Below are 72089 nucleotides of genomic sequence, written 5' to 3'. Positions count from 1 at the left end.
AGGATCAGATACTCCCCCAAAATTAGAAGATGCATTAACTATCTTTGTTTATATGTGAAGAAGATACAAGCACGGAAGAATCGTGAGTAGCAGAGATCACCAGAATCGGTGAAAACAGGGATACGAGAGTAAAGGTAACGAGAGCAGAAATTCTGAATGAAAAAGGAAGAAAGAGATATAGGGATTTAATATTTGCGAATGCAAAGGATAAAGCAAAGGGTCTCCTATCCCTATTTATAAGAACTTGGGCATCAGTATCGAGAAAATAAACCGTCAATGCCCAGTGCAACTATCGAAACTGCAGAGGAACGGGAAACGACGTAATACATCGGAAAAACGCATAATAATGACGTATGATGTCGTGACGTCATTCAGAATCGACGTGGCCATAGGTTTCGGCTCACAAAGTGTCGCGTTACCATCTCGTCAAGAACGTTACTACTCGACCTACTCGCCTAAATCTCCCACCTACGACTAGCAGAGTCCGCTCATCGAGGTCGTCTGAGAGTCGACCTCAATAAGCGGAGGGACTAATTGTATTGGCCAAAATCTTCCTCAAGGAGATTCAACATGAAGTGGTATTACGAAAAGTAAATTGGCCGAGGTCGATTAGTAAACGGCAGGGCTCAAAGCCGAGCAATCAATAACGGCTGAGGTCAAGTATTAGGGGCAGTAGTAACGGCTAGTTTTGTAATAGGATCTTTAGGAGAATATCTCATTGAATATTCTCTGTACTTGTGCTTTTATGGTTAACTGGAGATATGTCACATATAAATAGAGAGAAAAATAAGGTGTAAGAGGGGCAAGATTCTCTGATAAGAACACTCTTTGAAAAGAAGACTTACTCCCGAGATAAAATACAAACAATACCTTTCTAAAGAGATTCGATTGTCTATTATTCCACACTTTTCCATCAGATCCGAGAATAGTTCCAATATTCTAGTATTTATCTATCACTCATCATTGTTAGAAGGAAGAATCATCCACCTCATTTAATATTAGGTGAATCATTCTCCTTATTTACTTTAATGTCATTTATTGTGATTTATTGCTCAACATTCTCCGATCATTATTCATCTTGAAACATTGAATGTGCACCGCATTTAATCTCCTACCAACATTATTCTACGTTATTTGTATTAACCAATTATAGATCTGAGATTATTATCACTAATTAAGTTTAACCCCTCATTACATAATATTAATTAATTTAATCAAGAGTTTACACTTTTTGGTCATACAGCGACAAAGAGATCATTCATTGCTAACATAGAGATTCTTCCATGGCTATTATAAAATACTATTGTGGAAATCTAGCAAGTAATTAAGAAGGAAGAAATGTTGGAGTTGTGGCATGTTCCGAAGAACCAAACAGATTTTGACTCGACAAAAAAATAATAATTTAGTCCATATTCATTTCACATTACTCAGTAGTCAATCCTGATCTGAATCAAGAAACTGCCGATAATAAGTATTTTTTTTCTAGTATTCATGTGCTTTACATGCGTGTTTCAGTTTTTGTGTGTATGTATTTTGACAAGGCATGTGCTCTAACCTGAGAAATAGTTTATAATGTAGAAGACATGTTATAATTAGCAATTTATTTTATGAACCTTTTTTTTAGCGTAAACATTAATAGTATATCTTATGGTACTCTTGAATGGCATGTTTTGGCCACCCACTTTTCAAGTCAGCTAATCATTTTCACTCTATAACTTATCTTTTCTTGTTTCTGGAGAAACAATTCCGGACGCCATTTCCAACAATAGTTACCTTCGACCGCAATTGTTGGGCGAAAGCAGATAATATGTGCGTAAGTCAGCTAATCATTGTGTTTAATTTAGTTAGTAGTCGAACAACAGCCTCAATTGACTTAACGAGGAAATTTAGAAACGTCTAGTAGTTATTCAAATTAACTTGTGTTTTTTATAAACTGTCGGATTTGATTATTGCGACCTCTTTGTCAAGAAACACCCCTTATCTTAAAGTTACGGGGCTATTTTGCCGAGTTTTGAGAGTTATCTTGCGCCATCGATGCTTGCTCATGATGATCGATGACCTTCAATTTTAATTTTTGGAGAAAATGATACTGTATAACCGCTCTCAAAATAATAATCGAAATATATATATATATATATATATACAAAAATTGTACAAATTTTATACATTTTTTCTACTTACAAATATAAATAGTTTCTGGCACATGCTAATAGGAAAAAAAAAAAAAAAAAAACCTAATTTTTAAGCCCTTGAATTGGTCCCATTTATTTCAGGTTTCCACTAACGTATGAGACATTTGAAATTCTCAAATTTGGACCCCGTCTTGACCCAATTTGCCTACTTCAGTGGAGCTAATTCATTTGTCCTCGGCACATGGGACGAAAGGGACCTTTTTTGTGCTCATTGCCCTTGTTTTTTTTCCTAGGGAATGGTATACTAAAATAATATTACCCAACTGTCCCATGGAAATTCAACATGATTTTAAACTGTTTAAGTGCCACTTAATAAAGAAATTTATATAATCATCCCAGCAAAGCAGTGCCTTTTTGTCAAAGCAAAAGCAAAATGGTCTTGCCTAACTCGTTGATCCTTTACTATAATTTAGAGTTTGGATTGGAAATTAGGCATCGAAAAGTAAAGTAGGTAAGACTTTACGAAAGAGTGCACTATCATGTTTAACTAACACTGTTGCATTTGAATTGCTTAATTCTCAAAGTTCCCATTTTCAAGCAAATATGATTTCGTTTTTGTTTAGTGCTACTTATCCTCAATGCATATATTTAAAGAGACTAATTTGGAGAATCTTTCTTTCTTCTAATAAAAAGGTAGTCCACACTTCAAGCTATGTCCTATGTTTTCCCCGTCTAAGAAATATACTCAACTTGGAAGCAAGATATATAAATCCCACAAGTAGAATTAAGACAAAGGTAATCATGACCGTCCACTTAATTAGTGATACTAGCTAGTAATCTATTAGTTTTGAGACATGATTGCTATACCGACTAAACTTTTAATTATATAATTGTTATATTGTGTACGCAAGGGTGTGACCTAGTGGTCAATAAAGTGAGTGAGAATCATAAGGTCTCATGTTTAAATTTCATTGGAGGCAAAAACATTAGGTGATTTCTTCCCACCTATCCAAGCATTGATAGTAGAGTTACCTAAAACCAGTTGAATTGCTGGTGAGAGGTGACAGATATCCCGTAGAATTAGTCGAGATGAGCGCAAACTTATCCGGACACCACAATTATAAAAAAAAATTGCTATATTACGAGCACAATTAGCAGCTTTCAAGTTGTTTTAATATGCAGTTGGTTTCACTGAGTTTTTAATTTTAATTTTTTCATTCTGCACAATGCTCGTGTACAGCCATATTATCTTAGTTTCCTTCTTCATCCCACGCCAGTCTCTAAGCATGCAATATTTATTGAGTTCAATATTTTGCAACATTAAATATTTATCGGAACTCAATATTTATATCAAACCAAGCAATGCAACCTATACATCTAAAAATTAAAGTTAGAACACATCTTACTTAACCTTAGCAGTTATAAGTTATAGTAAATGTTAGTATGAAAGACAAACGTCTTGTATACAGTGATTTGATGTTAACACAGCTACGACTAAGTATTTGCCGCAAAATGAAATATTGTTACACTAATCTAATCGGAAGCGGAGCCAGAATTTTAAGTTTATGAGTTCGAGGGCCGATTCCTTTTAAGTTACTGCCTTACTGAGTTCTAAATTAATAATTTGTACATATTCAATGAACTTTCTAAGATAAATACATAATTGTAATCAAAGTTATTGGGTTAGGTCGAACTCATAGTCGGCACTATGGCTCTACCCCTGTATCTAATGGATCATCAGCGGCTGCTTACAAGTTTATTTTACATTGCCATTCATATGGATGTACAAAAAAGGCAGACTCCTAAAAACCATTTATGATGTATAAAAACCAATTAAGAAGAAATTAAAAACCATAACAGGTCGGGTAAAAAGAAAAGAAAAAAAGAGAGTAAAGAATAGGCGACGATTATAAAAGCCCCACGTAGCATATGACCAAACACCTTGAAAATGGAGGATGTTAAGTTGTCCTAAACCTTTGTATTACTGAAGTGTCAGATTAGATATACAGGAAAGGCCAAGTCCAACATTTGTGTCAGATTAGATATCCAATACAAGGCACATATCCAACATTATCAGAATGGGTTACAATAATTTGCTCAGGCGTTTTTGTCGTCGTCTTGTTTGCCTCTCTTATTACAGCTAGAATTTGAATATAAAACGTGGATTCTACATTCTAGATCCAATTTCTGAAAGAATTGCCATAGCCATGCCCCCTGCTATCATTAAATACTACATTTCATCTAACGCAAAGTCTCTTATCCAGTTGAGGGGTATCAATAAACTTATGGAATCAATTTTTTCTATTTAGGGATCTCTAGTTTTTCTTTTTTCTTTTATTTGGTATCCGAAATTTACTGATTCAATTCGAAACCAAACAGCATGTTCAATAAGTGAAACTATTAACCTAGACTCCAGACCAGTGTATTGTATATTGGGCACGCAATTTTAGATTCTGACATTTTAGGCCCTGTACATAATCGATCATGTCTAACTCTTATGACTTCTTCACTAAAATATACTCTTGGATAGCTGTTCTTAGTCCTTGGACCTAATGGATCCGGATAAACAAGATTTATTTGATAACCTGTAAAATATAATTAAACCGCTGTATAATAAGTACGTGTAGTGCATGAAAGAATTGACTGAGCTGGTTGGGTGACTGGTTTCCTACATGGGAGACCTTGGGTGATTGGTTTCCTACATGAGAGACCTGAGATCGATTTTCCTTCACTAACAGTCTTCTCAGTCAGAGCTCGTCGCACCGAATTTGCCTAGTGCAGTTTATATCTTATGTGTGGTTTGCGAACTACTACATAGTGAGCCAGTGGCGGAGCCGAAATTTGAAAATTATGGGTACTAACCTTGTCAGTAAATTCTAACTCGTTTTAGTTACTGGGTTTGGAATTGAATATTTTTACAAATTTAATGAACTTTCTAATAAAAATATAAAGTTTAAACAAAAGCTAATGGGTTCGCTTAAACCTATAACTATCACAATATCTCCGCCGGTGTACACAATGATTGTGAGTTTTCCCAAAAAAAAAACATATAGTATGTAATAAATTTGGAGGACGTGTTCATTTAGACACAAGGCATCTTTTTTGAATAAGAGAAATGGAAAAACATCCAAATTTATCCTTTCACCATATGATATATATTAGTTGACTCTCCATTATACTTAGAGGTTGTTCCTGAATTTGACATTTCTTATCCTTGACTTTAGTAGGGCTTCACGGTAGAATAAGTGAATTTCACATGTCAAATACTTCGAGTTAAAGGTTCAAATTTACACATGTACTTTAGATGATTTAAAATTATAGCATGTCACCTTCAGGGCTCACCGGCTTAAGCTGTAGCTCTCGTTAGCATTAAAGGCAAATATAAGATGATTTACTAGGGTGAAATTCAAAAATAATCAAATTTACAAGTGGTAATTGATAAATAGTCACAGTTTTAAAAGTAATCGAAATTTAGTCACTTTACATGTAAAGATAAATCTGAACGAAAATATTATTCAAAATCCCGAAAATATTCCAGCATAATATACTGGAGTTCGAAATTTTTACGTGTGAACTTCCAACATAATATACTGGAGTTCCAGCATAATATACTGGTCCAACATAATATGCTAGAAGTTCATACACGGGTGCTCCAATCTCCAGTATATTATGCTGGAACTTACTGTGTGTTGGAGTTCCAGCATAATATGCTGAAAGTTCATACAGAGGTGCACAATCCCCGGTATGTTATGCTGGAACTTTCCGTGTTGCAGTAGAATAGTAGCTATTTTTTAATGACTTTGCAAACGCTGAATATTTTTCAATTACCAGTCCGAAAATTGGCTAGTCCATGCTATTTTTACGATTTACTAACATGAAAGGTACAAATAGTACAAATGATTCTTATAGTCATTTTCAATTAATTTAAGATCCCCAAAAAATTAATTGATTGAATATTATTTATTTCATCTCAAACTCATCCTTGGAGTTCCCCTTTAAGTACACTTGTCCGGACTCTGCAACACAGAAAAAAAGAGCACAAAATTCCTTCTGGCCCATTTGAATATGGCCGAACACGATGGAGCCCAACTAAATAAACAAAGTACCGTTGACAGTTCTCTTCATTCCTTTACTTGAAAGAAATTGGGTCCAATGCAAGTGCCAAGTATTCTTGCATAATGATCCATTATTGGTTAAGAGACACATATGCATTACAAATAATGTATGTTAAGGACTCATAGATTCATATGAACGAGTTCAAAATCAGTGCAGACAAAGATTTTGGATTCAGATCTCACTATCTGTTATTCTTGTATGGTCAAAATCCAATTTTAGTCGAAATGGTGCTAATGAAACATTCATGCGATGCCGCGCGTCAAAATGATCTAATTATCAACGAAGGCCATTCGAAGAGTTAGCGGGAACGTGATGAAAGAATGAGCGAGATCGAAGTCGCAGAGTTGTCATCAAGGTCGAGGTCGAACACCCTTAACAGAGTTATAACGGCTAGTTTCAAGATAGGATAATAAGGAGAATATTCTAGTGGATATTCTCTGCACTTGTACTATTAGGGTTTCTTAGGAGCACGTTTCCTATAAATAGAAAAATACACAATGATAGGGGACATGTGATATTCATTTGTAAAAGAAACACTTTGACTTGAAAAAGAGAATCAGATCTTCTTTGCTAAGATACAACCATCACATTTTCATTGAGATTTTTATCTATACCTTTCCACCATATCCGAGAATAACTCGAATATTCAAGGGATTGTCTATCATTCATCATTGTCAGAAAGAACATTTATTTATCTCATCCTTTTTTGGGTGACTCATTCATTCTATTTACTTAAATGTCATTTATTGTTATCCATTATCATTGAATGCTACATTATTGCTTATGATTTCTAGAATATTTATTGTATGTCACTGCCACTGTTCGAACATATCTACATATTATCTGTTGCTTCTTTAAGAACTTCATCTAGGAATATTATTATTAGCTAAGATATCTATATTTATTAATTCAATTAAAGTAACCAATATATATATATATATATATATATATATATATATATATATATATATATATATATATGTATATATATATGTATGTATGTATGTATGTGGCACGCCTCGTGTTCTAAATATTTTAAAGACATAATTAATTAAGTAGAAGTGTATTGTATGTAAATCCTCGAGACCAAGTTGCAATCAAAGCTCTTATATCATACATTTGGATGAAGTAGAATTAAAATGTTACATAGCTCAAACATGAAATTTATCTTGTCATAAATCAGCAATTTTGAGAAATTAACTATGAATACGTTTCATTAGATACTCTCGTGGTCGTTATGAATATATCTAGTTATTGGATTTTTGGCTGATATTGCTATCTGTAATGTCAAGTTGATGAAATAGTTCCCTGTCATTTTAATAGTCTTATTAGCTTGTCTTGCCCGACATGTTAGGCAATATTGAATGCAATTTGACAAAAGGAGGGTTCTTCTTCCAAGAACCAAATACTCCAGTACGTACAACATGTCATTATTAACTCAAAGGTTTAGCGAAATAATTACTTTTTTCCTCTTAATCATAGGTACGAGTTCGAATTTGAATATAAACTCATTTTTGGTAGGAAGCGTTTTATTCCGAAATTGAGATTTTATAACGCGAATCCAGATTAGTTGGCCCCAAAAGCGGAAACCGGACTCAGAATTGAAAACCAAAAACAAAATTAACTCACGGGTTTTAGCCGACTTAACAAGTATGCGCCAAAAATGCAATAAAAAAGTGGTGCTGCACGTTTGCCCACAAATTAAGGATGACCCTGACTGTCACGTGAGTTAAAGACAGAAGAAAAATGTTTAGGCCTATTATTAGCATAATGAAACGAGATCTTTTAGTTGTCTATATGTTTGTCTTTGGTATTTGATCATACGTTTTAATAAATGCAACATTATGGAAACTAGGCCACGTGAAATTCAAACAAAAATTGGAATTAGAGATTCATTCCTTATAGTAAATAGAAGAAACTGGGGAACAATGCTCGAGTGAGCTTCTCTTGTTGTCACCTTAGCAAAAGGGGAAAAAGCAGAAGATACTCCTCTCGTTTTCTGCGAATAGGGAAAGAAAGAAAGGGAAAAGAGCATCAGATTCGAAGTGCATTTTAGTAGTTGCAATTCTACTTTTATTTAGAGGTAGAATTTTTTATCACACCAAAGTTTTTTTTCTTGTTTTATTATTCACGAGTTCATATAGTTCCAAAAGAATTGAGAAAAAAGTGGACATATTCAACAAATAATACCAGCTCTACAAACTACTAACTATTCCTCCTAGTGCAGTCCGGTGCATTAAGCTTCTGTTATGTGCAAGATTCGGAATATCACTGGACCACAAGAGTTTATTGTACGCTACATCGAATAGAATCGGTTGCATGCTACTCACATTTTGCCATCTGTTTCACTTTTGATATGTTCATATCATGTCTTCAATAAATTGTCTTATATTTACTGTGATAATTAACTTATCTTTATGCGTGAAATGGGTAGACTCCACCTATCTAAAATGTTCGAAAAAATATTTTCTAATTTATCTCTTAAAATTTTATTAGAATTTATATTTACCATTATGTTGGAACTCTGTAGGAGTCAATAATAGAATTGAAGCATATTTGTTAACGACATATTAGACCAGAAGTTCAACAGAGGATGATCTTACTTAATTGTGGATAGTATATGAGTCAAATTTGACCTTTTCCCTTAAATAAATTCCAATGCATGGTCTAAACTTGAAAGTTTCCAACTTGTTACCCTATTTACTCCGTAATTTCCATCTATTTATCTCGAGTGATTAACTGATGCAGATTCCCAAGAGGTATAATATTCAGAAGATATATATAACAGGGGATTTCCTAATTATAATTTGTAGCAACTTTCTGGGGCAAAAGGAATAAAGCTCAAAACTTCAAAGTGCAAAGTAAGTTTACCTCTAAAGCATTCCAAAAAGAAGAGTAACCATTTGAATAACAGCTCTAAAAAGAAGGAAAAACTGTGGTTTCAGTAACGAGGATGATTCCAAGTTGGGAGGTCAGAATCTGCTTTTAACTTTGACAGACTTTACTAACAGCACTTCAACAAAGAATGGGATTACCAATACGTATTAAATTCAGATTGGAGTTTGAATTTGTATTAACTTACTTAGGTACCACTGGGTCCTTAGCAATATTAAACAAATAAGAAGTATTTGTGTCCATCTTTTCATATAAGATAGGATTGCATGTCATTTTGCAATAATAACTAAAAGATGACAAAATTAAAGATATTAATAAAAGAACCCCCATTCCCAAGATTTTCTTTTAGACCCAAACATCCCTATGTGACTATGTTAGCAAGCGCTCGTCGGTGTGTCCTAGTAGTCAATCAAACAAATTGAAAATTATGATATATTTTTAAAAAAAATCAAAAGTCCATTATTATGATGGAGATAAATAATGATGTCTTAAATTTAAATTTTAATAAAAATAAAAATATTACATAATTTTTTTATCTGATCTGGTTTTGACGGATAAAGTTAGCTAATATTTATGATGAAAAAAGATAGTAATAAATATCTTGTAAAATTAATTATGGACTTTTTTATTTTTAGTCTGTTTCAGAAATTATTTATATTCGATAGTCGAAAAAATGTATATAACATATATTTTTTTTTTATATATATACACAAAATATATTTAAAAAAATTATTTTTTCGATTATTTTCTCGTGATTTGATTATGTCAAGAAGGCCAAGTTGATCTCTACAGCGTAAACCTCGGAATCAGAACAGGCTGTTGAATGGGCCCTGCTATGGGAAGGATGTCCTTTTCCAGTCGGCCCAAATTCCAACACTTTGCACCTTCCCCCTTCTCTGTAGTAAACCCAAAAAAGGATAAGATGATCCTTATATTATGTTCTTCTTTCATTTTCTTTCTTTTTTTATAGTAATAACAATGTGATTTATGATCTCAGTCACTATCCCAAAGATATTAAGTAACTTTTATTATGGAATTTATTATACAGTGTGTTTCTTTTAGGGATTTGAATCTCAAACTTCACACTTAACGAGTAACAATCATGTGCTATACCACTAATCTACAAGATACAAGACTAGTAACTGAAAAATAGTTTTATCTTTGAGCATGGTGATTGCACTTCTTTCAATAATTAAAATAGAAATATATAGAGCAAAAAAGAGAAATTCAAACATCTCAAGAGAAGTAATAAATTACAAGAAGTGGTAACTATTTCTCCAAGAGAAAAAGGAAATTATAATGGTGAAAAAGAGGATGCAGTTACTTACTCCGTTCACTTTTACTTGTCCAATTTAGACTTTTTACGCCCCATAAGAAATAATAAATATAGTATGTATTTTATCATACAACCCCTAATAATGCGCCTTTAAAAAAGTTTTAGGAAATAAGTTTGAAAATGATTAATTAATTATAAGGGTAAAATAGGAAAAAAAAGATTGTCTTTCTCTTGATTTAATATAATGAATAAGTAGAAGTGAAAATATATTTTAATATAGTGGACAAGTAAATGTGAACGAAACAAGTATTAAAGAAGAGAAGAAAAAGGCCAAGCATATATTACCAGTCACCACCACCTGCGTTGGAACTTTACTGGGAATAGGCTTTTAAAAGCATCACGAGAAAATTAAAAAACTTAAAAAATAAATAGAAACATAAAAGAAAGCAGTCGATTTTTCTACAAGCGACCTAAAATTTTCGAAAGCATATGCACGGACAAAGGGAATTCTTTGATGGGTTTTTGAAGTGATATGGATCGGGTTAGTTCAATTTTTATCAAAATCAAATCAAATTAACTATATCAGTTTGGATTGGTTCGGTTTTATCGGTTTTTCGAGGTTTCAGGTTTTTTGTTACTTAAATATTATTTTAATTTTACTTTGTTAAATTTTTGGTAAGTAAATATATGTTTAGTAAAAATATAAAAAATAGACAAACATATTATCTATTAAAATATTCTTATGGGAAAATTTTCTTTGTAACACATAATAGTTAAATTTTTTTGTCGCATTATAATAATATTTTTTGATGTACACTTTCAAGGTTAACCAAATTTAATAATTAAACATAAAAATCAATATGATACCTAAATAATAATAATCACTTCACATTCTAAAAAGATATAAGAATTTAATAGATCTTATCATATGATATAAATATGGAAGAACAAAGAGACTAACACATTTCAATAATACTTGATGAGAAAGTGATAATACAACTCATTATTTAAGGTTAATAAATATGGAGTACTTCATACACTATTAAATATTATCTCCCGCAATAGAATCCCAAATATTTCTAGATATTTTTTAAAGAAATTTCTATATAAAATCTTAAAAATATATACAAAAATTATATGTTTATATGTCGGTTTAGTTCTGAATTTTTTACTCAATACCAAACCAAACCTAATCGGATTTTTTTAATCGATTTGATTTGACTTTTTAATTTGGTGTAATTTTTCGGTTCGATTTGTACCCCTAACTCACACCATCAAATATTCATAGAGTAACAAAGCAATAGATTCTAAGCTAGAGTCTCTTAATGTCTCTACACAATATAAAGGAAAGATTTCATAAGTATTTTTCTTTTTGAATATTCGAATGAAATATGGAGTGTGTTGAACATGAAATTAATTAATAAAAGCGTTTTTCTAATAGTTTAAAGGAAATTTTACCTCTATAGCAAACTATTACACTATTTTTATTATAAACCAAAATAATTTTAAAATATTATTATTTGTAGCTACCTTTTATATTTTATAACAAAAAAAGTATTTATTCTATACCCTACCATTGAGGCGTGAAATATATGAGTTATATTCTCTCTCTATCATCAAGATTTTCAATCATCTTTCTTCTCCCCTCAAATCTCTCTCCCTTTTCCGTCAAGTCAGCCATCGTAGCAGCCATTTTCGATGGCGATGGTAAACTTTTTGAAGCGAAGAGAATATATTTGAAGCAAAGAGGGAGTAGGCGAACATATCTGGCCGTGACTACGAATTGAGCTTTTGAAAATCTGAAGAAGAGTCGCCGGAGAAGATTTGAGTGCTAGGTTTTTGTTCGTCTCCATTTTTAGTTTTACAATGTATACAGTCTTTTTCTTGGTTGAAAAACGCCATCTCCGACGAACTTTTTTCTCTTCTTTGCTATTGGGTCCCGTACAATAATACAAATACACTCAAATACAATGTGTTTTGTATAAATATATTATATTTTTACCTATATTTATGTATTTCGAAGGTCTGTATTTTTTTAATGCAGCCGAATATCACTGTTCTTATGATTTTTTATTATTTGAATACAGTCGAATTGTATACGGTGAATTGAATACAATGTACAATAGTGAATAATGAATATCGGTGAATTGAATACAATGTATATAGTCAAATTGAATAGAACGGTATACACCATATTTCTTGATTTTTATTGTTTGAATACAATTTAATATTGCGCTTTCTGTTATTAAACACCTGTAATCACTATTTTTAGGCGGATTGCCTCACTATATTTATAAATACATTCGCGCGAATACATGCAATACAAAATTAAATAGTCGTAATCCATATTTTTAAGGTAAATTACCTTACAAAATTAATAAATACAGTCGCACGAATACGTGGAATACATAATTAAATAGTTGTAATCACTATTTTTTAGGCGGATTACCTCATTATATTTATAAATAAGTCACGCGAATACCTGGAATACAACACAGTAGCAAAGAAATATTGTAGAGTTGATTTTGTTGAGTTAAATTAGGAGTGATATATGCTAATTGATCCTATTTCATTATTAAACAGCTAGACTCCCTACTTATTAGGCGATTCCGCGAGTGAATTCATGAATATAATAGCGTGAATATAACGAATAAAGTGTGCAACAACGAAATATTAGCTCTAGAAAATAAATATATATATGGTAACTATAGAATATTAATAATCACTACACTCATTTCTAAAAATTCCTCATTTCTCAAAATGAAGCGATTGACGCAAGTACGCAACCTCTATACTAGAAATTCATGCCCTTAAAATTTTATTAACGGCAAAAGGGTTCTTATATTTAAACTTTTTTTTTAAATAAAGAATATTTGTGATTAATATTTTTTTTGGTTTCTCATCTGGTCTGCAGCACTCGCATTAGAGGTCGACTATATTCGGATTCGCACTTACGGGGGAAACACTTCCTATCAAGTTTAACCCGATACCTCTCGGTAAACAGTTTAAAATGACTCTCAAGTCCATCTTTGAACTCTTAGATTTGCTTTACAACAGAACAGACCCGCCTTGTTCGGAAGAGCTGGTCTTTGACCTCTTTGCAGTTAGTTTCTCGTGGTTTAACTTTGAAAAGATTTACTCATTGAGTTAGTTTTGAAATTTTGGTGATGCTTAATCAGTCGTTAAACTCATTCAAAAGCTAAAGAAGATAATTAAACAATTAAAACTTGCTACAGTATTTAATAGCCTTTAAGTAAGAAAATATTTATACATTAATGAAATTATCTATAAGAGAATTACAAGTAAATTTTTGTATTTGATAGTAAATTATATCAAACTACATTGACAGTAAAAATTTACTTTACGTCGTATAAATTAAATCTTATTTACAACAAAAAATTAACCTATATAACTTGAAAATGTAAATAAAAGTCACATTATTAATGTATTTTAACGTCGTGTAACAAATAACTGCCTTATTCTATACTTTAAGCGTATAAAATTTAAACTCTTAGAGGTCTCTAGGTTATAAGGATTAAGGATAAGGGTTAATATAAAACATGAGATTATTTTATCCTTCGGTTGAAATTTTTAATTCTAGCATAAGCAACATGGAGTTACTTATGCCATAATTGTGGTATTACTTTTATACCGCACTCTATGTGGGATAAAGATAGAGTATCGCTTGTGGGTTTGAACGAATCAAATAGTTTTTACTTATATTTTATATTTATATTATGAAATTCATTAAATATGCATACATAATTAACTACAATGGTAGTAATTAAGATATGCTAGGGGCTGGATGTCAAATTCATAATTCATAAACTTTAAATTTCCACTCCACCTCTAACTTAATGTGAGATAATAATCTTGAGATTAAGAATCCCGATGTAAAATAACAAAATGGTATTTATCCGGAATCTTTTAAAGCTAAGGTTAAAATTAGAAATACATTTTTTATTTTATCAGTGCAAAATCAAACATATAGTTTATTTATACCTCACATATTAAATTTTTAGTTAAAAAAATTAAACTATCGTTCAAAGTTCAAACTAATTCAATATTATAATCTAACCATAAGTTGTTCACAAAATAAAAAAGGAGGTTAGAACTATCGTACATGAGAATAGAAGGAAGTTTCCGATAGGCAGGGGTCTCCAAATTTTGGTAAGTCGTGAGAAATAGTGGCAGTGGCACACTGCTTCTTTCAGTGTGTGTGTGTGTAAAAAGAATCGTCACCATTAAAGCCAAAAACCTCTCACGAAACCTACTTTGGTCCCCCATGTTCTTTCTCCTTGACTGCATGCAGCTTGCACTAAATGCTTTCGCTCTGTCTCGTACTGTTTTGTCAACTACCTTCCATTTTTCTCTTCTAATTCCAGTTTGTTAGCTACACACCCCATTTATTGCTTTCATTTTATAGTCCTTAATTATTTTGCTTCTCTTTCCCATGTTTTGGTCTGTTCCTCTTCTTTTTAATATTCTCCTTCTCCCAAGAAAAAAAGAACATTCCTTTAATTTGCCATTATAGGCTATTTATTCACATTTCATAAATGGGGTTTTGGCATGATTCAAGAATGTCAAAAAGTTTTAGTTGACTAGCTAGTATTTGGAAATTTCAGTCCATTTGGAGAACTGTAAAATGGGTTTCTTGAAGTTTTTTGTGATAGTGTTAGTTATATGGGGTTTCTTTATAGCAAATAGTTACCAGTTATTACAGTCCTATGAAACTCAAGCTTTACTTCAGTTGAGAAAGCATTTAGAATATCCAATTCAGCTTGATGTTTGGGAGAATTACAATGGAGACTTTTGCAGTTTGACTTCAACACTGCATATGAGTATTACCTGTCAAGACAACTCTGTTACTGAGCTCAAAATTAAAGGCGATAAGTTGGTTAAGTTAAATGAATTTCATGGATTTGCAGTTCCAAATCAAACATTATCTGAGGTTTTTTCAATTGATTCTTTTGTTACAACTTTGACAAGGTTAAATAGTTTAAAGGTTCTTACTTTAGTTTCTCTTGGTATTTGGGGACCCCTACCTGATAAAATTCATAGGTTATCTTCACTTGAACTTTTGGATATGAGTTCAAATTTTCTCTTTGGTTCTGTTCCTTTTCAAATGTCAAGATTGATAAAGCTTCATACTTTAACATTTGATGGCAATTTTTTCAATGATACTGTTCCTAATTGGTTGGATTCGTTAACAAATCTTACAATTTTAAGCTTGAAAAATAACAGATTGAAGGGTCAGTTTCCAATTTCAGTGTCTAAAATTACAACCCTCACTGTCATTGTTCTGTCACACAATGTGATTTCTGGTAAATTACCAGATTTAACTGCCTTGTCTAAATTGCTTTTATTGGATTTAAGGGAAAATCATTTGGATTCTGAACTGCCACCTTTGCCTAAAGGAGTTACCACAGTTCTTCTAAGCAGTAATGCTTTTTCGGGTGAAATCCCGGTAGAATTTGGCACACTGAATCAACTCCAACACCTTGATCTGTCGAATAATTCGCTAGATGGAATGCCGCCTGCTGACTTATTCTCTTTGCCAAACATCAGTTACTTGAATTTAGCATCAAATGTTCTAAGTGGTTCACTTCCTGATCATCTTAGTTGTGGGGGTGAACTTGGTTTTGTTGATATTTCTGATAATAGATTGGTTGGTAGGCTTCCTTCTTGTTTGAACACCATTTCGGATAAGCGAATTGTTAAGGTTGGTGGAAATTGCCTGTCTCTTGAAACTCAATATCAGCATTCAGAGGGCTATTGCAAACAAGCGAAGAAACATATCAAAGGACAAGAAATAGCATTATTGGCAGGTGTTATTCTGGGAATTGCAATTGTTGTGGTGTTTCTGTTAGTTGGGTTTCTCATCTTTTGTAGAAGAAAAAATGAACGTAACACGGTGGATCAGCACATCTTTCCGAAAGTTGTGCAACGTAATACACAACCTGGGATTCCCTCTGAATTCCTAGCAAATACCAGTAAGTTGATTTTTTTCATTTTTTATCAGTTCAATTCTATATGAAGGTCCGTGGCTTGAACTCAATCTTCGAATCATCAGGAATCATTTCTCACGCGGCAAACTTAGGATCACAAGGTGCTTCATCGTATCGGGTGTTCTCCATGGAAGAATTGTTAGAAGCAACAGAAAATTTTGATCAGTCGGCATTACTTGGTGAAGGGTCAATTGGAAAAGTATGGCTTCAAAACAAAATTTAATGGTCTTATTGATAGTTATATATCTTTATATTTTCCATTCAATGGTCAAAGTAGATTTTGCCTCAAAATTAGATACTTGCTCTAAACCTTGATAATTACTAACAGTAACAGTAACTTTTCTATGTTAGTAGTTTTGTTGCATATACCATGCCCAATGATGAAAATGCAATGGATGCACTCATGCACAAGTCCACCAAAGTTACAAAATGGATTTAAGAGTTGCTTCTCTTTTTAATTTATTGCCTATTTGATTTATATTCGTATTACACATGTGCATCTATGACATCCTTTGATGATAAAAACTGGTGGTCACCATTATTTGATTCGGTATCTAGTCAACTCATGAAAATTCATAGCAATATATAGAATCCCCTTAAGTGCAAAACTAGATATAATCGCATACTTTCAATTTTGAGTGACTTAAACAGGTTTAAGCCGTATTCTATCTTGCTAGAAAAAGAGACTTATCTTAGTTTTCAACAACTCCCTCAATATTTATCTCCATTTCAGATATACAAGGGAAGATTAGAAAATGGAGCTTACATTGCTGTGAGGTCATTAAATGTGTACAGAAGATACTCTAACCGGAACCTCAAACTCCGATTGGATTTACTGTCAAAGTTTCGTCATCCCCATTTAGTTAGCCTTCTGGGTCACTGCATTGATGGTGGAGCCCAAGATGATTCAGCTGTGCCCAGAATTTTTCTCATTTATGAATATATCTCTAATGGAAACTTCCGTGCTCATCTATCAGGTCAGTGATGTAAACCCTTTAGCATGAACATTTTCATGTGTTTCGATGCTTGGTTGAATATGGAAATAGTATATGCACATATGGAGTGCTAATTTGATTTTTTCTACGGTAAATGATTGGGATATCCTTGTTGAAGAATCTCTATGGTGAGGAATTGGTCGAAGAAGTATGCGAATTCATCTTATACCCAAGCATTAGACATCTGATTCATCATATTGACTTTACAGATAGTGGTATTCATTTTGCAATTAGTAGTTTGATTGAGCAACAACGTAATGGTTACTTTACATCTGGAGAAAAACAAGATGTATGCTCAGCGCATGTTCTGTTGGTTGAAATTCATACTGAAAAACAGTTGAACCTTTGATTTTTATCGTTCCTTTTGTTATTATACACTTTCATTTAACTCTGCATGTCTATTAAGCTACAGAAAATACGAGCGCCCTAAAAAATGAGACTACATGTTCAGCTCATCTCAAACAACATTTGTATTTGTAGAAACTAGTCCAAGAAAGGTCCTCAAGTGGTCAGACAGGTTGTCAGTGCTGATTGGTGTTGCCAAGGCTGTGCACTTCCTTCACACAGGCGTAATTCCTTCTTCATTTAGCAACCGCTTGAAGACAAGTAATATATTGCTTGATGAACATAACATGGCAAAGCTAAGTGATTATGGGATGTCTATCCTTATGGAAGAAACTGAAAAGGTTAGAAATATATTTAAATATTTTGGTGAGGAAGGTGAAAATTCAAAATCTCTAGGATAGACAGTAATTTCTCATACTCAATATGTTTTTTTTCAGGCAAAAGGAGATGACTTCACCTCCTGGTAAGAAACTTTTTATTCATATATATTCCTCAGCGTCTCTTGGCAACTTTCTTTTGCTAAACCAACTGGGATAGATTTTCACTACATTCTATTTCGAGAATGTCAAATAGATGCATGTATCATCTATTATAGCTGTTTGCGAGGTATAGATCAGTGGTTTTCCTTTTCTTGTGTAGGCATATGACAAAGAAAGAGGACGATGTTTATAACTTTGGTTTCATATTACTGGAGTCACTGGTTGGCCCTACTGTTAGTGGAAAAGGAGAAGCATTTTTGCTTAATGAAATGGTATGAAACTGCTAAAATTGTTATGCAACTCCTGTGTTATTGACAGTAATCTTCAGCATTTTGTTCATTTTAGGATCCTAAACTTTCTTGACATCTCTTGCAATCTTGGATAAGTAAAGTAACAAAATTTTCTTTCTCTGCCACCTATACTTTACAATCACTACGAATATAGATTAACAGAACAGATATTGAGCTACATAGTATTCAACTTTTATAAGGAAAAGGAGTAAAGTTGTACTTGTCAATAGCCACATGCCTACAGCAGTCAAAAGGCTTGATTTTTTCAATGGTGTTATACTAATATATGTCTATGACACGTAGTTTGAGTTGGAAGATAAACACTTGGGTCTGCTCTTTGAACAGCAGGCATCCTTTGGTAGCCAAGATGGTCGACGCAGAATTATGGATCCAGTAGTGCTAACCACTAGCTCCCAAGAGTCATTGTCAATTGTAATATCCATCACAAACAAATGCATATCTCCCGAGTCATCAAATCGCCCCTCGTTTGAGGATGTTCTTTGGAACCTTCAATATGCAGCTCAAGTCCAAGCCACATCTGATACTGATCAGAAATCCGGTCCTACTTCACCGTCCTGAGCTATTTCAGAAGTCCAACTGCATTAGCATGGGAGAAAGTTAGCTGATTTGATGATGGTTATAGGCGTACAAAACGGTATGCTAGCCTAAAGGCTTATGTTTAAGCTACTAGTCCTCATTTTCTTTGTTTTGCATAGATGTGTAAATTTGTCGATTCTTTAATTCTAGTAATAAGTGAGAATTTGCATAGCATAGACCTTATTCGTACAATTGGAACAATAGTAGTTAGGTGAATTTGTTGTTTCTTGTGAGAGATCAAGTTTCTGGTACAGACATCATTGCAAATAGGCAATTGAACTCGCGGAGATTTAGATATAGGTGTCAAGGGTCCGGTCCGGTCAGGGGTTGAGGAAAAGGGAACCGACCGGTTACGTTACCGGGCCAGTTCCGATTATTTTTTACCGGGTTTACCGGGCTTCCCCGGAGCAAAATTTAACCGGAACGGTTCCGGGTCTAATGGGCCGGGCCGGGCTTTTTTTTTTTTTTTTTTTTTTTGTATTTTGTATTTTGTATTTTGTATAACAATAGTCAACTTTATAAAATTAAAAAAATATCAAAAAATAGCCATTGAACCGGTCCGGTTAACCGGTTCCTATGTGACTTGACCATAACGGGTCGTACCGGTCCGGTTAGCCGGTACCAAAAAAACTACCCGGCACAATCCGATCCTTGTCCCAACCCAGCCCTGCCCGCCCCTTACTACCGGGCCGATCCGGGCTAAAACCCGTCTGGGCCGGTTCGACCCGTTTGACATCTCTAATTTAGATTCAGAGAAAGTCAATATTTTTGTCATCACGTTTTTGGTAAAGCGGAAAGCCAAAGTATGGATATCGCAGATACAAGACATGTAAGAGATTAGGGGTCGTTTGGCATGATTCATTAGAGAAAATAATGCATGCATTAGCTTTTGGTATTACTAATCTCTTGTTTGGTACACTTTTTCAACTTATGTATTACTAATGCAAGTATTAGTTATATAATCTACTTGATAATTAATTCCTATGTATAACTAATACATAGCAAACCATGGTATTAGCAATATCATGGCTATTAATGTATGCATTAGCATGGTTTAAGACAAAATTGTCCATAAAGAATGTGGAGGTCATTTTTGTAAATAACTAATTTTCTTAAAAATTATGCAATGCATTTTAATTTTTAATATACCACACCAAATAGTAGTAAGAAATAATCTCTGCATAACTAACCCATGCATTACTAACCTATGCATTACTAATTCCTACATTATTAATACACCTTATTTAGCACTATTCTTATACATCATACAAAACATTCCCTATGACTATGATACATGATAACATAATGGTTGGAGATTTGTTATACTGTTTTACTGGCTCAACTAGTTTTGATTTATCCCCTAGAGCCCACTAAAACTGCCTGTGAGGAATTTTTTTATTTCAGGCTAAAACTCGAAATCTCTAATTAATGATTTAAATTCAAAATTTCGAGAATCCCACCTGGTGATTTATTGGTGGCTTGCTGTTTGGAGCAATTGGTTGAGGGACAAGACTATGTAACTTGCACACAGACCAACAAAGTAGGGCGAAAAAGCAATATGTTTAAGATGGGTCGCAGGAGAAATTTTATTTTGTGCATACACAACTGATATTAGTTGTTTGAGGTATTTTTTTGTCTCATAATTTTGTAGTTCCAGAATTTCGTAGATTCAGATATGTAATATATGAGTTCACAAATATGTGAGATAAAAAAAAGTCTCACACAACTAATGTCAGATGTGTGAAGCACACGCTAAAATTACTCGGTCGTGGGGCCATATTTCGTTTCATCATCCTTGATATAGACGTGCCAACCAACTAAAACCTTGAACCAATTTACACCTTTCATTTTCCTATTTCGTGTGTTTGCGGGTTGTATTGCGTTTCACAACTTTATCACTGTTCTTCACAAGTTATATATCAATATATAACTCAAATTCCGAAAACACGTAACGTGAAATATATTTGATTGCAATTCCATCCAAATAGTGTTTGGTCTCGAGCTTGGACTTAGGAGCAGTAAATAGGAGTAGTTGGCATATGACCCCTCAATCCCCTATAGCTGTTTGATAATGTCGGCGGAATCATCCACCTTTGTCACTTTCATTAGTAATACAACCTAAAGCACTACCCCACCTTTTGTCATGCAGTGTAACTCCACGCGCCTTTCAAATTACATTAATCGCACTCCCTTCTCACTTCAGCCTTTAGCTGAAAAGAGATAAATATTTTTTAATTTTCTAATGCAACATTTATATTAGATCAAATTGATTTAGGTATAACAACACTTATTTTGAACCAAAAAGAATTCAAATTTTATAAAAAGCAAAGTTTGATTTACATACTATAGTACTTCTTATTATTATTATTAAACTTTGACATAAAATATAGGTTGAAATATTAATTTGAGGTGAATTTCAAGTGAAATAATGATTTTCACTCATAAAATTTTAACTTATTCCAAAGAAATTTTATATACACAAACAATTTTAATAGTACTAAGTATTTTTCAACTTCAACATCAAATTCTCATTTTCTCAATTTTAACCAAACGGGTCGTAAAGGTTTGTTTTATAACTAAATCCATTTTATTTATTTTTTTCCTTTTATAACTAAAAGAACTATTTTTACATGTTAACGGTATTAGTGTTTGTTTTGCACCTTCTCATTTGCGAGTTGGCTTTCTATTCCGGACAACCGGAAAGCACCATAGATTCTAGAGCACAAAAATAGTAGTCTCCACCACTCGACCTTTGCATTTTTTAAGCTCATTTTATTTCAATTTATGTTGTCCTGTTCCCAGTTTTCAATTAGAAAAGACATTCTTTTCTCTGCCCAATGCTCAATGACCAAACCGTCTGCTGAAAATTCGCACCCCTTTGGCCTTATGCCTTTTTCCTATATTCCCAGTATCTAATTCCTCTGTAAGTCTGCTAAATCTTTGCTAGCATTTGTTTGTGTATATTTTGTTTTGTAATGCTTCATTTTAGTAATCTGATTTGGCTTTGTTTCACTTTGATTTTCCTTCTAACAGGTTAAGATTCTTATTCTACAATATGTTTCCTTTCTTTTTCATGAGTTATTGATTGGCTTAAGCATTTAAAGTGAGTGTATAAATGTTTAAAAAGTACACTATAATTGTTTCCTGAATGAAAAAAGGAGCTTTGTAGAAAAGCATTGAGCATGTGCAAGCATAGAATAGTATGTCATGGAATATGAAATTAACTTGATATTCTTATCACGTGAAGTCATTTAATTCTGGAAGTTCTACTCTCACTTACTAATGCTACTTTCTTTCATTATCCAAGTTAGGTTTTCATTTATTATTGCAAGCCATTGTAGAAAAAGATAGAGTTAATGTGCTCTCTAGCTATACTGTAGTTCAAGTCTCAGAGGATTTTGCTTTAGCATTTGCAGGATTGTATAGTTTCACCGAAGATCATTTGAAATCATGGTTCGGGACTTAGGGCGAAATCTAGGAAAGGCCCCTCAGTTCAAGTTGATTATCTAATTCATATTCAGGATATTAAACCTTGGCCGCCCTCACAGTCACTGAAGACGGTCCGCGCTATTCTAATCCAATGGGAACATGGAGATAGGAGTGGCTCTACTAGTCAAGTTGTTCCGTCTTTAGGCTCCGGTGTTGGTGACGGAAGCATTGGGTTCAATGAGTCCTTTAAACTTCCTGTGACACTATTGAGGGAAATTTCCGTTAAAGGTGGAGATGGAGACACTTTCCAGAAAAATTGCATTGAGTTCAACTTGTATGAACCACGCCGTGATAAGATGGTGAAAGGTCAACCATTAGGAACAGCTATTATCAATTTTGCTGAATATGGTGTTGTTAATAAAGAGGGTTTGAATGTTAGTGCCCCTATTAATTGCACGCGGGCTTATAGGAACACTGTACAACCCCTTATCTTCCTGAAAATCCAGCAATTTGATAGGAGTCGCGCGAGCTCGGCCTCAAGGGACGGATTAACAAGAGGAGCATCGATAGACCGTACTGGTGTTGAATCTGTTTCTACATTGACGAGTGAAGAATACGCTGAGGAAGCAGAAATTGCCTCGTTTACTGATGATGACGTTTCCTCACACTCATCTGTTGCTGCTAATGGATCGAACTGTGGTTCACTACCACAAGGAGAGGTATAATGCTTACTTTCCAATTTAGTTTTTGTCCTCTCCAATTGCTTCCAAATTGCATGATGCAAAGAATTTTCCTTTGTGTTGTGTTTATTGCAGGATGAAGCTGAGGGAGTGAAAAGTAATCCTGGACAAAATGAAGATGAACATGTCCTCCTATATTCAAAGAACAAGTCTGCGGATTTGGATGAGAAGCAAGTGGTGAAGTCATTATCGAATTCGAAGCCAAGTTTGCCTCACTCTCCAACTGATTTGTCTTCTGATCTGGCATGGCTCTCAAGGAAAATTGGTGGTAATGGTAGCAATAAATTGGCAATGTCAAATGCGGATGAAATAACTGAAAACACTCAGAATCCATATGTGATAACCGAACACGTCGAACCAGTACAACAAAGGGAAAGAATACTGGCTAATAGTGAAAGTGGTGGTGAAATATCTACTCAGCAATGTTCTGATGAAGAGAGGGTCAGTAGTCATCTAGATCAAGCAGGCTTTCCAATTTCACATATAGATGAGAGTAAGAGCTTTATGAACTCAGCAAGTCATTTCTCCAGCTCTGAGAATGCTGAGAATGCTTCGACTCCGATTGGGAATGGGCATGAGGATGCGAGAGCTGTTGTTGCCGAGAATGGGTCTAATGAGGGTGAAAACAGTGAGAAGTATCAGGAGAGGAGACAAGAATCTAGTGCCAATAACAGAGAGAATTATCAGGAAAATGAACAAGTAAAAGAAATTGTGGAAGAGGAAGAAAGTGAGGATGCTATGAAGAATGACTCAGAAGAAAGTGATGTAATTTCTGCTTACACGGATAGTTATGGAGCAAAGAGTAGTATCCAAAACAATGAGAGATTAAAGCATGTAAAGTCAGTCAGGTCATCAGCAGAACCTAATAGAGTAAACGGGTCTGTCAAAGGCAATCAGCTTTTAGCACAAGACAAACAGATTCGTGCTCGAGGTTTAGCAAACGAGAGGAAAGATCGAAAGGCACAGTCAACTGACACATCAACAATTCTTTTGGAAAGCAAACTCCATAAGTTGGAGCAAAGAGTAAAAATGGCGGAAGGAGAATTGAGAGAAGCTGCTGCAATTGAAGCTGGCCTTTATTCCGTTATTGCAGAGCATGGAAGTTCCAAAAATAAGGTCCATGCTCCTGCTAGACGCCTCTCGAGGTTCTATTTCCATGCCTGTAAAGATGACTCTCCATTGAAAAGGGGAACTGCTGCTAAAAGTGCCGTCTCTGGATTAATTTTGGTTGCAAGGGCATGTGGAAATGATGTTTCTAGGTACTTCTTAGTTTCCAATCATTTTTTTGCATTCGACTAGCAGTCTTGCTTTTTTCCTCTCCACATATATGATGATGCATTTCTTTCTTACTGGAAGAAGCTGTTCAATAGCAAGTATGTTTTTGATATGAAAACCTAGCTGCAACCATATCACAGTTCCTTGAAATTCTTCTATATAATCATCTTCAAGCAACTTTGCAGACCTGTGATGGCTTATCTCTTAGTCCTAAATCCAGTACATGAGTACACAAAAACCTATTTTTCGCTCAAAGCACTGTAATATCGACGCCTTTTGTGAAAGGCAGCTAAGTTGTATGCCTAAGAAAGTATTTACCATTTCCCCGAACTTATTCTTATATTAATTCTGCGCACAGGTTAACTTTCTGGTTATCAAATTCGCTGGTGCTGAGAGCAACTATAGGCAAATTCCAGCGGCAGCAGTATTTGCCTCATTCTACTGAAACTATGCTTGGAAATGCCTTTTCCAGGGACAAGAAACAGATATCTTCTCCGCTTAAGTGGGAGTCTTTCTCCAGCAATGGTATTAGGGATGATATTTGTGAAAGTTTTGGCAATTGGGAGGACCCGCGTACATTTACAAGAGCACTTCAGAGAACAGAAGCTTGGATATTCTCCCGTATTGTTGAATCTATTTGGTGGCAGGTCTCTCTTCCAGGTCCAATCGAACTTTAAAATTGAAGAATCATTATCTGATTGATTAATACGACTGCCCTTTTTTTCTTTTTTCAGACTCTCACTCCACATATGCAATCTGGTGCTGCAAAAGAAATTCGTGAAATTATGAGTTCTTTGATAAACAATGTCCATAGAAGGAAAGCAAGTTCAGATAATGAAGAGCGTGGAAGTTTCTCTTCAGAGCTTTGGAAGAAAGCCTTCAAAGATGCGTGTGAAAGGATTTGCCCTGTTCGAGCTGGAGGTCACGAATGTGGTTGTTTGCATTTTCTATCTAAACTGGTACTAGCTGGCACATTGTCCTTCAATATCAAATTTCCCTAATTATTACATGAAAATACTATCAGTCTGAGAAGAACTTCACAGGCAATTTTTGAAAATTACTACATTTGAATTTACCTCATAAACACTGACTTATATGACACTGCTCACGTAAGATAATTTTGGATAAGAAAATCTATGCTACAACAAATGTGAATTCTCCTTAACTTCGTTTGCATCTTTTCTTATAATGTATGAAAATGTTGTTGACTGAGATTGTAGTCTACTTCTAGTTCTACTTTTACTTTGGTTGAATTATGATATTTTGGCATAAGTGGTTGTTGTTATGCTTTACGGTTCAGCATCTAGTAAAGCTCCAAAAATTTTCAGCAGTGCCTTTCCATTGAATTGTTTTAATGTGCATCATGCTTGATATTCTAAAACATTTCTATCTTGTTGCTAAGAATGCCATTCTTGTAACCAGATAATGGAACAATGTGTGGCTAGATTGGATGTAGCCATGTTCAACGCCATCCTTCGAGAGTCTGCTGATGAGATTCCTTCAGATCCTATATCAGACCCGATTAGTGATGCTGATGTTCTTCCCATTCCAGCTGGAAAGGCTAGCTTTGGGGCGGGGGCACAACTGAAAAATACGGTAAGAATTATGGTTGGATTTTGCCAAGTTAGATGGAGTACTAGAGTCTAGACGTGACCTTGGATAGCTAATACTCTTCATGATACATGGAAGAAATTTTGCCTGTTACCGAAAAATATTGTGTCATAGCAGCCTTTGATGGATGGAAAAACTATTTATTTCAATAGACTTCTCTTTTTACTTATTCAGCCACCTCACTTTCCCCCTCTTATCCAAGAAAAAGGAAAATTTTCCTTCCTCATCTTTTCCCTATTTGTACATTCAACCCCTTTTCCTGCAAATACGTTCTAATGCACGTTGCTTAGATGTCATTGGTAACATTCATGAAAAATTAATACTCCATTATTTATCTTTTGATGGAGATACTGTATATGATTTTTTTCATGTGGATCACAGATCGGGAGTTGGTCCAGATGGCTTACTGACCTTTTTGGCATTGATGATGGGGAGTCACTAAAAGATATAAAAGGGGCAGATAACAATGAAAAGGATGGGAGTAAAGAACTTGACACCTCTGCAAAGGCGTTCTATCTCCTTAATGCATTGAGTGATCTTATGATGCTTCCAAAGGATATGCTTTTAGACAGGACAATAAGAAAAGAGGTCAACCTCAGAACCCTAAGCATTAAGATGTATTCTCTATTTTCTCGCCCTTGATATATGGTGCTATTTGCTTCTTCAGGTTTGTCCGGCATTTGGTCAATTGCTAATAAGAAGGGTTCTTAATATATTTGTCCCGGATGAATTTTGCCGTGATCCAATACCTGAAGCTGTACTTGGAGCTCTTCACTCTGAGGTAAGTTCATTTCTGTCTTTGTTCATTTTTACGTAGTAGAGTTTATCTTGTGTATTCACGGAGCTAGATTTTGAATCTGAAGTATGATGTCAGCTAAGCTTTAAACGCGATGAAATAACTCTTGCAAGTCTGATCTGCTTATGGATTTTTCTTGGTTAGGATCCTCTTGAGGCTGAGGATGATTCTGTTACAAACTACCCATGCGCAGCAGCCCCAGTAGCTTATATTCCACCTCCAATTTCTTTAGTCACTGATATGTTGGGAGATATTTCTAGCTATTCTCAATTGACACGAAGTGGATCTTCATTGCTCAAAAAGTCATACACAAGTGATGAGGAGCTGGAGCAATTAGATTCGCCTTTGAATTTTATAATTAACGATGGTTCTGAAGCTTCACAGTCTTTAGCAAAACCTAGTTGGATGACAAAAGGAAGTGGTAGGCAAAGGTATCAACTCCTTCGAGAGGTATGGATTAACAGCGAGTAAACTGATTAATTGTTGTGTTAAAATACCGTTCTTGATTTGCTTCTGAAGGAAGGCAGGAACAGCAATGAGAGTATGATTTGTGGATATGAGAAGTATTTGTTCCGGATCTTGATGTCTAGATATTGAAGGAGTTAGGTGTCTGTAGAAATGATTAACAAAGTTGAAAAGAAATGCAGCCTTTTCCTTTCTACTTCATCTTGTGATTGAGTTATCACAGCTAACTGTAATTTATTTTTCTTCTGCCTCGCAATCTATAGTAGTTTTCATAGTTCTCCACCATTATAAAAAGAACTTTCCAAGAATCGTTCGTATTAACAATAAAGGGGTTTTTAGAAGAAACCAGTTGTGTTGTAAAGCTGGACTAGTTACATCCTTAAAAGGACGAGCCATGACAACATACTCTATCAGTCTACTGTGCATATCAAAGTAGGAATATAGCTCCAAATAATGCCCGATCAAGGCGCGGGTTCAACCTACCTGACTTGAATCTTATGTATATGTATATATATGGTGAAAAACAAGTACAGATATGAATGAAAATATTTCAGGACCTACATTTCAGGCTATCTAGAAAACACAGGAGAATCAAATCAGCATCCTGCAGTCAACTGAGTAGAAACAACTGCACTTATGAAGACAGAACTTGATCTACAAATTTTAAAAAAATGGGACAAAAATCCATCTAAATTGTTGTCACATGAGGAGCCGATGAATGTTACGTCTTTCAAAGGGGAGTTTTGAGTCGTTTGACGTTCTGCAAACAAGCAAGAGATCCTCAAAAATATACAGATAATACGATTATGCTCTTTTCTGCTAGAGCTGCGTTGCTAGAACACAGTTACACTCACAAACAAAACTGATTCTGTTACACTCATACCACTTTACCTAACATGCATTTGCAAAAAGGAAAATGCTCTCATATGCTGAAGATGCAATGCAGCCAAAAGGCCTTGCCATGTTTCTGCAGGTCCTCCTCCTACTTGAAAATCGACGAGCTTTTTCTGCTTCCTATAGTACTCTTCTAGGGGTTTGACCTTCAAATGAAATACAAAATAATGACATGTATTGGCTGCCGTGCGTTGTTGTTCAACTGAGAAATGAAAAATAACTTTGCTCTAATATCATCTTAAGATACTACCCATAATCAACATAAGATACAGACAAACCAAAATTTATAGTTGAGACTAGATTTAGATGCAATTATACGTGAAACATGCAATGCAATAAGGTACAGAATAAGTGTAAACGCAAAAAGAATTGAGTTATAACCAACGAATGCTAGAATTGAACAAAAAAATATGACATTGATATGTAAACTCTATAGCATGGTTAGTCCAATTAAGGATCAGGAACTCACTAAATTAGCTTTCTTACCAAAATCTTTTATTTATGTATCTAGAGTAGAAATTCTACTAAAAAAGAATGAGTCATGCTTGTTGGTTTTTTTTGGGAAATGGAAGAGGCACCTCTTGGATTGCACCTCTTCATTTCACCCTTTCATTGTCTATAAATTTAGAGGCTTGGCCTCATTTTTACACATGAAAAATTCTGAAATTACTCTCTTTTTCTTTGCATTGTTTTTCCAAAATAAACATTAGTGTTATGTGTGATTTGCTCCGCCTTATTGCGTTCGCTGAAACACTGAGATTTGAAGTACCGCTACACCAATGTAGGTAATTCCGTTCTATCCTGGGAGAAAATAATCCTAAACCTCGGGTACTAGGAGGGGATTAAGTTCCTTAAGTACACACTATGAATTCGGTGGGCTCGGATCTTTGTTCTTCATCTGCATTTCTATCTCTTTTTTTGTTTCTGTTTTTTACCTTGCTGAAATTTATTTTCGAACACGAGTTTACCAACAATGCTCAGCATACGGGTTTGCCTCTGTGTAATTGAGCAAGCAACAGGATTAGATTTTAGTCCTATTTATCTCAAATTTTCAAAGCTACTGCTTTTTTCAACTTCTAAAATTAACAAGATTTCATATACATACCTGTTCAGCATGCACATTCTGCTTATCTGTGGCCGTTGAAGACCTTAAATTATCACTCTCTGTCTGCTGACCAAGATTAATCCTGGAAATCCCTCTTCTAAGGAACTCTACAGGTGAATAAATTCTGTTGCCTCCATTGGAACACTTGAGATTGAGAACTAAATCTATGTCCACTACTTTGTCAAGGATTTCCTGTATGCACAATAAACCTTAACTTCAACATAAACCATCGTGAAATGAGAAAAAAAGGCCTAAACTTTTTGGAAACAACATCTGAGAGTAGAAAACAATTTCCGATGCTCTTAACAAACAACCTTCTTGCGATAAAAGATAAAAGAGAAAGAGGGAAACAGATAAGAGTTTAATAGCTTTTGTGCATAGACAGTGTGTAACAAGCAATTTTCTATGATAAGCTTCATCTAGTAATGTAGAAAACAAAGTAAATTACATACTATAACAAGTTAAAATACACTGAAAAAATCAATAACACGCATAGTGTATATACTAGTCCTAAAGATAAAGCTAAGTGAAAAGAGAGAGCTTTACATACAGCCTGAAGCTTTGTACGAGGAATCCCATCCAAGATGAATCCACTTTCGCCCCTGCAGTAACCTTCTTCTAGCCTCTTTGATAACAGACCAAAAATAACTTCTTCCTCTCGGTCACAGCACCCGCTATCTTCATAAAAGAAATACAAGCATAATTAATTTAAGCAAAGATAAATTCATCATGTCACACACTCACACTAGTATGTTCTTTTTTTTATTTTAAAAGAAGTCTTTTGGTGCTAATGAAAGTACTCACAAACCCAAAAAATTGATTTTGTGACTTTGTAGGTCATGATAAGGAAAGTGTAATTTGGGTCTAACACAGCTTAAAAAACTGAAAGATTGGACCAAGAAGGATATAGTATCACATTTCATCAACAAATTCCGGAAAATTAACATGTTCGTACATCCCTGAATATTTGGAGCGTGGACAACAATGTTATAGGCGCTCAATATTGGGTAAAAGTAAAGATAGGTTTGGCTTTGATATCATGTTAAAAGAACTGACATTAAGCCTAATTCAACTCATCTGATCAAAATTGTCCAACATCATATAAGCATAGATAGTTAACCATCAAAAACAGAAGGGTAAAAGAGACCTTGTTGTAGAGAGTATAGTGAGGGTGGAGTTCTTGACGGACTAGAGAGCCCATGGAAATATAGGGGACGTCAAGAAGTTCAGATGGCCATCGGGCATACACGTGTCTGTTGGTCATTGGGTCGCCCATGATCAACCACCGCACTCCTCTCCTTGGAATTGATCCTGCTGCTTTCGCCATCATCCAGTTCCGCTTTTGAGCCTCCTCATATTTGTAATAATCGAGCTGAGCTGCAGCAGCTGACCCGTAGGCCCGAAGCAACTTGCTGGAAGTGATACACGATTATAGAAGGAGCTTAGCTTGAGCAGCTCAAGTATAGAAGAAGCAGTCGTGCAAGTTATCAAAAGTTAGTTACACAGAGGGAGTTAGTTAAAGTTAGTTGAGGTAGTTAGAATAACAAAATCCAGTTACAAAAGAATCTGCTGTAGCTTTATCATTTTGGATACAATGTAATTGGTACAAATAATGTTGTAAGCTACATTTTTATTTTATCAATCAATACATATAACTTTATCCTAAATTCTCTCTTCTTTTCTTCATCTTCTTCTGCAAATTCCTTATCTCTATTGCTTTTCTCGAGTATTCCTGAGGTAGTGCTGCGATCCTCGAGTTCAAATCGAATTCCTGCAATTGTGTAACAGTGGTATCAGAGCCCTTGATCCTTGGAATCATGGCAAAAGGCACACGATCGACTGACAATTCGACTGAAGAACCAGCTAACCTACGTGAATTGATGCAGAAATTGATAGCTGATGTATGAGCTTTATCTGGTGAAGTTTTATATATGAAGCAGTTAGATCAGGTAGTCCTCGAATTGAAGGAACATATGACTAATTCAAGGGAACACCAGAAAGACAAATCTCCATTACCAGATGAAGGTGAACCTTATAAAGGAAGGTCTCATCGAGAGAGAAGCCCTACTATAACGACTCGACTTATCGTTTTAAGAATTTAAGCCCCGTCTGGCGGCATAAGGCCCTGAGCAGCTTCTTATTATGTGTATTGACTTGCGTACGTGATTGAATTCAGTTACCGGATGATTTGGAGTGATTTGGGACACTTGGTCTCCAAAACGGAAGCTTAAGTCTTAGAATTTTTACCGTAGTTGGAACTATGTGAAGACGACTCCGGAATGGAATTTTGATGATGTTAATAGCTCCGTATGGTAATTTTGGACTTAGGAGCGTGTCCGAAAAATTATTTGGAAGTCCGTAGTGGAATTAGGCTTGAAATGCGAAAGTTGAATTTTTGGAAAGTTTGACCGGGGGTTGACTTTTTGATATCGAGATCGAAATTCGATTCTGGAAATTAGAATAGCTTCGTTATGTCATTTATGACTTGTGTGCAAAATTTAAAGTCATTCCGGATTGATTTGATGTATTTCGGTACAAGATATAGAATTTGAAAGTTCAAAGTTCATTAGGCTTGAATTGAGGTGTGATTCGTGGTTTTAGCATTGTTTGATGTGATTCGAGGCTTCGACTAAGTTCGTATAATATTTTAGGACTCGTTGTTATATTTGGTTGAGGTCCCGAGGGCTCGGGTGAGTTTCGGGATGGTTTCGGACCATTTCTATGCCATTTTTAATTGTTGATTTCTGCCTACAAAGGTTTGCATCGCGATCGAGAACTTTTGGTCGCATTCGCGAAGAGCAAACAACAGTTTGGGGCCTTGTGAATCGCGATCGTGGAAGCTCTTTCGCGATCGCGTAGAACAAATCTCTGTTGCACTCACCCGACTTTGGAAGCTTATATCTCGCAATCTATAAGGAATTTGGAGATAATCCAAAAATTAAAGTTGTAGATCTTGATGTCTAGTTTTCAGAAAAGTTAACCATTTGTCATTTGGAATTATGTACAAAAAGTTATGGTGGATAAACTATAGGATGTCTGGGAAGAGTTTGGAAATCTCTGTTGCACAGGGCTGATTTTGGAAGCTTATATCTAGAAATCTATAAGGAATTGGGAGATGAGCAACAAATGAAAGTTATAGCCCTTGGTGTCTAGTTTTCATAAAATTAAACCATTTACAATTTGGAGTTTTGTACAAAACGATATGACCATTATACTAGAGGCTGTCTGGAAGAGTTGGGGGAGTTTGTTCTTCGCGATCGCGATTGGTTTTCCGCGATCGCGAAGAGGAATTTTGGGGCTGAAAATTTTTGTGCTTTGCGATCGCGAAGAGTAAATACCTGGACAGTAGCTATATTTCGAGGTTTCAGCCATTTTTGACATATTTGGAGCTATAGAGCTCGGATTGAAGCGATTTTTGAGGCGATTTTCACCATATGGATTAGGTAAAGTATTCCTAAAGTGTTTATATTTCATGAATATATGATTATATTCATCGTTTAATTCGGATTTTAATGGAAGAAATCAATATTTTTGTAAAATCTTCCAAAATCAAAAATTTAAGATTTGGAGGTCGAGTTGTTATTGGAATTCAATAAAATTGGTATGGTTGAACTCGTATCGGAATGGGTGTTCGAATTTCATGAAAATTATCTGTTTTATGGTATGGTTGAACACCTGTTCGAAATGGGTGTTCGAATGTCATAGAAAATTATCACCGTATTCTCCGCACCATGGGTATTGTGGAGGTGAGCGGAGTTGCCTTTACTACATTTCAACTGTCAGGCGCAGCGTATCGATGGTGGAAAATCTATGAAGAAGGTCGACCAGCCGATGCCACACCACCAACTTGGGCTCAATTTTCGAAAATATTCTTGAAAGAGTTTGTTCCCCAGACTTTTAGAGATACATGGCGCACAGAGTTTGAACGGTTGCGTCAGGGCACTATGACAGTGTCAGAATATGTTATCAGGTTCAGTGAGTTAGCCCGTCATGCACCTATCTTAGTTCCTACAATCAGAGAACGGGTCCGCAGATTCATTGAGGGTGTTTTAGGCGAGGAAAAGGAGTCTAAGGAGGCTAAAAGGTCTCGAAGTTCTGGAGGGTTCAGTGGATTTTACTCTTCAGCTAGAACCCATTATAGCGGAGGCTCGAGCAGCCGGTCGGCTCAGTCCGCACATCAGATTATTCGGGGTGCTCCAGTTTATAGTGCACCACCGATACAAGATTCTTACAGTGGTTATTCCAGTTATTCGGCACAGACTTAGTACGAGCAGCCGCGACCTCAGAGGGGTTGTTATGAGTGTGGTGATACTAGGCATATCATGAGAGATTGTCCCAGATTTGGGAGGGGTGGATTTCATCAGAACACTCCAGCTACAAGCTTTATTCCAGTTGATACTCCACATGCACAGTCAGCTAGAGGTGGAGGACAAACGGGTAGTGGACGCCTAAGAGGTGGAGGCCCGACCCGTTTATTTAATCATTATGATTTGACTGAGGCCAATACACCAGATGATGTCGTTACAGGTACGATCCTGATTTTTTTTAATTATAAAAGGATATTTTCCTTAATTTGATTCGGTTCTGAATATTGAGGTGAGTCCTCCTATTATGCTACCCTTATGGGTGAGCTTCGTAAATTTGTGACCCACTTATATATTTATCCCTGTGGGGAGATTTAAAAATGTGAGCCCATGTATGTTATTTTATTTTTGGTACACCATTGAGGGCTATAAGTCCAAAAGTAATTTTTATTATTCATTACAACGGGTTTAATGTGTTTCGGAATAATTGATTTCAATTTTTATGAATTATATGCCCTACCGGTATGAGGGTTCATTATATGTTGTGAAAATTGATTATGAAATATATTGAAAATAAGAAAGAAAGGAAATTGAAAATTTCAGTTGGCACAATGTGCAACATACTTGTGATTCGGAGTTGAGGATGAGATCCTCGTATTTTTACATGATGTGAAATATTTAAACCGGGCTGCAAGGCGCGGTGAAAGTTATATAAGGATGAGGTCCTTGTGGTGAAATATTTATGAGTTTATAAATTTTTCCTTTATGAAATTAATTTGTACAATAATATTAATAGAGAGTCATGCCTGTTAGGCTTATTTGATAACTCTTGTATATTTTTCTGTTCATATACAACCATTTTTGTGTTGTAAACATTGAGTTTTAACCTATGAGATGAGTGCCCAGGTGGCGTTAAATATGACTCATTAATCCGAGTAAGCAATCATGAGGTCTTCATGCCTCACATTCTGTTGTCAGTATTGTGAAAATTCGAAATGAGGTGGTGGTTATTATGAGATTAGTTGATGATGCTGGAATTAATTATGAACAACTTTTAAGACCAAAGATGTGGTGATGAGCATACATATGATGTGCTTCATATCCTAATATCATTATGATAATACAGTGCCTGTAATGCTGAGATTGTGTTATTGATATATACATTGTGGATGTGTTGTTAGGAGTTATTTTGGTGTTACTCTGGCAGGTGGTTAGGCGCAATTACAGGGGAGCCTCTGCCGAAATTTCTGAAAAATTTGGGAGTTAGAATTTTTTTTTGGGAGATTGAGACGTGCAAAGAAGAGACAAAATTATGTTATGTGTTTGAGGGCGAATGATCCTAAGCAGGGAAGAATCTAACACCCCGGAAAATTTTTGAAGTACTTCAACATTATCAAGAAAGTTGTTGTGTGCGTAGTCACGAGTTGCTACAGCCAGTTGAGACTAATACCGTGCGTTGATGAAAAATCAAACTTTCTGAAAATGTTTGGAGTGTAAGAAATTGGTCTTAAGGTTCACAAATATGGATAAAAGAAATAATCTCAAATGAGATGGTGTTGCCTGGCTTACCTACAATGCAGTAACGTAGGACCAACCGTGAGTATATGTGTAAAAGTAAAAATCATCAATTCGGTAACCTCAGAATAATTATTAGCATGTTCGAGGATGAACGTTGTTTAAGAGGTGGAGAATGTAATGACCCGACTTGTCGTTTTAAGAATTTAAGCCCCGTCTGGTAGAATAAGGCCATGAGCAGCTTCTTATTATGTGTATTGACTTGCGTGCATGGTTGAATTCAGTTACCGGATGATTTAGAGTGATTTGGGACACATGGTCCCCAAAACGGAAGCTCAAGTCTTAGGATTTTTACCGTAGTCGAAACTGTGTGAGGACGACTCCGGATTGGAATTTTGATGATGTCAATAGCTCCGTATGGTGATTTTGGTCTTAGGAGCGTGTCCGGAAAATTATTTGGAGGTCCGTAGTGGAATTAGGCTTGAAATGCCGAAGGTTGAATTTTTGAAAAATTTGACCGGGGGATTGACTTTTTGATATCGAGGTCGGAATTCGATTCTGGAAATTGGAATAGCTTCGTTATGTCATTTATGACTTGTGTGCAAAATTTGAAGTCATTCCGGATTGATTTGATGTATTTTGGCACAAGATATAGAATTTGAAAGTTCAAAGTTTATTAGGCTTGAATTGAGGTATGATTTGTGGTTTTAGAGTTGTTTGATATGATTCGAGGCTTCGACTAAGTTCGTATGATATTTTAGGACTTGTTGGTATATTTGGTTGAGGTCCCGAGGGGCTCGGGTGAGTTTCGGGATGATTTCGAATCATTTGTAGGCCATTTTTAATTGCTGGTTTCTGCCTACAGAGTACAGAGGTGTGCATCGCGATCACGAACTTTTGGTCGCGTTCACGAAGAGCAAACATCAGTTTGGGGCCTTGTGAATCGCAATCGCGGAAGCTCTTCCGCGATCGCGTAAAACAAATCTCTGTTGCACTGACCCGACTTTGGAAGCTTATATCTCACAATCTATAAAGAATTTGGAGATTATCCAAAAATAAAAGTTGTAGCTCTTGATGTCTAGTTTTCAGAAAAGTAAACCATTTGTCATTTGGAGTTGTGTACAAAAGGTTATGGTGGATACACTATAGGCTATCTGGGAAGAGTTTAGAAATCTCTGTTGCACAGGGCTGACTTTGGAAGCTTATATTTAGAAATATATAAGGAATTGGGAGATGAGCAACAAATAAATGTTATAGTTCTTGGTGTCTAGTTTTCAGAAAGTTAAACTATTTGCAATTTGGAGTTTTGTACAAAACGATATGACCATTATACTAGAGGCTGTCTGGAAGAGTTGGGGGAGTTTGTTCTTCGCGATCGCGATTGGTTTTCCGCAATCGCGAAGAGCAATTTTGGGGCTGAAAAATTTTGTGCTTCGCGATCGCAAAGCGTAAATACCTGGGCAGTAGCTATATTTCGAGGTTTCAGCCATTTTTGACATATTTGGAGCTATAGAGCTCGGATTGAAGCGATTTTTGAGGCGATTTTCACCATATGGATTAGGGTAAGTATTCCTAAAGTGTTTATATTTCATGAATATATGATTATATTCATCGTTTAATTCGAATTTTAATGGAAGAAATCAAGATTTTTTGTAAAATCTTCCAAAATCGAAAATTTAAGATTTGGATGTCGAGTTGTTATTGGAATTCAATAAAATTGGTATGGTTGAACTCGTATCAGAATGGGTGTTCGAATTTCATGAAAATTTTTTCGGGTTCCGATGGGCAGGTCCCGCGTTGACTTTTGTTGTCTTTTTGGAGTAAATTTTTAAGTCGACGTATTATTATCTAGAATTGTTTTCGACGAATTTTAATGGAGTTATATAATTAATTTGGATGTATTTGAGCTGTACGGAGGTCAATTCAAGCAAGAAGGCTATTTTGGAATATCGGTCTAACTTCAAAAAGGTAAGTGTCTTGCTTAACCTCGAGTGGGGGAATTACCCCTTAGGCATTGAGTCTTATGTGCCATTTGTAAAATGTGAAAAGCCGTGTACGCGAGGTGACAAGTACGTACTCGGGCTTATACGTGCAAAAATTCATTAAATTAAAGTCTTAGGCATTATTGTGTAGTAAATTGAAAAATTGTGAAAAATTATTAAATCATCTGTTTGCCATGCCTAAATCCTTATTGTTGAATTTGTTTTTATATGATAATTTGATGTGATTGTTACTTGAAATATTTATGAAATTTCGTGAGTATTGTTGGTTTAATATTTCTTGGAAATTAATTCCAATATGAATTTTCTTATGCAAATAATTAATTTAAGCGAGCTTAAGAATAAATGTTAATATAATTATCTAAATTTACATTAATGAAGGTTTTGCTTTATGCTGTGTAATTTCTATCTCTATTGATTATTTTTGGGTATTATATATATTGTGTGGAGTCTTGAGCTATTTGTTGTGAAATTAATTAATTTTATTATATCTTTGGAATTTGGTTGTGGCCATTGGGCAAATTGTGATATGAATTGATTTTATTAATTTCCATCTCTATTGATTATTTTTGGGTGTTATATACATTGTGTGGAGTCTTGGGCTATTTGTTGTGAAATTAATTGATTTTGTTATATCTTTTGAATTTGATTGTGGCCATTGGGCAAATTGTGATATGAATTGATTTTATTATGTTGCGGTGATAATTTTCCGTGTAAATTGTTGTGTTGTGTGAGTTGTTATTTTGGGGAGATAAGGGTAGCATTTCACCGTTGATATTATGTGGTTATAAGGGTGGCATTTCACTGTTGTGTTGTTGGAATATTGTCTGGGCGGAGCGATAATGGTGGCTATAGGAGCGATAAGGGTGGCAATAGGAGCGATAAGGGTGGCTATTGATATTGTCTGGGCGGAGCGATAAGGGTGGCTATAGGAGTGATAAGGGTGGCAATAGGAGCGATAAGGGTGGCTATTGTCAGGGACGATATGTGATGATGTGGGGTTGTGGTGTTGATGATTTTTATGTGATGTTGTGATTTTTCTTATGTTTATTTTTATGCATTGTACAATTGGTCTTGTTGATAGTAAATTGATAACAATATGTTTTATGTTGAAATTGAGAGCCTGAGGCTATTGCCAGGCGGTTTATAAAATAAAATGTGGGCACGAGGTGCCGTGAGTAAATAATGAGGATATTTGGCACGTGAATTGTCCGTGCAGTTGTGATATGAAATGTGGGCACGAGGTGCTGTGATGAAATGATAATGATAATTGGCACGTGAATTGTCCGTGCAACTGTGATATGAAATGAGGGCACGGGGTGCCGTGGAAATATGATGATTTAATTATGGGCACGAGGTGCCGTGGAAATATAAAAATGGGTTGAGACCCGTGTTTAAGAAAAATATGAAAATGGGCTGAGACCCATATTTTTATGATTATGAAATGAGGTATCACATGGTGACTTTTTAATTGAAAGAATTATATTCAAAATATTTATTTGGAAGGATTTTTACTTACAAAGTATTATATGAAAGAATTGTATTTGAAAGATATTTATTTGAGGAAATTATATTTGAAAAGATTTATTGAAAGGATTATATTTGAAAAATAATTATTTGAGAAAATTATATTTAAAAGAGAGTTATTTGGAAGAATTATATGTGAAAGACATTTATTTGAAGGACTTGATTTAATTGGGTGTAATCGTATTTATTAATTATTGAGTTATATTAATGGTACTTGTTGTCTGTTGTGCATATAACTGATTGTTTTATCCTGCCCTTATTATTATTTATTTCCTATTATTTTGTATATTATATTGCACATGTTATTAGACTAGTGAGTGTCTTGACTGTACCTCGTCTCTACTCCATTGAGGTTAGTCTTGATACTTACTGGGCACCGACGATGGTGTACTCATACTACACTTCTGCACATTTTTGTACAGAGCCAGGTATTGGAGATATCGTACTTGAGCAAAGTTAAAGCGGGATCGTAAGGATTCAAGGTAGAGCTGCTTGGTCGTCGCAATCCCTTGGAGTCTTTTCATTTCATTGTATTGTTAATTTGTAATCAAACAATATTGTATATTCGGTCCTCGTGATCATTCTATGTATTCAGTTAGAGTTCGTGACTCAGTACTACCAGTCTTGGGAGGTTGTATATCGTAATTATTTTCGTTGTTAGTTTTGATTACTTAAAAAAAAATGGCTTCAAAATGTAATTGAAATCAGCTTACCAAGTCTTAGAGACTAGGTGCCATCACGACGCCTGTGGTGGGATTTTGGGTCGTGATAAGTTGGTATCAGAGCTCTAGGTTCATAGGTTCTACGAGTCACGAACGAGTCTAGTAGAGTCTTGCGGATCGGTACGGAAACGTCTGTACTTATCTTCGAGAGGCTACATAACTGTTAGAAAATTTCCATTTCTTTCATTCCTGTCGTGCGGAATTTGTTGAATTTGGAATTTGAACCTTTGTATCTCCATTCTCTCACAGATGGTGAGGACACGTGCTACTAGGTCAGCTAAGCAGGCATCCGCACATACTGCTAGGGCTGTAAGAGGTCAGGGCCGAGGTAGAGGCCGAGGTCGAGGTCGAGGAAGGGCACGTGCTGCGACTAGAGCACGTGTCAGAACAATAGTTGAGGAGCCACTAGTAGCTCCAGTTAGGGGACATGTACCAGAAGCACCTGTTGTTACCCCCGGACTTCACGAGACTTTAGCATAGTTCCTGAGTATGTTTGGTATATTAACTCAAGCAGGATTGATCTCTGTTGCACCAAACATTCCGCAGATTGGGGGAGTAGCTCAGACTCCTATCTCAACTCCAGAGCAGCAGGTTCACGTTGATTAGGTTCCGGGTGTAGTACCGGTACAACCTAATTATATCGTAATTATTTCCGTTGTTAGTTTTGATTACTTAAAAAAATGGCTTCAAAATGTAATTGAAATCGGCTTACCTAGTCTTAGAGACTAGGTGCCATCACGACGCCTATGGTAGAATTTTGGGTCATGACACCTACGAGCTGCAATCATCACAATTCCAATTTCTCTATGTGGTCTATGATGGAGTTTTTACAGTTTAATGGTGACTATCTGAGGTCATGGTTGTTCAAAATCTAATGATTTTTCTCTACGGAAAAGGTAACTGCTGAAGAAAAGGTTGAAGTAGGAAAGGGGAAGCTATACAATGGCATCTCTCTTTCATGAGGTACAAGCAGTACCTATAACCTGCTACATGGAATGAGTATGTGATAGCATTAGTTTAATGGTTTGGAGCTAATTTCTTTGATCCAATGGAAGAAATTAAAATATTAAACAAACTGGAAGTGTGAAGGAATGCCAAGCCATTTTTGAAAGGAATCTGAATAGGGTGAGACTATATCAAGAAAATGCAATCAACTGTTTTCTTGGTGGTCTGAAGCATGAGTTGAATATTGCTGTCAAGTTCACCAATCCAACAACTCTATCTCAAGTGTACAGAACTGCAAGGATGCAAGAAGCATACCTGGTTGCAACTAAATAACCTTCCTACACAGCCAACTCTGCAACTAAGAGATATGCAGGACAAGGCAATAATGGTAAGTCACTATTACCAACTCCTAATTCTATTAATTCCTCTTATATTAGAGGGTTTACTAAAAAAAACACTAAGCATAGATGAGATGAATGAAAAAAGGTAACAGAGATTATGTTATTTCTGTAATGAGAAATATACACCAGGCCATAAGTGTAACTGTTCAAAACAACTATATCTATTAGAATTGGAGGAGTTAGAGGAAGTGGCCCCTACAGATGAAGAACAAGAGTTAGTAACACAAGATGGAGGGATCGATCAGCTGGAACCATCCCAATGTATGGAACAGATGAAAATTTCTATTCATGCTTTGAATAGTTCACTGGGATACAGGACCTTAAAGGTCACTGGTTATCATGCAAAAAAGGCTTTAAGTATACTGATTGATACTGGGAGTTCTAATAATTTCATAGAACCCGAGTTGGTCAGGCATTTAGGGTGTACAGTCAAGTCTACAAGACCTCAATTGGTAGCTGCTGCTAATGAAAATTTGATGGTAGATAAGGTATGCATAATCACTTGGTTACTACAGGCTGCTGAATTCTCAGCAGAATATTTACTGCTACCTTTAGGCTCTTGTGGGGTAGTGTTAGGAGTACAATGGCTACTAACACTTGGAGACATTAAGATGAATTTTAGAAAGTTGACTATGGAGTTTTGGTACAAAGGAAGGAAACACCTTTTCAGAGGCGCTGGTAGTCAAGTTAAGGTTCAAGAAACTAAAAAATTAGTCAAACATGCAGGGGATCTATCTCAACTATGCATGATAAAGGTGGTACCTATGGGCAGTGCAGAAGAGCAATGGTATGCTTTTAAAGTTGAGGAGGAACCTGAGGCAGTGTCACGACCCCAAATTCCCTCCGTAGGAGGTCGTGATGGCACCTAGTCTGTAAGACTAGGTAAACCTGTCAATGCGGAATAATCATAAATATCTGAAATAAATAAACTACAATTCAAATAATTACAACTCCCAAAACCTGGTAAAATAAGTCACAAGCTTCTAAAAATTTATTCTCAATGTCTCTACGTATCAAGGTCTAAAGAAAAATAAGGAAGCAACATAAAAATGATAGAAGGGGACTCCGCAGTTTGCGGACGCTAGCAGATATACCTCGAAGTTTCCGTGCACAGGTAACTACTAGACTGGTAAGATGTACCTGGATCTGCACAAAAAGATGTGTAAAAGCATAGTATGAGTACACCACAGCGGTACCCAGTAAGTGCCAAGCCTAACCTCGGTAGAGTAGTGACGAGGTCAGGTCAGGCCCTACTGGAGAATAGATAATGACATGGAAAAATGTTTAAACAATTTAATAAGATAAAATGATAATGGAAATGAATCAACTAGTATGTCACATTTAATTACACCAAATAATAGCAAATAAATACCTCGTGGAAACAAAACAGAATTTCTTTTCAACTTTAAGAAAAATTACAATAAAAATCAAAGGCAACTACGACCATAAATCGATATCAACAAGGGCACTACCGAGGTACTACCTCGTAGTCCCAAATCATAATTAAATTCACAATATCTCATTTCCTTATATCACCGCAGGATCCTTCACAATTTATTTTAAAGAAAATATTTTTTTCGAAATAGCATCCCGCGTTTCAGCCATCCTTATCACACCGCATTACTTCTAGTAGTTCCCCCTACTAGCCACACGTATCAAGCCACCCTTATCTCATCGCATGCGTTTCAATACCCAAACCTTATACCACCGCATGCGTATCAATATCACAATATATCATAATTTGCACCTCAAGTGCTCAAATAATTTAACGTGCCAATATAATTCAACAACAATGTGTTCCAAAATAAAGAGCTCACAGCTCATGCCAAAATAAGTCATCAATAATATTTTTCACAATAAAGAGCTTACGGCTCCATCACAATGAGTACAAAAATCTTACACAAATATTCAGGAATAAATAATTCAGCAAAATAATATTTTAAAATCTTTAATACGTTGCTTCAATACCAAATTTAAAATGTCAAGTATCTCCTATTAATAATATTTAAATTTAAGAAAATCAATTTCAAATAATGCACAGAATAAAAGGAACCAAGTTTCAACTAAACAGGTAAAACAATTAGCAGGAAAAGGTCAAGCAAATATTTAAAGTATACAAATCAAATCAATGATGGAAAATATAACAAGATTTAATAAATTAATTAATATGCAACAGTGATCTTCACAATTTAAAAACATAATCCTTCACATTTAGTCCGTGTACACACTCGTCACCTCGTGCACACGACTTTCATCACATTACAATTAATACCAATCCTAGGGGAAATTTTCCCCACACAAGGTTAGACAAGTCACTTACCTCGACTTGCTCCAATTTAACCAAATAGTATGTTTTTCCTCGATTTTTCGATTCCGATTGACTCGTATCTAGTCATAATTAATTCGATATAGTCAACAAAAATTATAGAATTATTTCTGTAAGAAAATACTCATTTTTCAATAAAAATCCGAAATTAACTCAAAAATGGCCCGTGGGGCCCACGTCTCGGAATCCGACGAAAGTTACGAAATATGAACGCTCATTCAACCACGAGTCTAACCATACCAAAATGACTAAATTCCAATAATAGTTCGACCCTCACATCCTCAAATCTATCCAAGAGGGTTTTCAAATTTTTTCAACTTAAATCATCAATTAAATGTTAAAAACAGTGATAGATTCGGGTAATCTAACAAAGATTGAGTTAAGAACACTTACCCCAACGTTTTCTCTGAAAATCTCTCAAAACTCGCCTCAATCCGAGCTCCAATTCGTTCAAAATGGAGTCCCATTTTTTGAACTTAAACATTCTGTCCAGTGGTTTCTTCTTCGCGAACGCGACCCTTGTCTCGCGTTCGCGAATCACAAAAATGTGCTGCCCAACTTTCCTCTTCGCGAACGCGACCAACGCTTCATGAACGCGAAGCTTTGCAAACTCAGACCTTCGAGAACGCACCCCTTACCTCGCGAACACGTAGAACAAAAGACTGGGGTTCCAAGCTGCCTCACTCTCCTTCGCGAACGCGACGCCACTCACGCGTTTGCGATGCACACACTGCCCTACTCTTCGCATTCACGTCCTCTCCTTCGCAAACACGTAGAACAAAAATTTCACCAGCCCAGAACACTCTTCGCGAACGCGAAAGAGGAAACCAAAAAAATTGCAACAACAGATATCAGCCATCTCACCAAGGCCAAAAATGACCCGTTAACCATCCGGAACACGCCCGAGCCCCTCAGGACCTCAACCAAATATACCAACAAGTCCTAATATATCATACAAACTTAGTCGAGTCTTCAAATCATATCCAACAGTACTAAAAACACGAATCACACATAGATTCAAGCCTAATAAACTTTGAAACTTCCAATTTCTACAAACGACACTGCAACATATCAAATCAAGTCCGATTGACCTCAAATTTTGCATGCAAGTCATAAATGACATAATGGAGTTGTTATGATTTTGAGAAATGGATTCTGACCCCGATATCAAAAAGTCAACTCCCTGGTCAAACTTCCAAACTTAAATTCCTATTTTAGCCATTTCAAGCCTAATTTCACTACAGACTTCCAAATAAAATTCCGATCATGCTCCTAAGTCCAAAATCACCATACGGAGGTGTTGGAATCATCAAAATTCTATTCTGGGGTCGTTTGTACATAATTCGATATCCGGCTACTATTTGAATTTAAACTTTTAATTTTTCTTCAAAATTCTATATCTCGGGCTAGGGACCTCGAAATTTAAATCCGGGCATACGCCCAAGTCCCAAATCATGATACAGACCTACCAAAACTGTCAAAATACTGATCCAAGTCTGTTTGCTAAAAATGTTGACCAAGGTCAACTCATTTGAGTTTTAAAGTTCTAATTCATATTTTAATTCATTTTTCGCATAAAAACTTTCAGGAGAATTTTACGGGCTGCACACGCAAGTCTAGTAATGATAAATAGTACTTTTCGAGGTCTTAGAATACAGAATTAATTATTAAATTTAAAGATGATATTTTGGGTCATCACATTTTCCACCTCTAAAACAAACGTTCTTCCTCGAATGGAGTTAGAAGAAATACCTGAGATGGTGAATAAGTGTGGATAACAGCTGCGCATATCTTGCTCGGTCTCCCAAGTCGCCTCTTCGACCGGATGACCCTCCACTGAACCTTCACGGAAACAATGTTCTTTGACCTCAGCTTTCGAACCTGCCTATCCAAAATAGCCACTGGTTCCTCAACATAAGATAGATCCTTGTCCAACTGAACCGAACTGAATTCTAACACATGAAACGGATCGCCGTGATATTTCCGCAGCATGGAAACATGGAATATCGGATGAACCGCAGAGAGACTAGGTGGTAGTGCAAGTTTGTAAGCCACCTCTCCAACTCTCTCAAGAATCTCAAAAGGCCCAATATACCTAGGGCTCAATTTTTCCTTCTTCCCGAACCTCATCACACCCTTCATAGGCGAAACCCGGAGCAATACCCGCTCACCAACCATGAATGCAACATCACAAACCTTCCGATCCGCATAACTCTTCTATCTAGATTGGACTGTACGAAGTCGATCCTGAATCAACTTAACCTTTTCCAAGGCATCCTAAACCAAGTCTGTACCCAATAGTCTAGCCTCGCCCGGTTCGAACCAACCCACTGGAGACCGGCACCGCCTACCATACAAGGCCTCATACGGAGCCATCTGAATACTTGACTGGTAATTGTTGTTGTAAGCAAACTCTGCAAGTGGTAAAAATTGATCCCAAGCATCCCCAAAATCTATCACACATGCACGAAGTATATCCTCCAGTATCTGAATAGTGTGTTCGGACTGCCCGTCCGTCTGAGGGTGAAATATTGTACTCAACTCTACCCGAGTACCCAACTCACATTGTACTGCCCTCCAAAACCGTGAGGTAAACTGTGTACCCCAGTCAAAGATGATAGATACCGGTACACCGTGAAGTCTAACAATCTCGCGAATATATACATGAGCCAGCTGCTCTGAAGAGTAAGTAGTAATCACAGGAATGAAATGAGCTGATTTGGTCAGCCTATCCACAATCACCCAAACTGCATCAAACTTTCGCTGAGTCCGTGGGAGCCCAACAACGAAATCCATAGTGATCCGCCCCCATTTCCATTCTGGAATCTTTAACTTCTGAAGTAATCCACCCGGTTGCAGATGCTCATATTTCACCTGTTGACAATTTAGACACCGAGATACATACCCCACTATGTCTTTCTTCATCTGCCTCCACCAATAGTGTTGTCTCAAGTCCTGATACATCTTTGCAGCATTCGGATGAATAGAGTACTCCGAACTATGAGCCTCCTGGAGAATCAACTCACGCAAACCATCTACATTGGGTACACATAGCCTGCCCTGCATCCGTAGTACACCGTCATCTCCAATAGTGACTTCTTTGGCATCACCGTGCTGAACTGTATCCTTAAGGACAAGCAAATGAGGGTCATCATACTGACGCTCCCTGATACGATCATAAATAGAAGACTGAGAAACCACACAATCCAAAACTCGGCTTGGCTCGAAAACATCCAACCTGACAAACTGGTTGGCTAGGGCCTGAATATCCAAGGCTAAAGGCCTCTCTGCTACCAGTAAATATGCTAAGCTGCCCAAACTCTCCACCTTACGACTCAAGGCATCGGCCACTACATTGGCCTTCCCAGGATGATAGAGAATGGTGATATCATAATCCTTAAGCAACTCCAACCATCTCCGCTATCGCAAATTAAGATCCTTCTGCTTAAACAGATGTTGTAGACTCCGGTGATCGGTGTAGACCTCATAATGGACACCGTACAAATAATACCGCCAAATTTTTAAGGCATGAACAATAGCTGCTAACTCCAGGTCATGTACAAGATAATTCTTCTCTTGCACCTTTAACTGTCTGGACGCGTAGGCAATCGCCCTACCATCTTGCATTAACACTGCGCCTAGACCAATACGCGACGCATCACAATACACTGTATAAGACCTTGTACCTATAGGTAATACCAATACTGGGGCTGTAGTTAAAGTTGTCTTGAGCTTTTGAAAGCTCTCCTCACATTCCTCGGTCCACCTGAACGGAGCACCCTTCTGGGTTAATTTGGTCATAGATGCATCAATAGAAGAGAAACCCTTTACAAATCGGCGATAATACTCTGTCAAACCAAGAAAACTCCTGGATTTTCGTAATTGAGGACGGTCTGGACCAATTCTACATTGCTTCAATCTTCTTCGGATCTACCTTGATCCCCTCGCATGAAACTATATGACCTAAAAATCCCACCGAATCAAGCCAGAATTCACACTTTGAGAATTTTGCATATAACTTCTTTTCTCTCAAAATCTGAAGCACAGTCCTCAGGTGTTGTTCATGATCTTCCCGACTCTGGGAATACACCAGAATGTCGTCAATAAACACAATGATGAAAGAATCAAGATAGGGCTGAAATACACTATTTATTAAGTGCATAAATGCTAGTGGGGTGTTGGTCAGCCCAAAAGACATCACAAGGAACTCGTAATGACCATACCGAGTCCTGAAAGCAGTTTTCAGGATATCTGGCTCCCGAATCTTCAACTGATGATAGCTTGAACGCAAGTCAATTTTAGAGAATACCTTGGCACCCTGAAGCTGATCAAATAGGTCATCAATACGTGGCAATGGATACCTGTTATTCACTGTAACCTTGTTCAGCTGGCGGTAATCAATACACATCATCCGCATAGAACCATCCTTATTTTTTACAAATAAGACAGGAGCACCCCAAGGCGATACACTAGGCCGATTGAAACCCTTATCAAGCAATTCCTGTAACTGTTCTTTTAATTCTTTCAACTCTGCTGGGGCCATACGGTATGGTGGAATAGAAACAGGCTGAGTACCTGGTAATAAATCAATACCAAAATCAATATCCCTGTCGGGTGGCATACCCGGAAGATCTGCTAAAAATACATCAGGAAAATCCATTACTACAGGAATTGACTCCACAGTAGGATTATCAATACTAACATCTCTCACATAGGCCAGATACGCATCACACCCATTCTCAACCATTCGTTGAGCTTTAAGAAATGCAACAACCCTGCTAGGAACATGATCTGAGGTACCTCTCCACTCTAGCCGTGGTAGACCTAGCATAGCCAACGTCACCGTCTTGGCGTAACAATCAAGAATAGCGTGATAGGGCGACAACCAGTCCATGCCCAAAATAATATCGAAATCCAACATACTGAGCAATAATAAATCAGCTCTGGTCTCAAAATCACTGATAACAATTAAACACGGCCGATACACATGGTCCACAATAATAGATTCACCTACTGGTGTAGATACATAAACAGAAAAATTCAAGGAATCACGTGATACGCCCAAATACGAGGCAAAATAAGATGACACATAAGAGTAAGTTGAGCCTGGATCAAATAAGACTGATGCATCTCTATGACAGACCAGAATAATACCTGTGATAACAGAACCGGAAGCAACGACATCTATCCTAGCAGGAAAGGCATAATATCTGGCATGGCCTTCCCCTCTAGGGCGACCTCTACCTGCCCGACCTCCACCTCTAGCTGGCTGTGCAGGTGGAGTGGCAACTGGTGCAGTAATCATGGCCTGAGAAGCCTGAAGACCCTGTGGAATAGGTGGGGCCTGAGAAATCTGTGGAGGTGCACCCCTCCTAAATCTGGGGCAATCTCTCATAATATGACGGGTGTCACCACAGGGCCTGGTAAGATGTACCTGGATCTGCACAAAAAGATGTGCAGAAGCGTAGTATGAGTACACCATAGCGGTACACAATAACTGCCAAGCCTAACCTCGGTAGAGTAGTGGCGAGGTCAGGTCAGACCCTACTGGAGAATAGATAATGACATGAAAAAATATTTAAACAATTTAATAAGATAAAATGATAATGGAAATGAATCAAGTAGTATGTCACATTTCATTAAACCAAATAATGGCAAATAAATACCTCGTGGAAACAAAACAGAATTTCTTTTCAACTTTAAGAAAAATCACAATAAAAATCAAAGGCAACTACGGCCATAAATCGATATCAACAAGGGCACTACCGAGGTACCGCCTCGTAGTCCCAAGTCATAATTAAATTCACAATATCTCATTTCCTTATCTCACCGCAGGAGCCTTCACAATTTATTTTAAAGAAAACATTTTTTCCGAAATAGCATCCCGCGTTTCAGCCATCCTTATCACACCGCATGACTTCTAGTAGTTTCCCCTACTAGCCACGCGTATCAAGCCACCCTTATCTCACCGCATGCGTTTCAATACCCAAACCTTATACCACCGCATGCGTATCAATATCATAATATATCACAATTTACACCTCAAGTGCTCAAATAATTTAACGTGCCAACATAAATCAACAACAATGTGTTCTAAAATAAAGAGCTCACAGCTCACGCCAAAATAAGTTATCTATAATATTTTTTACAATAAAGAGCTCACGGCTCCATCACAATGAGTACAAAAATCTTACACAAATACTCAGGAATAAATAATTCAGCAAAATAATATTTCAAAATCTTTAATACGTTGCTTCAATACCAAATTTAAAATGTCAAGTATTTCCTATTAATAATATTTAAATTTAAGAAAATCAATTTCAAATAATGCACAGAATAAACGGAACCAAGTTTCAACTAAACAGGTAAAACAATTAGCAGGAAAATGTCAAGCAAATATTTAAAGTATACAAATCAAATCAATGATGGAAAATATAACAAGATTTAATAAATTAATTAATATGCAACAGTGATCTTCACAATTTAAAAACATAATCCTTCACATTTAGTCCGTGTACACACTCATCACCTCGTGTATACGACTTTTATCACATTACAATTAATACCAATCCTAGGGTAAATTTTTCCCACACAAGGTTAAACAAGTCACTTACCTCGACTTGCTCCAATTTAAACAAGTAGTATGTTTTTTTCTCGATTTTCCGATTCCAGTCGACTCGTATCTAGTCATAATTAATTCGATACAGTCAACAAAAATTATAGAATTCATTCTGTAAGAAAATACTATATTTTTCAATAAAAATCTGAAATTAACTCAAAAATGGCCCGTGGGGCCCACGTCTCGAAATCCGACGAAAGTTACGAAATATGAACGCCCATTCAACCACGAGTCTAACCATACCAAAATGACTAAATTCCAATAAGAGTTCGACCCTCAAATCCTTAAATCTATCCAAGAGGGTTTTCAAATTTTTCCAACTTAAATCATCAATTAAATGTTAAAAACAGTGATAGATTCGGGTAATCTAACAAAGATTGAGTTAAGAACATTTACCCCAACATTTTCTCTGAAAATCTCTCAAAACTCGCCTCAATCCGAGCTCCAATTCGTTAAAAATGGAGTCCCATTTTCTAAACTTAACATTCTGTCCAGTGGTTTCTTCTTCGCGAACACGAGCCTTGTCTCACGTTCGCGAATCACAAAATTGTGCTGCCCAACTTTCCTCTTCGCGAACGCAACCAACACTTCGCGAACGCGACCAACGCTTCGCGAACGCGAAGCTTTGCAAACTCAAACCTTCGCGAACGCGTCCCTTACCTCGCGAACGCGTAGAACAAAAGACTGGGGTTCCCAGCTGCTTCACTCTCCTTCGCGAACGCGACGCCACTCACGCGTTCGCGATGCACACACTGCCCTACTCTTCGCGTTCGCTTCCTCTCCTCGGCGAATGCGTAGAACAAAAATTTCACCAGCCCAAAACACTCTTCACGAACGCGAGGATCCTCTCGCGAACGCGAAAGAGGAAACCAGAAAAATTGCAGCAGCAGATATCAGTCATCTCACCAAGGCCAAAAATGACCCGTTAACCATCCGGAACATGCCCGAGCCCCTCGGGACCTCAACCAAATATATCAACAACTCCTAATACATCATACGAACTTATTCGAGTCTTCAAATCACATTCAACAATACTAAAAACACGAATCACACATAGATTCAAGCCTAATAAACTTTGAAACTTCCAATTTCTACAAACGACGCCGCAACATATCAAATCAAGTTCGATTGACCTCAAATTTTGCATGCAGGTCATAAATGATATAACGGAGTTGTTAAGATTTTCAGAACTAGATTCCGACCCCGATATCAAAAATTCAACTCCCCGGTCAAACTTCCAAACTTAAATTTCTATTTTAGCCATTTCAAGCCTAATTTCACTACGGTCTTCCAAATAAAATTTTGATCACGCTTCTAAGTTCAAAATCACCATACGGAGCTGTTGGAATCATCAAAATTCTATTCCGGCGTTGTTTGCACATATTTCGACATTCGGTCATTATTTGAATTTAAACTTTTAATTTTTCTTTAAAATTCCATATCTTGGGCTAGGGACCTCAGAATTTAATTCCGGGCATACGCCCAAGTCCCAAATCACGATACGGACCTACCAAAACTGTCAAAACACTGATCTGAGTCCGTTTTCTAAAAATATTGACCAAGGTCAACTCAGTTGAGTTTTAAAGCTCTAATTCATATTTTAATTTATTTTTCGCATAAAAGCTTTTCGAAAAATTTTACGGGATGCGCACGCAAGTCGAATAATGATAAATAGTAATTTTCGAGGTCTTAGAATATAGAATTAATTATTAAATTTAAAGATAACATTTTGGATCATCACAGACAGATGTCAGACTGGTACAATTACTAGCTGAGTATTCTAGACTATTTGAAGAGCCTGCTGAATTACCTCCCTCTAGGGGTGTTTTTGATCATAGAATTGTTCTACAAAATGAAACTGGGCCTATGAATAAAAGGCCCTATAGGCATCCTTCAGTTAAGAAGGATATTATTGAAGGTCTTGTACATCAAATGCTGGACTAAGGAATTATTCAGCCCAGCTGTAGTCATTTTGCTTCACCAGTGGTTTTAGTAGGTAAGAAATATGGTTCATGGAGGTTTTGTGTCGACTATAGGGATTTGAATAAACACACCGTGAAAAACAAGTTCTCCATTCCCATTGTAGAAGATTTGCTAAATGAACTTGGAGGTTCTAAGATCTTCTCTAAAATAGACCTAAGGTCTGCATATCATCAACTCAGAATGGCCAAGGAAATGTGCCTAAAACTGCTTTCAGAACTCATTCTGGACATTTTGAATATCTGGTAATGCCATTTGGTCTGACGAATGCTCCTACAACATTTCAAGGATTGGTGAACTTTATTTTTTCCAGGAGTTTCTCAGAAAACATGTGTTGGTCTTCTTTGATGATATTCTCATATACAGCAGCACTATAGAGGATCACTTAATTCATTTGAGGTCTGTTTTTGTAGAAATGAGTAAACATCAGTTCTTTGCTAAAAAGAACAAATGTTTCTTTGGGGTTCAGAGGATTGAATACTTAAGATATTTCATTACAGCTGAAAGAGTATCTACTGATCCTCAAAAGATAGAAGTTGTACAGAACTGGCCTACATCAACAACTCTAAAACAACTTAGGGGATTTCTGGGCCTAGTTGGTTATTATAGAAGATTTATTAAAGGTTTTTGGGTGATTTACAAACCTCTAACTTATCTCACTAACAAGGATGGGTCCAAATGGTCAACTTCAGCAGATGCATCATTTGCAACTTTGAAAAAATACTCACCCAAGCTCATGTTCTAGCTCTACCAGATGCTATCAAAACCTTCATTGTGGAAACTGATGCCAATGGTAATGGCATTGGAGCAGTACTTATGTAGGAAGGGCATCCAATAGATTTTATTACCAAGGCTTTATCCCCCAAGCATGTAGCTCTAACTGTCTATGATAGAGAGTTACTGGCTATGGTACATGCATTAACAAAATGGTCACAGTATTTGTTGGAACAGAAATTCATCATCAGAACTGACTAAAAGGCCTTGAAGTAGCTTATGGAGCAGAATTTACACACTAACTCCCAGCTGTTGTGGCTAACCAAACTAATTCCATTTGATTATTCAATAGAATACAAGAAGGGGGTAGAGAATAAAGTAGCTGATGCACTTTCTAGAGTGGCTGGAGCTGAATTATTGACATTGATGGTTTTCCCTGGTGATACTGATCTTTTTCAGGCTATAATTGATAGTTGGAACTCTGATCAGGAGCTGAAGCACCTCATTGAAGAACTCCAAGCTGATCCACATACTCACAAACATTTCACATATTTTCAAAGTCAGCTAAGGAGAAACGGCAAATTGGTGATAGGAAAGGTGCCAGAATTGAGAAAATAATTATAACTTTGTGACATGCAACTCCTCAAGGTGTCCGTGTTGAAGCTACTCTAAGGAGGCAACTAACATTGTTCTATTGGAAGAACATGAGGAAAGAGGTAAGAGATTTTGTGCAAAAATGTGATGTGTGCCAAAAGAACAAATCTGACTTAGCTGCTTATCCTGGCTTGTTACATGCATTACCCATCCCAGATGTAGTGTGGTCTCAAATCAGTATGGATTTCATTGATGGCCTCCCTAAATCCAATCGTTATGAGGTAATACTAGTAGTGGTGGACATACTTAACAAGTATGGTCATTTTATTCCACTTAAGCATCCTTATATCGCTCAATCAGTTGTTAAATTGTTCTTAGACACTGTGGTGAGATTACATGGCCTACCTGATACTATTACTAGTGATCGAGATGATGTCTTTATCAGTACATTCTAGCAAGAACTGTTCTCACTGCAAGGAGTTCAATTGAACACCTCTTCTGCATATCATCCCCAATCTGATAGACATACTCAAGTGTTGAATAGAAGTCTTGAGACCTACTTAAGGTGCTACTGCAATGAGGATGCTGCTAAATGGTACTCCTGCTTGCCTATGGCTGAGTACTGGTATAACACCTCATTTCACTCAGCCATAAAGACCACCCCTTATGAAGCACTATATGGTCGACCACCTCCCTTACACCTACCCTACTTGCCAGGGGAGTCAACTTCAGCTGAAGTTGATAACACTTTGCTCAATAGAGAACTAAAGTTGTAGTTGCTTAAACATCATCTAAGAAGAGCTCAACATAGAATGAAGCAACAAGCAGATTCATACAGAAGTGATATGCAATTTGATGTAGGTGATTGAGTCTATCTAAAAATCCAACCCTATAAGCAAAAGACTATATCCAACCATTCATCACGCAAGTTGGATTTTAAATACTATGGACCTTTTCAGATTCTCAAACGAGTGGGTCCATTTGCCTACACTCTATTACTTCCTGGTGGAGTTAAGATTCACCCCACAATGCATGTTTCACTGTTGAAAAGATGCTATGAAGTTCTATCTCAGATTTCTTATCCTGTAGAAATTGATTTGGCCAGTCCTTATTACCTTGATCTTGAACTAATCTTGCAAAGGAGAATGGTGAAGAAAGGAAATAAAGTTGTTGCACAAGCCTTAGTTAAGTGGCAAAGACTTTTTGCTGATGGTGCTACATGGGAGTTTGTTATAGTCCTACAAACGAGGTTCCCTTCTTTTGATCCTTATGGACAAGGATCTTCGATTGGGGGAGTACTGATAAATTATATAAGGAGGTTAGCTTGAGTAGTTCAAGTATAGAAGAAATAGTTGTACAAGTCAGCTCAAGTATAGAAGAAACAGTCGTGCAAGTCAAAAGTTAGTTACGAGGAGGGAGAGTTAGTTAAAGTTAGTTGAGATAGTTAGAATAATAGAATTTAGTTAGAAAAGAATCTGTTGTAACTTTATCATTTTGGATACAATGTAATCAGTACAAATAGTGTTGTTTGCTACATATTCATTTTATCAATCAATACATACAATTTTATCCTAAATTCTCTCTTCTCTTCTTCATCTTCTCTCTTCTTCCTCTTCTTCTGCAAATTCCTTATCTCTATTGCTTTTCTCGATCAATTCCTCAGGCAGTGTTGTGATCATCGAGTTCAAATCGAATTCCTGTAATTGCGTAACAGGAAGCCAGGGGCGAATTTACTTTATGAGGTAAGGGTGTCATACTACCCGCTTGCTTCGCTAATATTCTTACTATATATAATATATCTGTGGAAAATGCGTATATATTGATAAAGTGTCACCCAACAATCACAAAGTGAACGTGGGTGCCACTTGTTCAGCGTCCACCTTAAAAGGCTCTCATGACCTTATGAATGCAAGTTGGATTCCCAACTAGAACATCTTCTTTGTTTTTCCTTTTTCTCTTTCTACTTATTAAGATTAAGATTTCCTTTGTTCCCAGTTGGGTCCTAGGGCCTCACCTCTTTTTCGTCGTGTTCTTTTCCTCCTTTTCTTACTTTTATTTGCTAAGTCTTTTTTTTTCTTCTTCTGTTATCTCCTTCATTTATTTTTAACTTTCAGTCTTTACTTCATGAGCAATTATTTTTGATAGGTAATTTGAATTGATTTTAGTTAGCATATAATTTTTTTTTGTTTAATAAAATAATATTAATTTATATATTAGAGTATAATGTGAACAATATCTTCTATTGAATTTTGAAAAAAAAAAGTAAATGGCTTGATTGATAGTCATTTTGGGTCGATTATCATAGATTGAACGTTGAAGATTTTTATTTAGAAATGATTATCATATAACTTTACAATTAAGATGAAAAAATTAATCTAAGAATAATATAAGTAAATTAATTTAGTCAAACAAAGGATATGTAGTAGTTAAGCTACTCTTCAAGCAAACTTTTATATTGATGCGCTCTTTCATGAAATGTTATTCTTCTTTTGCATTTTCATTTTAAATTAAGAGTAAAAAAGCTGAACCAAAATTGAACTTATTTTGTTTCGCGAATGAAAGACCTAATCGAATTAACCAAAAACTAAGCGAATCGATCTATTATTCTTATTCTGTCTTTGTAGCTATTGGCATGTATATTGTATGCATAACGTAGTGACACCTGCACCTTTGAATCCTGAATCCGCCTCTGCTGAAAGTCCGAAGAAGTAGTCGGGTTGAAACTCCCAGGAAGCTCAGCACTGCCATGGCCGGTGGATAAAAAAAGGAATGCAAGGAAGTCCTGTAGAGGGATTCTGAAGGAGAAGAGACGGTGGCAGTTGATTAAAATATTGATGCTGAAAATGTGTTGGATTTACATGGAAGACATGACACTTAATGAGAGGCGTTGACCAAGAAATGGGGTGGATATTTTAATGAGACCGCGTCCTTTTACTCTTATACTGGGCATTGAACCAATGAACTTACAAAAGTTTTGAACTCCCTTGACCACTAAGTTATGCTATGTTATGGGGATTCAAAATATAATTATAAAGGTAAAAAACATATTTTGTCATATATATACAATGTAATTTTTTGGGAAGGGCGTTCGGGTGAACCCCACTTCGCCCATGACCGAGGTCTATGAAAATAACTAAGACCTGGTAGGGGAAAATAGGATAATGTTGTAAATGACATGTGGAATCCGCTACACATTGTGGCGAGACGCTTTCACCATAACTAGTGGTGGTACCCGTGCGATGCGCGGTCAATATTAAAAAATATTAATTAAATTAAATTGTGATCGGGTTTGTTTGAACATATTAGATCGTATTGCTTTAATAAATTTCAATTGTCATCTTATTTGTCAATATGATATACCCAATAATAAAATCGCCAGTAAATTAAAGGGACTTATATAGTCATTGAATAATTCTTTTCTTCTATATTTTTCTTTATTCTATTATCCAATGTTTAGTATTTTTACATTGTTAATAGAAATTTTTATTAGCATATTACTTTGTTTAATATTTTTGTATGCTCGCTTTCTTTAATATTTTTGTCTGCTCGCTTTCTTTTTGTAATATAAGATATACATATTAAATATTTTTTAATTTAAATTTTATTCTGTTGTTGTCAATAATATTATCTAAATTTTAATGAATAAAATCTCTATTAAATTAAAGAGACTTATATAGTTATCGATTAAATTTTGTTATTATGTATTTTTCTTTATTATATTATCCAATATTTAATATAATTGCATTGTTAATAGAATTTTTTATTAGCATATTACTTTGTTTAATATTTTTACCTACTACTTTCTTTTTATAATATAATAGAAGATATATATTTTATTACTCTTGAAATATTTTTTTAATTTTAAATTTTATCCAATTGTTCTGAAGAATATTATCTGAAATTTAATAAATAATTTAAAAACTCCAACTTGAAACTACTCTCCAATTTGAATGGACAGTTTTTTTTAATTTTCATTTTTTATTATAAAATATTTTATTTTATTATTTTATATATATTTAAATTTAAAAAAATAATCAATAACTAATTATTAACTATATATCATGCGACTTTTTTCTAGGCTGACACTTGGCTTAAAGAGAGTTTTCTTTTAATAATAATAATATATAGAAAGCCGATATGGCCTCACTCGTGTGCTATCTGTTTCTCCATGCAGCCCAGAAAAAATGAAAGGCGCCAAGGAAAATGAAAAGAAAAATCACTACGCCCACCGTGGGGCTCGAACCCACGACCACAAGGTTAAGAGCCTTGCGCTCTACCAACTGAGCTAGACGGGCTTGCTGATAAGAAGCACGAACTTACGATATATGATTGTTTGAGTGTTGAAATTAACCCGCTAATTAATAGTTAAAGTTGTATTTTTGGCTTCAAGGACCCTACCCCACTCAAACGGAAAATATTACTCCTATTAGTAGTCATAAAGAGCTTCGAGAAAATAGAAAGATAAAAAAATAAAGAGCTTAGACTTGGAAATAGTATTCCCGGTTTGGCTTTCCTAGTCTCCTTCCCAATGACTTGGTAGATGATCAGATTCTTCTAGGTTGGTTCCTGTATATCTGGAAGCCCAATTCTTCATTGAAAACTGATCAACGGTACACACCTGAAATTCCCGCGCGCTTACAATTTCCCCGGTTGCTTTACGCAGGCCACACGTATTCTGCCGCTCTTGATATACATATATATAGGGGTCAAGAATTTGGTTTTATAGCAGTTCAACTCTTGCCTCTTGGTTTTTACTTTTAATTCTTGCCAAAGTACACCCTCTTTGATATTTGTTAATTTGATGGCAGAATACAAGCAGCACCTACGTCTATTTGAACGCTTTGATGAGAATAGAGATAGGAAAATATCAGCAGAGGAGCTACAACAGTGTGTCCACTTGATCGGCAAAGACATGTCGTATGAGGAAGCGAAGGCTGCGGTTGAGTTAAATGACTCAGATAACGATGGCTTGTTGGATTTCGAAGACTTTGTGAGATTAATTGAAGATGGAAGCGAAGAAGAGAAGGCGCACGAGCTGAAGGAAGCATTCAGGATGTATGAGATGGAGGGATGTGGATGTATTACGCCTGAGAGTTTGAATAGAATGCTTGCCAGATTAGGAGAATCAAGAACCATTGATGAATGCAGAGGAATGATTTGCCGCTATGATATTGATGGCGATGGTCTCCTTAACTTTGATGAGTTCGAGATTATGATGCGTTGTTAGTTTTTTGTCCTTGCCACTGCTTACTTTGCTTTCTTTCTGCTTTCTTTGTATCTTTGATTCGTTCATTGATCTTTTGTTGAGGATTGCTCATTCTTTCTGTATATTAGTACAACATTGCACCTTATTGTAGACTAATGGTTCTAATATTTGTAAAGTTTTCATCTTGACATATTTTTATGTTTTTGGATAATGCAGCTTTGCTTAAAAACTTATGTATTCTCATTAATAATTTATACATATTCAATTGATTTTTTAAGACAAATACAGGGTTCGAACTAAAATTACTGGGTTCAGCCAAACCCGCTCGGAGCACTCTAGCTCCGCCCCCGGATGTCATATGATGTGTTCTATTCCTTTTTAGTGATGAGTGCCTGCAGTTTTACTCTACTTCGACTTGAGGAACCAATCAATTTTAATTATTCTTGCAAATGTCTCCTATTGGTATTTGAATCTTGTAAAAGTATTCTGTACTTTACTTTAGTGAAAGACTGTTTCTTCTTCAATCTGCTATATATGATCTGTGATATCCCTTTTGTTCTACCTTTTGGGTTGTCTTTTGAATCTAGGGAACGAACTTAAGGTCAGTCAAGAAAACAATTTTAATGAAAAGTCAAGACATATTTGGGAGATGAACTGAAAATTGATTGACAGCAGTAGCTACATAAGAAGATCACTATTGATCAAAAGTAGTTGCTGCATACGTACATATTTACAAGTTAATAATATGCGGCATAAAGTCTCCTCTTGTATTTTGCCGTAAGTGCAGAGGAGATCAAGATCTTAGGAGCCATAAAAACCTTACAAGTTAAACACCTGGAAACTTAATCACTTACAATTCACAAAAGCTTGCTATTTTGGTTATCACATGGTACTGGTGGCCGCAGCCTTGAACAAAGGTTTGCAAGAACTTTCGGAGGTTATGAGTTGCTCTTCCCCTTCCAGTAATTCTTCAACCAATCTTGACAACTTTTCCACAATCTCACCAGCATTTGGTCTTAACGAGGGCTCGTCCTCCACGCATGCTCTAGCCAGATTTGCCAATGTCACTGCTGCATCAAATAAATAATTCTCTCCTAATGCACTGTCTATCCATTCCCTTAACTCATCCGCGTTCTCTGACTCCAAAATGACCTTTATTTTATCAGACAGCCTAATTTCATCTTCTCCTCCTTTACCATTGCCACTGGTTATAGGTGTTTGGCCTGATAACACCTCCAGCAAAATCACCCCAAAAGCAAAGATATCAATGCTCGGGGTAAGGATTCCTCGTTCAAGATACTCTGGCGCCAAATAACCTATTGCAACATCATCTTCAACACATCGAGCCATGCCAAAATTACCAACTTTTGCCTTGAACTCTTCATCAAGAAAAATGTTCCTGCTCTTTATATTTCGATGGACATAAGCAGGATCCATGATATGGTGCATAAATTGCAAGGCGGTCGCTACATCTAGACAAATCCTTAGCCTCTGATTCCATGTCAAGAAACAATAGCACGAAGCAATGAATTGATTCTTCATTGCTCGACCACCATGAAGCCAGTCTTTTAACGAACCATTTACAGCATATTCAAACACCAAGAATGAATCAGGACTCTCTGATACGCATGTCCCTAAGTGCCTGATAATATTTGGATGATGATGAATTGCATCATTGAATAGCCCAAAATCTATTTTTGAGATATTGCAAGTCTCCATCTTTTTGATTGCCAAATTTTTTCCATTGATCCGGCCATGGAATACAGAATCCTCGATAAGATTGGAGGAATCAAAATCCTCTGTAGCCTTCTTTATCTCATCAATAGTGTAGGTCTCAACCAACAACTTATGTGGTGTGGCATCAATAATCTGACTGTCAAGTTCATTTTGAGACCCCTCGAATGAAACTTTCTTTTCGCTGGTAGTTCTCACACTTAAGCTTAACTTTTGTAGCTCCAAATCTGCTTCCTTACACAAATCTGCATCCCTCTTCCTCTTGTGCAGGATAAACAAGAAAACTGCTGCAAACGCTACCATTGACATAAAGGCAACCACAGCAACAGCAATATAAACTCCCATCATCCTCATTTTGGACTTTCTTTTATGTTTTTTAGTTGACGCAACGCTTGCTGCTGGATATCCCAAATCCGGCTGTTGTGAGTTTGTAAATGAGTTAAGTCTTGGTTTACCTGTTGACACATAATATAACTAACATAAACTGTATGCTCTCTCTCTAACAACTTAAAATTTTAAATGAGACGGTCATACTAATCAATTTGGTATCAGGGCAAGCAAGGAAACTTAGATTCAAATCTCACCACCACTCAAAAAGCAAAAAACATTTCAACATCTAAATCTCACCACCACCCAAAGAGCAAAAAAAAACATTTCTTCATGGATAAGGGCTAATATAATTAAATAAGTAACTAAAAATGTGATCTTTCTAATTATTTAAATTTTCAGATGAGATAGTCACACAATTCAACGTTACCTTCGAGTGGAATCAGAAGAGTTGAAGCTGGTGATAGGCTTTCAGGTCTAAAACTACCTCCTTCTAATCTGTGATTGGTAGCAATTATTCTTTCAGCACTAGTATTGAAGCCAATTGCTAAGGCTGCAATTGTATCGCCTTGCTTCACTGGATAAGAGACCAAAAGTTTTGTTTGCGGACTAATTTCTTCTGGAGAAAGACAAGCACATCTCAGTGGAATTGACAGCAGAAGTTTCTCAGACAGATCAAAAGGAGTAATATTTGGATTTTTCTCCTTAATAGCTTTGCAAGTCGTTAAACCTTCTAAAGATTGAGCAATGCTATAAAAGCTCTCTCCTTTAATTGTTGTTTTTGTCAATTCAGCTTCAAAGAATCCGCCAACGCATTTACAATCTAATGGAATTAATAAAGGCTGGTCAATTGTAAGAAATTCTGTATCAGCAGAAAAGCCATTTGCTTCACCTAGAACGTATCGATTGATACCCAAATAAGAACTCAGATTGAAAAGAGACGAGTAAAATGAATTGGTGCGAAGAATTGCGAATGTCCCGCATTGCAGTGGCTGCAAATTACGTTCACATCGATAGCCAGAAGCAGCTGGAGATTTCGAGTCGCAGCTTAATAAGTCCTCTAGTCCAATAGCAGAAACTGTCACAAATAAGAAGAAAACCAAAGAACAGAACTGAAAATCGAGTGTCATAGTAATGAATTAAGTGAAGGACCAGTCAACTCCACGTGGTTTGCTTAGTAGAATAAAAAGGTGGTTTTTGTAGGAGGGCAAAGGAGATGAATATATTTTGGATCTGTAAAAATCGGCGTATGAAAAGGTAGAATTTCTTGGACAAGAGTCTTGGTTGCTGCAATTCTTTTAGTATATTTTGAGTCTAACTGTGGACTAGTGCAGTTTTCTGGGCAACTCTATTAATTCTAAGATTTTAAATGGCTAACGGTCATGATTAACCCCTCAACCATCTCAACGAATTCCTTTTGGTTTTCTAAAATTGCATTGTTTGTTTGTGGTCATAGAAGCTCATACATGCACTTGAAAAAGGACATATCTTTCCTAGGAAGAATGAGCAACAACAAATGAATATACATGCATTGGGGAGAGTAGAGTACATATATTATGTGTTAATACGAGGATGCGAAATGGGCATAACCAATGAAAATCTGCCAGAAGTGCCTAGAAAACCAAGTTACGAGTTTAAAAATTGGCTAGTGGGTTGGTCTCAGAGACCCCTCGTACGGCTAAATATGTTTAGTTATAGGAGAAGAGAGGGGATAGAGAGAGAGGATGAGAGGCAGCTCTTAAGGGAGATGGAATTTCTATATTGAACATAGCAATGTGCTCACTTGGGAACATTTTTATATGAGGAAATAAGAAGAGTTAATCACACTTTACAGGTAGACACAACTCTTTCGGCCTGACAGTCTATGTTGTTCGGACTCTCTAAAAATATTGTCGGTTGCGTGTTGAATCCTTCAAAAATAATGTATTTTTTGAGGATCCATTCAGAGGTTGATCCAGCCTATTGGCTATGGGTTCGACCGAACCCAGTAGCTTTGGTCCAAACTTTATATTTGTCTTAAGAAATTCATTGAATATGAACAAATTATTAAGTTATAACCTAGTAACTTAAAAGAACTTGAATCATGAACCCATAAGCTTCAAATCCTGACTCCCTCTGAATCCAACACGACTGCGATAACATTTTATAAAGTCCATGCAACATAGTTGCAAGTAAAGATATAAACTATACATGCTGAATGGATGGGGAAATGTTATTTCCTCTTAATGATGTAAATTAGTATGTGCTGCGAATATTTGGTGAAAGTTGGAAAAAGAGAAAAGTTTTTAAAATTGAAGTTGAAAAGAAACAATACTCTTCAAACGAGTTAATTAGTTATTATTTCACCAGTATTTCAGATACTAAAGTTCGATTCTACAAATAGGACTTTTAATACATTTGGTTGGTCGGTCAAAAATAATTACGATCCCTAGCCAAATATACGAATAATATATACTAGTTACGTATAAAATATATATATTATATATTAATATACAAAAAATATATATATTGTGATTATTATTTTTTACGGCGGCTATACCGATAGATTTCCTTTACCAACAAGGCAACAAACAAGGCAACAGATATAAGTGAAGGCATAGCCGAACCCCAGTATATTCGGGGAAAAGCTACTAACTTTGTGCACGGTTGATGATTTTTAATTCCTTAATTCAATCAACAAACATTTAGCAAGACATAACGAATTTCATCAGGCAAACCACAATATTAACTCTCTTAATATTCACCATTAAGCGTTACACACAGAGTATATCCTAATCATATATATGACTACCATATGCAAAAGCATAAAGTACCTCCATTATCACACACCAAGTGTTCGACATATTTCCATGCGCAAATTAAATCGAAATGATGTTTTAAAAAAGAAAGATGTTTCACAAAGAATTAACTTGTGATGGTCTCTTGTCTTGGTTCATGACTTGGGGGAGGATAAGAGATCCGTACAATGGACAAGCAATATATGCCAATAAGAAGTTGCATTGACGAGACCTTCCTTGCTTGCTAAAGCTGAGGCATTTATAGGACGCTTCAAGTTGAAAGATAGATGACTCGAAATTCCATCTACACCTGGGTCCTAGCTACAAGCTATATAGCCGGACGCGAATGTAGCTAATAGACTTTGTTTTTAACTGGACTCACTAACTTTAATGCATATATATATATATATATATCATAATTTGAATAAATATTGGAATACATATTTTGAACTTATAATTTTAAATGTCCAATAAGTTCGACGGTAAAAATATAAAAATTGAACCTATTAAGTTAAAATGATGAATCTTCCTCGGTATAAAGCCTACATTTGACATGGACTATTTCTGAGATTAAAAGAGTTTAATTTTTACCATGTTCGTTAAGTTGTTTTTTCATTTACAAAATCATCTTTCATTGACGATTCTCTTTTTTTTTTTGGGTTGCTGTGGGGATATGGAGCAAAAAGAAAGAAAAGCACGTGAGACCACGTGCCCAGCACCGTTCAGCAGCCTCCATAGATAAACAAAGAAATGAAAGAGGGATACAGAGGTGAAAGTTACGAGAGCTGTCCGATTTCTGAGGCCAAAAGAAAGATTTCTTTTGTCGATAAACCACATGAGCTATAGAAATATAAGTTGGAATTTGTAAAAACGCTTTACTTCGCCATTATAAATCTTATTCTCCTTTAGTATTTACACTAATCTAATAAATACATACTATATTCTTTTGCATACACTTTTTTGTGCGGACATATGTACTCGCATCACTATATCATTAGTTAATAATTAATACCAACAATTCGAGTCAAACCGAGAAAAAAAAATCCGATTATGGTTTGGTTTGATTTGGTTTGAAAAAAAAATCCGACCATATTTAGTTTGGTTTGATTTTAACTAAAAAAAGTCAAACAGAAACCAAATCAATCCGACATTATATGTATGGAAGCTTTAAATGTATTTAATACATAAAAATATTTATTGTAGTTTATAAATATTTCTTAAATTAAGTTTTTTTATAGTTTTATCTTTTAACGTATTATTTCAAGTTTGAGCTTATAATTTTTGGATGCTCCAATAAGTTTTATAGTTCATAAATATTAGTAACTCAAATAAATCCTAAACCAAAATCAAATCAATACTAATGCTAATAAAAGATATTCAATTCAATTGTACTATGAATAAAAATAGTGTTGGATATCTATTTTTTAGTTTTTCCATGGTTTAGATAAAATGTATAACTTATTTTTTTAGTGGTTCGTCATGTAAATAATAGTACTTATTAGTCGTAATTTTAAATTATATTTGTTTTCATTATGACTTATTAATAATATTTATTCTATGCGATTTTATTATCTTTATCGTTGAATATTTTAGTACAATGCCATGACTCATCTCATATTTAAGTTATTTTATTGAAAAATACCTTATATAGTTCTGTCTTTCTAGGGTTAAAGACATATTTAGAATACAAATTTTACGTTTTGTGCTATGAAGACTTTATGAAAAAAATAAAAAAATCCGAAAATCGAGATTAAAAAATCTGACTTTTATTGGTTTGGTTTGGTATTTAGATTTAATAACTCGATACAATTGGTTTGGTTTGGTAATTAGAAAATTTGAACCAATCCGACCTATGTACACCCCTAATTAATACATATTCTCTCTGTTAGGATCGGGAATCCAGGTAGTGCGAAATTTAGCCAAACAACGGTATAATGACAATAACAAAGACAATGGAAGTTGATAATAAAGACAATTAAAGAATATAAAAATTTAATGTGGTTCGGTCAAGGTGACCTACGTCCACAAGCAGAGAGGAACAATTCCACTATACCAACAATAGTACAAAAGAGAATACAAAATTAGAGCAAATACTCTAATTAGTCTCAAATACCCCAAGAGAATAACCTCACAAGATCACTCCAAAGAAAGGGTTCACACAAGTGTTTTCCAACGCTCACTCTCTTACAAAATACTTTATAATGAAATAAAGGAGGAGAAAGAAAGACAAGAGTGAAAAGCTCTTGAATTGGTGCGTTTGCAAATGAGGAGAAGCTCCTCTATTTATAGCAAGAAATTCTTGGCCTAATAATGGATATTATGTCATGGCAAATGTCATGATCCACAAATTTTATTATAATGGATATTATGTCATGGCAAATGTCATGAAAATTTGGCCATATTACAAATCTTCACCTTGGCCTAATTTCGGCTTATATATAGTAAATTTGCTTCACCTTCTCCGCAAAAACCCCAATGGGCAAAATCATTCTTCTTAAATGCCAATCAAGTTCAAGCAAAGCTGAACTTGGACACTAGAAGAGGTTTTGTGAATATGTCAGCAGGATTGTCTCTAGTGTTGATCTTCTGAATAAAGACTTTTCCTTCAGCAATGGTTTCTCGGATGAAATGATACTTTATATCAATGTGCTTCGTCCGTATGGTAATTTTGGACTTAGGAGCGTGATCAAAACTTTATTTGGAAGTCCGTAGTGAAATTAGGCTTGAAATGGCTAAAATAGGAATTTAAGTTTGGAAGTTTGACCGGGGAGTTAACTTTTTGATATCGTGGTTGGAATCCAGTTTCGAAAATTTTCATAGTTCTGTTAGGTCATTTATGACTTGTCTGCCGAATTTGGTGAGAAACGGAGTTGATTTGATGTGATTCGGACTTCCGATTGTAAAAATATAAGTTTAAAAGTTTTCTTAGAAATTTCCTTTGATTTGGGGTCCGATTCATAGTTTTAGGTGTTATTTGGGCAATTTGATCGCGCGAGCAAGTTCGTATAATATTTTAGGACATGTTAGTATATTTGGTTAAGGTCCCGAGGGTCTCGGGTGAGTTTCGGATGGTTAACGGATCAAATTCGGACTTAGAAGAAATCTAGAATTTTTTTTGTCTTCTGGTGTAATCGCATCTGCGAGAAATTGGCCGCAGGTGCGACGCCGCAGATGCGGCTCATGTTGCGCAGGAGCGTGAGGAAGGGCGCAAGTGCGGGCAGGCGCGCAGGTGCGATGCAACTTTCCGCACCTGCGAAGGCGCATATGCGATCTAAGGCTCGCAAAAGTGATGGCAGCTGGGCTGAGCAATTTCCGCAGATGCGGAACCGCAGGTGCGAGAATTTTGTCCGCGGATGCGAAAGCACTGGGCAGTGTACAAAACAGAAGGGTCCGAGATATTGTCATTTTTGACATTTCCAAAAGCGGGTGAGGCGATTTTTGAGCGAGAAATCACGGAAAATCTTAAGGTAAGTCACATGTGATCATTGTTAGTCAATTATATTGGATTATTATTGAATATTTCGAATATATTACATGTTTTTGGGGTGAAATTAGAGGATTTGGGCCTAGGGATTTCAAAATGAGAATTTGAGATTTGGATCTCAAGTTGATGTCGGATTTTAGTAAAAATGGTATGGTTGGACTCGTGGTTGAATGGGCGTTCGTATTTGGTAACCTCCGCCGAATTTCGAGACGTCGGCCCCACAGGCCATTTTTGAGTTAATTTCGAATTTTATAGAAAAATATAGTATTTTCTTATGAAATTGATTTCTATAATTTATGTTGAGTGTATCGAATTAATTATGACTAGATACGAGTCGATCGGAATCGAAAAATCGAGAAAAAAGTATACTACGTGATTAAATTGGAGCAAGTCGAGGTAAGTGACTTGTCTAACCTTGTGTGGGGGAAATTTTTCCTAGGATTGGTATTAATTGTAATGTGATAAAAGTCGTGTACACGGGGTGACGAGTGTGTACACGGGCTAAATGTGAAAGATTATATTTTTTTAAAATTGTGTAGATCACTGTTGCATATTAATTAAATTATTAAATCTTGTTATATTATCCATCATTGATTTGATTTAAATACTTTAAATTTGCTTGACCTTTTTCCTGCTAATTGTTTTACCTGTTTAGTTGGAACATGGTTTCTTTTATTCTGTGCATTATTTGAAGGTTGATTTTCTTTAAAATAAATATTATTAATATGAAGTATTTAACATTTTTAAAATTGATATTGAAGTAACGTATTAAAGATTTTGAAATATTATTTTGCTGAATTATTTATTCCTGAATATTTTTGTAAGATTTTCGTAATCATTGTGATGGAGACGTGAGCTCTTTATTGTGAAAAAATATTATTGATGATTTATTTTGGCATGAGCCGTGAGCTCTTTATTGTGGAAAATATTATTGTTGAATTATTTTGGCAAGTTAAATTATTTGAGCACTTGAGGTGCAAATTGTGATGTATTGTGATATTGATACGCATGCGGTGGTATAAGGTCTGGGTATTGAAACGCATGCGGTGAGATAAGGATTGCTTGATACGCGTGGCTGGTAGGGGAACTACTAGAAGTCATGCGGTGTGATAAAGATGGCTAAAACGCGTGATGCTATTTCGGAAAAAATGATTATTTTTTTTTAAAAATAAATTGTGAAGGCTCCCACGGTGAGATACGGGAAATAAGATATTGTTAATTTATTTATGATTTGGGACTACGAGGCGGTACCTCGGGAGTGCCTTTATTGATATTGATTTATGGCCGCAGTTGCTTTTGATTATTTGTTGTGATTTTCTTAAAGTTGAAAGGAAATTCTGTTTTGATTCCACGAGATATTATTGCCATTATTTTGTGTAATTAAATAGTGATATGCTACTTGATTCATTTTCATTATCATTATATTTTATTATATTGTTAAACATTTTACCATGCAATTATTATTTTCTAGTAGGGCCTGACCTGACCTCGTCACTACTTTACCGAGGTTAAGCTTGGCACTTACTGGGTACCGATGTGGTGTACTCATACTACGCTTCTACATATCTTTTTGTGCAGATCCAGGTACACCTTATCAGACCAGGCATCAGTAAACTAGCTATACGAGGAGACTTCGAGGTATATCTGCCAGCGTCCGTAGACTCCGGAGTCCCCTTCTATCTTACTATATTGTCTTTCTTATTTGCTTTAGACTATGATGTATAAAGTCATAGAGAATAAATTCTTTGAAGCTTGTGACTTATTTCTACCGGATTTTGAGAGTTGAAATTAATTGAATGGTAGTTTATTTATTTCATATATTTATGATTATTCCGCATTGATAGGCTTACCTAGTCTTAGAGACTAGGTGCCATCACGACCTCCTACGGAGGAAATTTGGGGTCGTGACAACCACCTTGGTATAAACTGAGTTCCGCAAATAGACCCTTCAACCATAAAACTTCTTTGATTGCCTCGGTCACTGCCATATATTCTGCTTCGGTAGTAGATAAAGCTACTACATGTTATAATGTAGCTTTCCAACTAATATCGCAACCACCGATGCAAAATACATAGCCTGTCAGTGATCTTCTTTTGTCAAGATCACCTGCATAATCTGAGTCTACAAAACCAACCAAAGTGTTAGTATTTCTCCCAAACTCCAAATATGTGTTTGAAGTACCTCGCAAGTATGTGAGAATCCATTTCACAGCATGCCAATGTGCTTTATCAGGGCAAGCCATATACCGGCTTACCACGCTCACTGCTTGTGAAATGTCTGGATGTGTACAAACCATTGCATACATAATATTGCCGACTGTACTGGAATAAGGAACCTGTGCCATGTACCTCTCTTCTTCCTCTGACTGCGGAGACTGAGCAACTGATAACTTAAAATGAGCAGCAAGAGGGGTACTTACTGGTTTAGCATCTTTAATGCCAAACCTCTCCAAGACTTTCTCCAAGTACTTCTTCTGGGCCAGGAATAACTTTTTGGCTTTTCGATCTCTTTTGATCTCCATGCCAAGGATTTTCTTAGCTGCTCCCAAATTTTTTATCTCAAATTTACTTTTCAGCTGACTTTTCAAGTTGTGAATTTCTGTTAAATCTTTAGCAACAATGAGCATGTTATCAACATATAATAATAGGTACACAAATGAACCATCATTTAACTTTCAGAAGTAAACACAACTATCATACATGCTGCTCGAATAACTATGACCCAACATAAATGAATCAAACCTTTTATACCATTGTCTTGGAGACTGCTTTAATCTGTACAAGGATTTCTTCAACAAGCAAACATGATCTTCTTTTCCTTCAATTTCAAATCTTTCGGGTTGATGCATGTATATTTGTTCCTCAATTTCGCCATGTAAGAAAGTTGTCTTAATATCAAGTTGTTCTAATTCCAAATCACACGTGGCAACGAAGGCAAGCAAGACACGAATAGAGCTATGTTTAACAACATGTGAGAAAATATCATTAAAATCAACTCCTTGTACCTGACTATAGCACTTTGCAACTAATCGTGCCTTATACCTCGCATCTTCAACCCCTGGAATGCCATCATTTTTCTTGAAGACCCATTTGCAACCAACAATTCTTTTTCCTGATGGTGGCTTCACAAGAGACCAAGTACCATTCTTGTGGAGAGACTCAATTTCTTCATTCATTGTAATCAGCCACTTGGCTGAGTCAACACCAGAAACTGTTTCTGAATATTTTGATGGTTCTCCAATTTCTTCAGTTTCCTGTGTAACTGAAAAAGCAAATGCAACATAATCTCCAAACCTTAATGGTTGTTTACCTTCTCTTCTTGGTCTATGTTTGGCTATAGAATACTCCTCTTCTTCTGGTTCAACTTCAGGAGTCTCAACTTCAGGAATTTCAGCTTCTGTCTCAACTTCAGGAGTTGTCAACTGTATTTTGCTCCAAAGTTGATGAGCTTGGCTTAGAAGGAATGCCAATCTCAATCTCCACCTAGTTCTGTGTACTCTTTCCTTTATCTGTATTACAAGAACTAGAAGACTCTTTTCTGGAATGTAACATAGAGGATTCATCAAAGGTTACATCTCCACTAATTATAAATTTTGGTGCCATGAGATCAGGATACCATAGTCGATATCCTTTCACCCCAGATGCATACCCAAGAAAAATGCACTTTTTAGCCCTTGGCTCTAATTTTCCATCATATACATGCATGTATGAAGGGCAACCAAATATCTTTAAATCAGAATAATTAGCAGGAGTACCTGACCATATTTTCTCTGGAGTCTTAAAGTTCAAAGGTGCAGAAGGAGCTCGATTGACAATATAACAAGCTGTAGAGATAGCTCCTGCCCAAAAGGCATTTGTCAACCCACCATTTGAAATCATGCAACGAGCCCTTTCCAAAAGAGTTCTATTCATCCTTTCTGCCACACCATTTTGCTGAGGTGTCATTCTCACAATACGATATCGAGCAATTCCTTCATTCTTGCAATATTCGTTGAATTCATCATTAAAATATTCCAAGCCATTATCTGTTCTAAGCTGCTTAACCCGTTTTCATGTTTGCTTCTCAATCAAAACTTTCCATTGTTTGAAATTTAAGAAAACATCACTTTTATTTTTCTGGAAATAAACCCAAACTTTTCTTGAATAATCATCAATGAAAGTTAACATATACCTGGCACCAACTTTTGATGGGGTACGTGAAGGACCCCAAAGATCTGAATGAATGTAATCCAAAGTACCTTTTGTTCTATGAATCGCTAGAGATTTGAAGCTGACTTTTTTCTGCTTCCCGAACACACAATGTTCACAGAACTCCATATTTTCGGTACTTTGGCCACATAAGAGACCTCTTTTGCTGAGGATGGAAAGACCTTTTTCACTCATATGCCCCAATCGCATATGCCATAATTTGGTGATATCAGAATCTGATTTATCTGATATTGAAACTGCAGCAGCACCTGTAACTGTAGATCCCAAAAGAGTATACAATGTACCAAATCAGCGTGCTTTCATGATCACAAGAGCACTATGAGAAATTTTCAGAACTCCACCTTTACCTGTGTACTTGCACCCAAGATATTCTAGAGTGCCCAAAGAAATGAGATTTTTCTTCAAGCTAGGAACATGTCTAACATCGGTGAGAGTTCTAACCACACCATCGTGCATTTTGATTCGAACAATACCTTTTTCAATAACTTTGCAGGCAACATTGTTGCTCATCAAGACAACTCCACCTCCAATAGATTTATATGTGGTAAATAAATTCCGGCTGAGACGCATATGATAAGAACAACTCGAATCTAAAATTCACTCATTGTTAGATTTGAAACTATTATTAGTTGCTAAAAAAATAGTTCCCTCAGTCTCATCAGCAGCTACACTTGCTTCGGCAGTGTCAGTATTTTTGTGTTCATTTTTCTTTTCTGTATGCTTTTCTTTGTTTTTCAATTTAAAGCATTCAGAAATAATGTGACATTTCTTATGACAATATTTGCACATGATATTTTTGTATCTGGATTTTGACCTTGATTTAGGTTTCTCACTACTTGAATCTTTCTTATTGGATCTACCTCTTATGAATAAGCCTTCCCCTTGGTTCCCGCTAGTTTCTCCAGTAATATCTCTATCTATTTGTTCTTTTGATTTCAAAATAGATTTGATATCTTTATAAGAGATATTATCCTTTCCATAAAGCATAGTATCTCTTATATGTTTAAACGTCTGGGGTAAGAAAACAAGCAATAACATAACTTGATCCTCATCTTTGATTTCATCATCTATGTTACTTAAATCTATAAGAAGAGAATCGAAAGTATCAAGATGTGTAAGTATAGAGGTACCTTCAGCTATACGAAAAGTGTAGAGTTTTTGCTTTAGGTAAAGCTTGTTTTCTACTGTTCTTTTCATATATAGGGTTGTAAGCTTTTCCCATATGACTTTGGCTGAGCTTTCTGCTGCAACTTCACG

The 72089-nt window shown here is 35.9% G+C and overlaps 5 protein-coding genes, 1 non-coding gene and 1 pseudogene across 8 annotated transcripts; 4 read left to right on the top strand and 3 right to left on the bottom strand.

Moving 5' to 3' along the window:
• The first annotated feature begins 14696 nt into the window (after positions 1-14696).
• Positions 14697-19367, top strand: LOC107805898 (putative inactive leucine-rich repeat receptor-like protein kinase At3g03770). 2 transcript variants are annotated; one of them, XM_016629998.2, is made up of 7 exons: positions 14697-16412; positions 16493-16626; positions 17161-17404; positions 17903-18108; positions 18205-18230; positions 18407-18518; positions 18885-19367. In XM_016629998.2, the coding sequence occupies exons 1-7, from the start codon at positions 15065-15067 to the stop codon at positions 19113-19115; spliced, it is 2301 nt and encodes a 766-aa protein (XP_016485484.1). In that variant the 5' UTR covers positions 14697-15064; the 3' UTR covers positions 19116-19367. The 2 variants fall into 2 exon arrangements, with proteins under 2 accessions (XP_016485484.1, XP_016485483.1); XM_016629997.2 differs by having other exon boundaries at positions 18882-19367.
• A 2422-nt stretch (positions 19368-21789) lies between these two features.
• LOC107805896 (uncharacterized) lies at positions 21790-27643 on the top strand. Of its 2 annotated transcripts, none has more exons than XM_016629994.2 (9): positions 21790-22056; positions 22541-23281; positions 23378-24561; positions 24936-25224; positions 25312-25536; positions 26000-26173; positions 26570-26776; positions 26856-26969; positions 27129-27643. In XM_016629994.2, exons 2-9 carry the CDS (start codon positions 22919-22921, stop codon positions 27453-27455), a joined length of 2883 nt encoding a protein of 960 aa, XP_016485480.2. In that variant the 5' UTR covers positions 21790-22056; positions 22541-22918; the 3' UTR covers positions 27456-27643. The 2 variants fall into 2 exon arrangements, with proteins under 2 accessions (XP_016485480.2, XP_016485481.2); XM_016629995.2 differs by having other exon boundaries at positions 21874-22056; positions 22550-23281.
• A 583-nt stretch (positions 27644-28226) lies between these two features.
• Positions 28227-30895, bottom strand: LOC107805894 (putative adenylate kinase 7, mitochondrial; annotated as a pseudogene).
• Positions 30896-40937: 10042 nt separating this feature from the next.
• Positions 40938-53871, top strand: LOC142171964 (uncharacterized). The gene is made up of 5 exons (XM_075235695.1): positions 40938-40947; positions 41031-41680; positions 52101-52410; positions 52854-53098; positions 53551-53871. Exons 1-5 carry the CDS (start codon positions 40938-40940, stop codon positions 53869-53871), a joined length of 1536 nt encoding a protein of 511 aa, XP_075091796.1.
• A 3446-nt stretch (positions 53872-57317) lies between these two features.
• TRNAK-CUU (transfer RNA lysine (anticodon CUU)) lies at positions 57318-57390 on the bottom strand. The gene has a single exon. It is a non-coding gene; the product is annotated as a tRNA-Lys (tRNA).
• A 362-nt stretch (positions 57391-57752) lies between these two features.
• On the top strand, positions 57753-58468 carry LOC107805895 (putative calcium-binding protein CML19). Its single transcript, XM_016629993.2, has one exon. It carries the CDS (start codon positions 57897-57899, stop codon positions 58320-58322), a length of 426 nt encoding a protein of 141 aa, XP_016485479.1. The 5' UTR covers positions 57753-57896; the 3' UTR covers positions 58323-58468.
• A 474-nt stretch (positions 58469-58942) lies between these two features.
• On the bottom strand, positions 58943-62075 carry LOC107805893 (protein LYK2-like). Its single transcript, XM_016629991.2, has 2 exons — positions 60793-62075; positions 58943-60490 (listed from the first exon to the last, which is right to left on the bottom strand). The coding sequence occupies exons 1-2, from the start codon at positions 61490-61492 to the stop codon at positions 59184-59186; spliced, it is 2007 nt and encodes a 668-aa protein (XP_016485477.1). The 5' UTR covers positions 61493-62075; the 3' UTR covers positions 58943-59183.
• Between the last annotated feature and the right edge of the window lie 10014 nt (positions 62076-72089).

The sequence above is a fragment of the Nicotiana tabacum genome, chromosome 17 (assembly GCF_000715075.1).
Source record: "Nicotiana tabacum cultivar K326 chromosome 17, ASM71507v2, whole genome shotgun sequence".
Lineage (NCBI taxonomy): Eukaryota > Viridiplantae > Streptophyta > Magnoliopsida > Solanales > Solanaceae > Nicotiana > Nicotiana tabacum.
This window is presented reverse-complemented; position numbering and strand designations above follow the sequence as displayed.

What these genes read in the sequence shown, in the direction of transcription:
- LOC107805898 (XM_016629997.2), top strand. Translation starts at nt 15,065, where the DNA reads ATGGGTTTCTTGAAGTTTTTTGTGATAGTGTTAGTTATATGGGGTTTC. An exon ending in GTGAAGGGTCAATTGGAAAA is followed by an intron (nt 16,627 to 17,160) that starts GTATGGCTTCAA and finishes TCTCCATTTCAG; the next exon opens with ATATACAAGGGAAGATTAGA. An exon ending in GGAGATGACTTCACCTCCTG is followed by an intron (nt 18,231 to 18,406) that starts GTAAGAAACTTT and finishes TTTCTTGTGTAG; the next exon opens with GCATATGACAAAGAAAGAGG.
- LOC107805896 (XM_016629994.2), top strand. Translation starts at nt 22,919, where the DNA reads ATGGTGAAAGGTCAACCATTAGGAACAGCTATTATCAATTTTGCTGAA. An exon ending in GGGCACAACTGAAAAATACG is followed by an intron (nt 26,174 to 26,569) that starts GTAAGAATTATG and finishes TGTGGATCACAG; the next exon opens with ATCGGGAGTTGGTCCAGATG. An exon ending in TTGGAGCTCTTCACTCTGAG is followed by an intron (nt 26,970 to 27,128) that starts GTAAGTTCATTT and finishes TTTCTTGGTTAG; the next exon opens with GATCCTCTTGAGGCTGAGGA.
- LOC142171964 (XM_075235695.1), top strand. An exon ending in AAGTTGAGGAGGAACCTGAG is followed by an intron (nt 41,681 to 52,100) that starts GCAGTGTCACGA and finishes TATTTTTTCCAG; the next exon opens with GAGTTTCTCAGAAAACATGT. An exon ending in GCAAATTGGTGATAGGAAAG is followed by an intron (nt 53,099 to 53,550) that starts GTGCCAGAATTG and finishes AGTACATTCTAG; the next exon opens with CAAGAACTGTTCTCACTGCA.
- LOC107805895 (XM_016629993.2), top strand. Translation starts at nt 57,897, where the DNA reads ATGGCAGAATACAAGCAGCACCTACGTCTATTTGAACGCTTTGATGAG.
- LOC107805893 (XM_016629991.2), bottom strand. Translation starts at nt 61,492, where the DNA reads ATGACACTCGATTTTCAGTTCTGTTCTTTGGTTTTCTTCTTATTTGTG. An exon ending in TCTTCTGATTCCACTCGAAG is followed by an intron (nt 60,491 to 60,792) that starts GTAACGTTGAAT and finishes ATGTGTCAACAG; the next exon opens with GTAAACCAAGACTTAACTCA.